This window comes from Centruroides vittatus, unplaced genomic scaffold (genome assembly GCF_030686945.1).
Source record: "Centruroides vittatus isolate TY-2023 unplaced genomic scaffold, ASM3068694v2 contig_482, whole genome shotgun sequence".
Classification (NCBI taxonomy): domain Eukaryota; kingdom Metazoa; phylum Arthropoda; class Arachnida; order Scorpiones; family Buthidae; genus Centruroides; species Centruroides vittatus.
Genome location: NW_027122272.1, coordinates 1,556,739 through 1,615,142, shown reverse-complemented (window position 1 = coordinate 1,615,142; position 58,404 = coordinate 1,556,739). Strand labels below are relative to the sequence as shown.

At 27.4% G+C, this 58,404-nt stretch overlaps 1 protein-coding gene across 1 annotated transcript; it reads left to right on the top strand.

The window, feature by feature from the left end:
- Positions 1-52,113: 52,113 nt before the first annotated feature.
- LOC136977901 (uncharacterized) lies at positions 52,114-52,935 on the top strand. Its single transcript, XM_067273492.1, has one exon. It carries the CDS (start codon positions 52,114-52,116, stop codon positions 52,933-52,935), a length of 822 nt encoding a protein of 273 aa, XP_067129593.1.
- Positions 52,936-58,404: the final 5,469 nt, after the last annotated feature.

Genomic DNA, 58,404 nt, shown 5'->3' with positions numbered 1-58,404 from the left:
TTTTATGAAGGCTAAAGTGAATTGTCTCTTATCACTGTGCTTATTCATATATATTTCTTTATCGGGGAGGTGGGTTAGGGTCATTTCCGGGAGAGAAATGGACTTTTGTATAACCGTACATAAAAATATTTCATTACACAAATAAATGTGCAATAACCGTGAAATTCTGTTAAGTACATATACGTAAAATTATATAATTATAACCTGTAAATTTCTTATAAAAAATTTCGATTTTTTACCAAATTATATGGGATAATTAATTTGTCTCTCGGAGATACTGTATTTCATTTCTAATAAATTAATAAAAAAAGTAAAAATTTAATTATAAATTAATTTGCAACTTTTAATTAAATTAATACGGGAAAATATAAATTTTTAATATTCCTTAACGCATAATTTAATTGGCAAATATTATTTATAAATTTGTAATTAAATTCTGTAGCTGAAGTTTTAATTTCGTAAGTTATTTTGGTAAAAGTGTTCATAACTAAAAACAAAAATAATCATAATAAAAATAATAAATAAGATTTAATTTACAGTAATTAAACATTTTAGGATAAAATAATTGGAGAAAATTATTCACTTTTTATAAAAACTTTTTTACGGGTCTAATAAAGTCTTTAAAAAACGCACATTTACAATGGGAGTGTATCTATGATTTAATCGATAATAGGAAATTCAATAATGACCACCGACGACCTTGACCTAATTTTGGGGGTCACGCAATCACTGACTTTTTAGTCATTGAAGATAAGGAGAAAAATTCAAATTACACGAGTTATAAAAAAAAAGAGTCCAGTTATGCATAGAACAAATCTCATTTCAAGCATTCAAACGAAAACTACCAAGAAATCCTAAAGGATTATGGCGACGCCTTCGTCGCATCGTTTATAAGCGTTTGAGATAACTGCAATGCTGTTTTGCATCACTTGCGTAACGATAAAGGCAGATTACATCTTTTACAATATTTCAACCTTTAAAAATTCCTTCATATCGTTCATCAAAAATTAAAAGTATAACATTAACGTAAGAGCGACGCGGATGTTATACACTATAAAAGGTAAAAGACGATCGTTTTCGTTAATTTTAATTAGCATATTTATAACGAGAATTGCGCTTAACAGTTCTTTTCCTATATCTTGTAATTTGGATTTTTTTACTTTCTTCCTACTTTCCAGTTAAATTTGGTAATTTGTGAACTTCGAAATTCAGGTCATCGTTATCGATTTAATATGTAAAAATATTCCAATTTTTAAACTTTGTATTTCTATACTATATATAAGTATTATATACTGTATTTCTAAATTAAAATAATTGAAATTTTATTTTTATTTTTTAAATATATCTAAAATAATTATGAGCCTAATTACATAACCTAAAAGATAAATATGACCTAAGGTGTGTGTATATATATATATATATACATATATAAATATGATAACATAGACTTACATATATAAATATGATAACATAGACTTACATTCGTAAATATGATATATAAACTTAGGTGTATTAAAATTCGTGTATTATTATATATCAGCAAGCAGATATACGATTTTCGAGTAGATGAGCATATCATATTTCTTCCAGAGTCTTATATAAAGGTATCGTATTTCTTATAAATTTCATTGTCCATTAGAAATTTCGTGCCTAAAATTTCTAATTGACGTTTACACGCTATGTATATATAATATTTTAAATATTTTAGTAGTTACATATATATGTAACTATTTAAAATAACATTTTAAACTTTGTCTATAATTTGACTGAAGTTTTATGGAAGAGCGACCATGCACAGAAAATTTAAGCTACTAAAATTATAATCACTTTGTTTATTATATTCTTAACGAGAAGTTGTTTAAATAAATATTTTATATTTACTCTTAACTTCATCTATTATATTTATATATTTGTTTAAATGTAAATGAATTACAAGCCATTCCATGCTGGATACATTAAAATTGTTATTTTAATCAAATATGAAGTTTTAATCAAGGGGTGAAAAATGTAAGTTCAGCTTGCCCTTAATTGAAGTAGTAGATAATTGTTTGATAATGCTTCCTTATTTGCAAATTGAACGTATTTAAGATGCCTAAAAAGCTGTATTTTTTTCGATTAATTTAATTTGAAATGAATAGTTTTAATTGATGAGTAAAATATATATTAACAAATAAACATTTCTTTAATAATAAATAGTATTCCAACTTCCCTATAATTAAAAATAATTTATAAATTATTTAAGACAAGCCAAAATCTTTATATTATTTACATATGAATTTATTTTTATGCAAAAATTAATTGTAAATGTTTACATAATTGAAGAAAAAATAATTATTTTCAAAATTTAATATATAATTTTTGTTTTCATTTATTCAAGATAGTGTTACAGATATTATGTAATATATCAAACTAATTGATTAAATCTATAGATATTTATATGTTAATAAGTCTTTATGAAATACTAATAATGAACGTTTTGTACAGAAAAAAATATTTTTAATTTAGTCAATTCACTTCAAATATATTTAAAATAAATCCTGAAACTTAAGTTTATATTCTTTAATGTTTACTTTTTATTATAGGTTTAAATGAAAAACTTTTGACTTAAATCACGAAAGCAATGTATCATCGTACTGAAATATTTTATTATTTTCTATTCCTTAGTTTACGCTCAAAAATTTCAGAACTTTAAAAGTAAATGTAACATTTTAGCATTGGAATGATTAAAGATAATTTATGAAAAATTGTAGTATAATAGAATAAAATCGCAAAATCTCCGCTATCTCAGTAATAAATATTGAACAAAATGCGGATAGTCATAAAAACAAATTTTATTGCATTACCGACCAATATCTGATGTATTAAAAATTGAAAGTATAGTACTTTATAAAATAACTTAGTTTAACTATTAAGGTCGATATAGTTCATGTAAAAATACATAATGCATTTTAAACTATAAAATTTATGATGGGTCTAAAATTTTTACGATAAATAAATTTACAATTTAAAAAACTTTTCTTAATATGTTTAGACAAAAATCTTTATAAAATGCCTATTTAAATCCAGTTTATCTAGACAAAAATTACCTTCAAAATTTTAGTTTTAGACAGCTGTTCAGCACTATTAATATATATAAATATATATTCTTTGTTTAAACAGAAATCTGAATTTATAAATTTTTAATAAACAATTCTGAAAGTAAGCGGTATATTGAATTTATCTTTTAATATAAGCTTATATTATTATTTTCAAAATAACATAAGTAAGTTTTACTAATAATTACAACAGTAATAATTTGTTTTTTCTGCAACGAAAATTAATTATAAAAATTGCTAATAGTAAACATAAACAACATACTTCTATAGAATCATTAGTTACATATAATTTTGACTATTTTTAAATTTTAAAAAAAAATTTAATAATAACTTCACATAAATAACTTTTTGGTAAATAAATCCTAATTTTTAATTATGCGACATAATATTCCTAAAAATAGTGACTTCTGGCATTTCTAATAATAATAATATAAAAAAATCTAAGTTAAAAATAACTTCACCAGTTTGCACATTAGTACAACTGCCTACTGTCTCGTTAATTTTAGGAAAAATTAAGTAAATATAACGTTTCTCATTTTCTAGTCAGTTAAACGAAATTTATAGAGAAATATTTATAATTGTGGTAAATTTTTAAAGAAATGTCACTTTTTTTAATTACTTTCTATTAATTTTTGAAGTAATGATGCTAAAATCAAGAAATGTAAAAAATTGAATCGGCATTTTTGTTAAAATGAGCAATAAGTGTGTCTTACAATAAATCTTAAATATGATGATTTGTTAATTTAAATATGCAACGAATTTTTATAAAACCATGCTTAGAAAAATTTTAAAAATTTATTTATGTTTATACTGTTTTCAAATATTTGTTAGAAAATTTTCTTGAAAACTAAACAAAATTTTATAATAGTGCTTTGAAGTAGTAATTATTTACATTACATCTCGAGATAAATTCAATATTATAACATTGGTTATCGTGTTAAGTTCAAATTTAAATATTGAAGTTTAAAGTTAATTGTAATTATTAAAGGAAGAATGTAAGAGAGAGAGAGAGTTATTTTAGTGTGAACTCGTTATAAAAGAACTTTAAAAATTTTTACAATCTTTAATCCAAACTATCAGATTTATATAAAGCTATATTTGCAAATGCCAATCAGAGAGAAGAGAGAGAGAGAGAGAGAGAGAGAGAGAGAGAGAGAGAGGTGTTTAATTTCATTGCAATATCGTTATCATTTAAAAGTGATATAGGCTATATTTATAACTATACATTTATAACTTAATATTTTTACAATAAGAATTATTAATATCAATCAATATTTAATAAATTTTAGCAATGAAAAACATTACAAATTCCGCGAAAATCTCGAGTTATGAAAAGTATTACAAATTATTTTTAATAAAAATTACTTACTTCTTACTTTTGATATAAAATTAATTGTTAATTCAATTAATTACAATTAATAATATTAATCTTATTTAATATTATGTTCTATACTTTTTTATATTGTTGTTTTCATAAATAATATATGATGTCATATTTAATTGAATAATGTATTTTTGCTTAATGAGAAAAACAAGCAATAATGAATTTTTTAAAGGTATAACATCTTTTAAATAAAATATATTCTTGCTTCTATATTAATCTGTTCCATTTTACACTGAGTAATTAACTGTTTTTGATTAATATTTTAAAATTAAAACATAAATAAATACATTATTAATAGAAATAGGTAAAAGAACAGTTTGCTTCGTCGAATATATTCCAGTTATTTTATCTGATTAATTAAAATATTAACATTGCTAGACTGAAAACAAAAAAAAAAAAAAATATGGCATTAAGTAAAACAAAAGTCTGGCATCGTTACAGGGCAACAATATGCGCTTTACCTCATCAATTGTAGAGCTGGTTATCGTGCAAACTTGAATTAAACTCATTAAATATGTAGAAGATGATAATAAATGTAACAATATCATGGAACTAGCGAAGTATATTGAAGTCTAAGCCAAAATGAATCTAATTTTAATGTCCTAAAACGACAGACACTTTACAAAGAATACAGTATTTGGGTAGCATGAATGTATTGTCAAATTTCTGTAATCTGCTCTAAATATTTAACCTATGTGTGATATTGATATTTTTCTTTTAAGTCTTATTTCCCTTCAAATTTTAAGATTAATAACAAAAGAAAACAATAATAATTTATAAATTTTGTTTACTATAAAAATCCAATTTAAGAAGTGATTTTGAATAATTAGGCCTATAATTCAAAATAGTAAGCATAAGATCTATACGGAATCTAAGATGTGCAATAATTGTTGAAGAACTTTTACACCAAAATAATAAAAGAATTAAATCCGAGATAATGTATTAAATATTAGATATACAAATTAAGAATCAATTGACATATTAATAAATATGCAATTAAGTTAAACAATAAAATTTATATTTGAAATAATCTATCATTTTAAAAATTGAATACATGATTTTATAAATTTTGTATTATTCTTTTGAAGTCATAATAAATCATTTTAAGTTTAATTTAAAAACATAGAATTTGATATAACTATTTTTCAAATTATTTGAGCAAATATGTATCCCATATATTTGAATAGATATAACAATGTTAAATTTAATTTGATTTTTATATTAACTATTTAATTTATATTTAATATAATATAAGCTCAAAATGAAAGCTTATAGCAACATTAAACAATTATAAATATATGCCAAATATGCGTTAACATTTGATAGGCCTATAAGATTTATTAATCTAAGTTGGAATTTCCGTTCAACATTTAACCATAGATCTATTGTAAGTACAGTACAGTGCATGACTAGAATAATTTTACTAACGGTAGGCCTACAATTATCTGATGTGGTCACGGCTATTAATGATGAATTTTAGTATATGATTTGTTATATTTTTTATTCATTGTATTTAACATGAAATGAGTTATCTTATATGCAATGCAATAATTATTAAAATATCTCTAATTAAAAAAATAATAAATTACAAGGTTCTTTAGTTCTAAATAAACTGTCCTTTAAACGATTTTTTTCTATGCAAAAATTATTTAAATTATGTTACATACAAAAAATGACGATAATTATTGTTTGTAATTAATCGTTTAAATAAAATATAAATTGGATTGAATTGGATTGATGGACTAAGATAACGCAACGAATGGGCAATCTCCAAGGGAGGAGGGCGCCTCCCTGGAGGACTTTCTATGGGAAATCTGCCCCTAATTAAGTATTAGATACGTGAAGAAAATCCGATAACTTCACGCAATCCATCCGTTGGCGAGGCACTCCGCGATTAACTACCGTTGTTCAGTAAAATATGAATTAAAAAACATTCGAATCCGCGGGTCGGCTCAGAAATTTTCATGGGTGAATTCACTCGGATCTTCCGGTCTCGTTCCTAACCATCCGATCTTCTTTATTGTAGACTGGCCTGACACATGATGGACAAATGAAAAAGACCATCTCAGTATAACAGGACATAAACAATATAAAGAAAACGATGCTCATCGTTTCTATCAAAACAAATTCAGCCATATAAATTTTCAACATGTCGTAAACGAAAGCCGAATCTTTTTTTTTTTTTTTTTTTTTTTAAGTATAAAAATTACTCTTTAGCAGTGGCGTAGCGTGGGTGTCAGCCGCCCGGAGAAAAATTTCGCCGCCCCCTTATTTAGGTACTTTTACAAGATATTATTATTTATTGTGAAATTTTGCCGCCCCCTATAAGTGCCGCCCGGGGCGAGCCGCCCCTGCCGCCCCCACTACGCTACGCCACTGCTCTTTAGTAAATATAGTAATAGTAATAAATATTCGTAATTTATTGGTGTTTTCTTTAATAGTCTCGTAATATTATTTCATAGTGTTAACGGTTCAATAAATAATTATTTTAAAAAGTGAATGCTTTATGCCTTTACTTATTTTTAAGAAACTAAACATTGTTTTTTTTAACCAACAATAATTTTAACAAATAATGATAAACCCTAAAAAATATGAAATTATTACAGTTTAATTAAAGTTAGAAAAGATACAGTAAACAATGTATTTATTATAATAATATAGCATAATACCTATATATAATTGTGTTTTTTAATTTTTGAAAATATGCTTTTATAATTTTGGATATAAATATAATTCGATTTTTTAAAAATTTGATCATTTAACTGATCATTTTGACTGATCGTTTGACTGATCATTTTAGGATTAGGAAAATTCTGATAATGGCCCGATGTGATTGTTTCAATTCCCATGATATTAAGGTAGTAAATGTAATATTCCCAGATTATTATTGAACACTTGTTTTTCCTACATGTTAAAGAAATTTATCATTTATCTTTTTACTTTATTGTCTAAAATATTTTATATTTACTTTATTTTATTCATTTCTTTTATCACATTCCATATCATTTTCCATTATTAATTTGTGGATCGATTCAAAAACGTGAGTAAATAATATAGTAATTTAATGTTAATCTTCAACAAAAACAATATGTCAAATAAAGATTTATACAGTATTACAGTTTTCCCTGTATTTGATCAACAGATGGATCATTCTTAAGAAACTTTCCAGAATTGCCTGATAAGATTAATTCCATGGTTTTAAAGTAATAGTAATATTTAGTTAGCTATTATTAAAGACTATTGTTGGCTAAGCAGTAAAAATTATAATTAAAGGTAATATGAAGTTTATTAATACAACAATAATCAACATGAAATGTTAAAAATAACAATGTTAAGAGAACATTTTTATGAGACTACATTTGCTGGCATGTAAAATGTCCTTAAGAAAGTGCAAAATATGGCGTCAGGAAGTTTAAACAACTAAATTTCTGTTTGCATATTATGAATATTTTTACGTATTTTCTGTTGAAAAGTTTAATTGCATACTGAATATTATGCTTTTGTCCACATTAGACGTTATTGTGATATAGAACTTGTTACACCGAGGGAAGAGAATCACACAACATTTTAATGTAACTTAATCCTAAAGATATTTTAAAGTGGACAAAAGTATAATGTATATAATTAAGGACAAGAAGTACGTATCAAAATGCATACTGAAATTCATAAAAACTTTCTACGAACACTAGGTTTCTCTATCATTTCTTAACATTACTGACACTTATTAAAACTTATTTATGTTGTAAATATTTAAAATATATATATATATATACATATAATGACTATATTTAGGACATTCAAACTTTCGAATATTTGCTTCCACACATTAACAGATAAATCTAGCATTCGAGAATCTAATTACTTGCTGTATCATAACTTATTTTTACAATAGATCCAAGTAGAATAAATACTTACAAGTTAATAGTTTTCATTCGTAACTTTAAAACAAGATTTGTTTTATGCATAATTGATTTCGCTCTATAACCTTTGTTTTGATTTGTTTCTTTGTCTTTAACGGGTAGAAGTTTAGTGATTGTTTCATTTCAAAAATTGTTAAAGACATTTATTTTGAAAATTTTTATTTCTCTAGAAATTATTGACTTTTAATAAATTTTTGAGGAATTTTTAATATAATTAACGGTTAATTAACAAATAACTATATTAAATTAAAACATAAATTAGGTAATAGTTAAAAATTCTGAAAAATAAATTGAATATATTTCCTTTCTTGCTACTTTTATAGATACATTTTTTTAAAAAAATGTATATTGTTTCAAAGGACTTGCGTTGGAAAATTTGTAATTTGAATAAAGTTTACAGCACTGAATAATTTGAAATATATATAATTGTTAAATCAAATTGAATTGATTTTATAATTTTAAGCACAAGTTATAAAGTTATATACTTTTAAATGCTTTGTATGGTAGTAGCAAGTGGAAAATTCCAAAATGTGTATTGTTAAAACGAAGTAATGCAGTAATTTTACGGAAATGTAATAAAATAGAAGGCTGTAAATTTTGATTAATAAAAACAGTGATTGCAAGTCATGCTTTGGTTGGTGTTGGAAAGTTTCTCTAGAATTTATAATTTAACGAGGAGTAAACAAAATATAAACTTTTGCATATAAATCTCATGTCCATCAAAAAGGAAGCAGATACGACAGAGAGAAAAATGGAAAAAAAAAAATTGTTTTGGCTCCAAATGCATCTGGTTCCTTTCTTTTGATGGATATATCATTCATAGTTTGAACGTTTTTGTTCCTAACAATTTCAGTCACTCATTACACGAGTAATTGTTAATTAATTGTACTGTATAGGCCTATACTGCAAGTTCTCCTCAAAAATAACAATTCACAATAAAAAAAGAATAATTATACCCGATAGAAATCAAACACGCGATCTCCCAGACACGATACAATACTTTAATAAATTCTACTACTAAAGTGATTAAATTGAAATTTGTTATTAAAAATATTACATGAATAGAATGCCATTTCAACTTGTATCAAAACTTTGAATTTATTTATGGGGTAATTGATTTGATTTTAATACATAACACTATTGCGTAAACCACTCATTCTGGACAAATTTATATTCAAGTTCAAATATATTTTTGCATTTTTATCTGGGAATCTTTTTATTTAATTGATTAGATATAAATTTTTTAATTTATTTTAATTATAAATATTAAAATCATTAATATAAGATATTATCAAATAATTATTCATAGAAAATCACCTTCTTCCTCAGTTGTTTTTGAAAATAAAATAAAATAAGAAAAATCGTTAGGTTTATCAACAAACATTATCATTTAATTATCAGTATAAATATTTACTTGATAAACCTCTCACATTCTCAAATGAAACGATAACACAAACCCGATAACTAATAACTGTCGTTATCAATATAACTGTCATCATAGAAATTTCTAAGATATTTTTTTCCGTTGTGTATTTGTTGTTTTGAAACCGTGTTGTACTAAATTTTTGAGAGCATTAAACACAAAATTGTGTTATTAATTAATCACGTGACTTCACGTGATTAATTAATAACACGATCTTGTGTTTAATACTCTCAAAAATATTTTTTTCCAATATAAGATATCTTCATGTAATTTTTACCTATAGATATAATATAAATTACAGATAAAATATTAAAACGTAGTATTTTTAAGATAAAGGTCCATTTAAAAAGTACCCTATATTTATGTAAAACAATAATTTAATCATTTATGATATTGTGATATATCTTGACTTTGTGTTCATGATTTTGAAAGTAATTTTGGCAGATAACCAATTTTACTGAAAGAAATAAGATTATAAAAGAAAATTCATCGATTTTATATCAAATGCTTTTTAATCACCTACAAAATTTTTAGTTTTTTCAATGTCACGTTTAAAAATTGAAAACCAAAATATCCAGTTTTTAACTTTTTTATTTTTGAATATTTAAAATGTTTGAAATATTTTCACGATAAACTTATAATAAATACATCTTTTAAAGATGATTTTTACATTATGCGTGTTTTTCTTTATTTCTCGTGACTAGAATTTTAATTTTTCGTGAGTTTTCTTACATAAGAGTACCTTTACAATTTATATTACCATTTATATTAATATATTTAAATTAATTACTTTATAAAATTACTGCAATAAAATTAAACACTTTTATAGATTTTTATTTATTAATTAGTAATAAGAAATAAATTCGTAAATAATTAATTCAACTTTCATTAATAGCAGACAGGCTACCTCATTGATGTATTAATTTTAGAAATCCTAAAACTTTACCTAACCTTATATAGAATGAGCCAAATTCCTTGGGGGTGTTTTTTAATGAAGTATTTATTTTTAAATAAAAATTAATGAACTAAATTTGCAAGTGATAATTTAATTTGTAGTAATTTATGATTTTTAGATTAATTGTAAGAAAATTAAAAAAAAATAATTTGAATTAAAAAGTTATAAAAGAAAACATAACTTTTATATATAATATATATTAAATATCCTACATAAACTCTAATTTTATACAGAGTAACTTAAACAGTTGCATATATAAATATAAAATTTGTTTTCTATTACAGCCTTATCAACGCTATGTGTTATATAATTGTTAAATTGTAACGAAATATAATAATTATAATATTCATTCAATATTTCTCTTCTCACAATCTTAATTATATTTCAGAAATAATGTAAACAAGCTAATTCAATAATTTCTAATGGTAAAAATTAATAAAATACTATCAAATGAATTATTAATGTAAAAGAAAATCTTTAATTAAATAACTCATCTATAGTTACATCATTTGTTTTTATGGTATTTGAATTACTAATTTTCCTATTTGCAGCTGGTTTATAGATAAAACAATGGATGTTTAAATATTAAACAAAATTAATTTGTATTAAAAGAAACAAAAAATAAGTCTATATGAAAAAGCTGTATTTGAAAGAAAAATAAACAGGATTCTATTTACTTGTAAATAATAGATAAATTCATACTTTATTTTTATTAGGATCAAATGTTTTCTTTTCCTATTACTATTTTAAAATACTTATAAATTGAGGATCTTCCTCCTAAATTTTACAGAAATAATACATAATTATCAAACACAATAAACAATTATTTTTTTCTAGTGAACAAATTTTATATAAATCTACAATGCACTACGCAAGTAAATTACTTATATTAAATCTATACATTTTATTTTTTAAATTAAACATTATAAAATATTTTTCTAACTATTATAAGTATTATTACTATATATTGGTATGCCTGTATGTGCCGGTAACATTTCGATGACTTATGGGAATATCGCTGGCCTATCGGAAACTCGTATTATTCAGATTGAATGTTTTTAAAAGAAAAATTGATTCGTAAAAAGTTTTATTTGCTTTTTAATGAATTATGGGATTCGACAGAATCTTATTCAGCTGTTTTTGATTTAACAAGTAAGCACAATTTAATAGAAATCGAAAGATAAAGATATAAAAGCATTGGAAGAGAACTGACGAACAGTGATGATAGATGGATCTGAATACAGTTTTTGAAAGCAGTCAATCACGTAAAATATATCGAAATGGAATTTTTGATAAAGTTATCTGTATTTTAATGTAAACCCAGATGTAGACATGAAAACTATTGCTTTATTTTTTGGAATTTATGTTTCATTTTCGAAATCTATAAAATTGTGTACCTTAAATTTGCGTAACGTGATATTATTTATAAATGTATGTTGTAATATTATTTAAATTAAATAAATTTAAAACAATAATATCTAATATATGTAAAATGCTTTATTTATTAAAATAATTTTAATGTTATAAAAGTTATTGCTTTGTTTTTTTGTATTTATTATAAAGAGAATTAATTAGTTACTTTTATTATTTATTAGTATTTATTACACTCCTTTATTTATTAACTGCTACTCATTAATAAAACATATATGCTTATTAGCCTATTTTAATAATACCATTTTGAAACAGAGAAAATTATTAAATCATGATGTGTTTATAGTGATTTTTAATTTTTAAATTTAATTAAAACTTAAAATGTTACAATTGGAAATAAAATAGTTTATTTGTAAAATAAAACAATTCAATATAGCCTCATTAATTTTTATAATTATAATTTGTTTGTTGTTTATCTGAAATTCACAATAAAGTGAAACATAAAGTTAGTTTGCTTTATTGTAAATTTTAAATTTAAATTTCTAAATAGTTAAGTTTAAAGTTTTTAATTTATTATTTATTAAAGAATACTTAAACGAAAGAAATTCTATTAGAATTTATTGCAACTTATTATTAAAAGCAGGAGACAACTTTATGCTTTTCGGTATTGTTTTGAATTTAAAAAATAAATAAATAAAATAATTTAAATTGTTTGCAATCGTCCAATATAGTTTATTATTATTTAATATCTAATTCATGCATTCACTTTTGAATAAAACGCTAAAATATTGTTGATAATGTACTATTATTATCACATTGAAAATTAATATATCTATAATCGTTTAATTTTATTATGGTATAACCTACTTTTAACCGTTAATGTGATATCATTAATAAAGATGAACTTTTTCATTATATACAATTATTAGTTTTATTTCTAAAAACTTAATGAATTAAAATTAATCATCCCTTTATGTTTAAACAATGTAACTTTCCAATTTTATTTTTAAGAAAACAATTTCTTTAATACGAAAAATTTAAATCATACCGATTAAGTATAATTAATGTTCGTAGTATTAACTTAAATTATTTCTTTTATCCCTGTCATTAATAGGAGCCTAAATATATTAAATTTAATAAAGGATATAGAACAATTCCGGGAATAATGAATATGGCGTATGCATTCAGAGATCATTAATTATAAGAATTATTCTCAATCAGGGAAAATCTCTTTTCTGAATCTACAGATGTCTGTAGAATTTAAACGAAGGATTGCTTCGATGAGGGATTAATTTGAAGTCTTATCTTTGCAGCAGACTCGTTAGCCGCTTCCTGTTTGTATTGTGCTAGAGTATATCCAAGGAAATGATTAACCCCTAGTTGAAGCTTGCTTACATTGAGGAATTATGATGGATTTTGTGAAAACTTCTAAACATTTCACATTTTGTCTGATTATCTTACTATAATATTAATTAAATTCTTCGCATAGTTTACATATTGTTGAAGTTTTATTCCTCTGTAGCGGTTTATAAACGTTCTTTAACTTATAAATTTATTTATTGCTTCTACAATGTTAAAGTTAATAAAAATCTTGATTTTTATTTACTTAGTTAAAAATAAATGAAGTAAACGTATTTGAATAATCAAATAATCTACTTAATTATCGTGAATAAGTATTAAAAATTTAATTAGTTTATTTACATTATAACTTATTACACATCTATATAAATGCATATTTAGACTGTATATATATTGTTTTTATAAATATTTAATTTGCCAGTTATATTTAATTTTCTACATTTTTTGATTTTTTACATTTCAAACTACTTAAGTCATTATATTTTACTTTGCCGTTTTTTAAAAATAAAAATGAGATCAAAACATATAGCTTATAAGACATTTTAAACAAAATTAATTCATAATAAGCATTATAAATTAAATAGAAGTAAGGAAACTTTTATTTTTAAGTATAGTATAGTCCAAAACTTTGATAAAACAGATAGTATTACATCAGGAATAGAATTTCCTATAACACCTTACGACAGCTTGGAAATCCAACATGAAAAATCTCTTTTCATTTACCCTGTGCTTATGTAACCGAGATGCTGTCAAGTTCAATATTTTCCCTTCGCTTGTAGTTATGGAAGCTTTCACAACTAATTTTCCCTCAATGAAACATTCTGAACACGCATTTTCTAACTGTGGAATCATTAAGGCGGATGACTAGCAGGAAAGTTTAATATCTAAACTTTTATACTTTCCTTGTCATGCGGTGCATGTTTCAAATATTTAGCTGATAAATTATCTCTTTTAAGCTTTAATTCACTGTAATTTAGATAATAATACACACAATACTATAAAATTTTCGAATAAGAATAACATTTCTGTGTTAGATTTTATGTGATAATATAATTTATATGAATTTAAGCGTCTTAATATTTCTACATTACTTCTTATATTATTGTGTTAATTATGAGAGTAAAAAATATACTTTCTGCTTTTAATCTCTTATTTAAACAATACATTCGTATGTGTTATATGCATATTTAATTTATTTACGATTTAAGATAAATTAATTAATAGTACTTTATTATAAATGCTAGAATAAAAATTAAGTACAAAAAACCTAAATTATGAATTTTTTAATTTTTAAAATTATGTAATATTTTATTCAATAAATATTAAATTATTTCTTATTACTTAAAATTTAATGTTTTTAAATTCATTTTTATATCCTTAAAAAATCGCAAGATTTGAAATTATTAGTACAGTTCATTTATTTCAATTTAAATTCAAAAATTTATTCATGACATTTAAATATATGAAAGCTATTTTCGAGGGGGAATAGATTACTTCGTTTATGGTTTGAAAAAGTATGCATATTAAAGGAAGAAATGGAAAAATTTTAATAGAATTTTAGTGCGTAGGCAGTGATTAATGATAAAATATTGTTACATTATAACAAAATTAGATTTAATAAAAAAACGAAGATGCAGTATATTGCAATTTATTGCTTACAGTGATTTTAAATATATAATTTTATTTGAAATAATGAACTGTTTTAAAAAGGGACAACATTCATTCAAATACAAAATAATACTACTTTACAACACAATAAACATTCCAACAGGGGGAAAAAACAACAGATTTCAAGCACCATTACAAATGGCATGTAAATCCATAGACACACACAAAGTCTGCTTTATACGTAGGCTGCTCTGGGCATCATCAGTACGACAGTATAGAAGCAATTTCTTTACTGGTGGACCAATAACAGAATAGTATTTACTAATCAATCGGGAAAAAAGAAGCCCTATAATATGGGAATTAAAATAGGCTATATCATTGTTTTCCTAGTGAAAACAACGAACTTAATTTAATTCGCACATTACATTTTAATAAATTTATTAAAAAGCATTTTATTTTTCAAACTTTCATATTTAATTATCTATTTGAATTATCTAAACTATTTGAATTATCTCTTAGTATTAATCAGTCAAAGTGAATATTATTATTATTATGTAATAAACAACAATAATATTAATTTTTAATATATTAATTTTTGCATTATTAGGAAATAGTGAAAGATGACATCGAATAATATAAAAATTTGAGGAAAACTTAATGATTTCCATAAATTAATACAAATAAATAAATATAAAGAAACGTTAGGTTTGTAATTACGCCTTTCATTGAATTTTATGTGATTAATTTTAAATGTTAGTGAAGTTTTCAGTCTTTAATATGATAGAATTTGTTTCAATAAAACCATTCTTAAGTGTTTAATAGATTTTTCAAAAAAATAAATATATAATGTAATAATAATTGCAATTAAATAATTAAAAATTTTGAAAGGAAATGAAAAACCTTCTAATTAACAATCTTTGGCATTAGGATCGATTAGAAGGATTTATTATATTTCGACTAGTATTACTGCAACAGTCAAATATTTATATGGATAGGTAAAAATTTTGTTTTCACTTCTAAACTAGTAAAAATATAAGCTTATTTCATCTAAATTGTGAGCTAGTAGTTTTCCCAAAAGGCTACTATTGCTGAATAACAGAGGTTATAAATTATGTTATATTAAAAATACAAGAAGTTGACATTTACAGATCAATATAGTTTGAAACTCGACTTACAAAACTGTCGAGATCTTTAAAGCGAGAAATTTCAGATATCGAAGCCAAAATCAATATTATTTATAAACAAAAAGTAAAGAAAATTAAATAAACTTTCTGTTTTAAATTTAATATTTATGTTATATAAAACTTAATTTTTAAAATGTTAAAATTATTATAAAAGCTAGTTTATATTTTTGTTTTTTTTTTAATTTTATAATTTATAAAACTATTTTTTATGTTTTGAAAAAATTAAGCATCATTGTTTTGTCTAATTTATTTCAACTTAGTTTCTAAAGAAGTTATTAAATTGCTTTATTTCTCTCTTGAAGAAGAATTTTTATATGAAGAATATAATGATTCTTCAGATAAAAATTCTTTTTCAAGAAGGAAATTTGAATAAAAGCGGAAAAAAGAAGCTGAATTAAAATTTTAACTTAGAATTATGACTCTATTAAAGGAAGCTTTTGAAATTTTGTTTTATTGTGTGGAATTTTATAAGTTGTTGGTCTCAGTTAATCCTTTACATAAGATTACACAACTATTTCTCTTCTGTAAGAAAAATTCACTTTGGCTTACTACATTTTAACATTTAATACATTCTCTAACCAAAGCTATTTTTCTTGAAATTGTTACAAAACAATTGAATTATTTGAACTATTTATAAATTTCAAAACGTATACAATTTACTTTTTTTTTCCCCGAATTAAAATGATTTTTTTAAAAAATTATTAAATATGAAACTTGTGTAATTCATGTTTAATGTTTAAAGTATACAATTCATGCTTATAAAATTGAGTAGACTAACAATAGTGATTGATACAAAACGAATAAAATTTGATAAAACGTAAAGTCTTTTAAGTTCGTAATAAAATATATACAAATTTTAATCTGTTATATTCTATTATATTCAAATTATAACTTTATTAATTTATAAATAAATATAATTTAAAATAAATGATAGGCCTCATTTAATTTACGGAACTTATCTCAAAAAGACCGTATTCGTTAATATAATTAAAAGCAATATCAATGATAACGATTCCAATTTTCTAGGGATCCTCTTAGCTTATCAGAATCATCTTCTAATTGATCCCTTAAGATTTCTTCGTGCTGCTTACTGTATCTATACTTACAGAAATCCATCTATAAATGATTCAATCAGTCTTATGGCACTGAGAAAATGGAATATTTTGTAAGATATAAATATTGTTAGAAATGAAGATTTTAAATATAATTTACTTCACTTTTAGTCATAATGTATTAATTTAATTTATTAAGTTAATGAATTTTTCCAGTAGGAACTTATATGCCAATTTATATTAGATAAATTTTATAACTGAAATTGCGATCAGTTACTCAACAATTTATGTTATGTTATCTGTACTGATTTTTCTCCCATAAATATTTCTAAAAGATTGTGCATTAGAAAGACCAGGTGGAAATTATGGCTATAGGAATGCTGTCAATCCAGGCTAAACATGAGATAACTTACCACACCTGTTATGTACGATATCTATTTTTTTCCGCACAGATAAAGATCTTAAATATATACATTTAAAAAATTTTAAATGGCACCTTTATGAAAAAAAGACACCAGGGAACAACTGAATGTTTTATACTTCAGTTAACCGTATAATTCATGGCAATATAAAGGGCTATCGACCCGTCTGAGTCAGCGATGTGAGTAAACGGTCCATTAACACAATCCAGTCATTTCAAATGGTAAACAGTTTCTTAATACAACATCCGGCCCTGAACATGTGGCCTTCTTTATAGAGCAGATGGACACAATATGAGTTAGAAACCAATGCTACTACGTACATTTTTCTGAATGAACTCTTTATCACAAACTGCAACCTATAAAATGTGATTAAAATAGTCGTTTTACACGAATTAAAAATTTAAAATTTGTCATTAATAAACGTATAATTATTAAATAATGTTTAAAGACTTTTATTCAAATTTATTATTATTATTTTGGATAATTAATTTATACTCTTAAAAAATTAAAATTGATGTTATTAAAATTATTATAAAAATATATTATTATATTAATTATTTGAATTGAGTATTAGAATAAAAACTTTATAAATATAAAGGGATTTATGAAGGAGTACGAGATGTCTTTTTAAACCCCCGAATTCCGCTGTCCTTTCAGTTGACCTCATCGAATGTTTATGCATATTATAGAAAATAAATCAGTATAGTTTCAATTAAAGTAAGTACACTTAAGTCAGAATAAGGTAACTTATGCACTATTACTATATATTTTAATTTTAATTTTTTTTTTTAATAAATTGATATAATGCATAATTGGTGTTTTCTAACAGTCGTCATCGTCAACTTCAGCTTTTAGGAAATATAAATGACCGGAAATTTTTCTGACCTTCTTTCATAAATGTAGGCTGAATTTCCTAGTAGGGAAGTAGAAAACCCAACATGTATACGCCCTAAACCATTCACTAACAGGCGAAAACAGATGTTTGGGAATGCTAAAGAATGACGAAGTGTAATGAGAATGACATTAACAAAATATAATCATCATCAACTTCATCATACTTTTATTTTCTACGGGTTGTAAAATCATTAATTAGTCACGAAATTAATTAATCTATGAATTTTTGCCAATGTAATTAAAAAAAAGAAAATTAGTTTAATTGATTTTTAAATTATACATTATTTTGAAATCATTATTACAAATCCTAGCGATTGATTGTGATAATTAATATTATCGAAAGACTATTGTCAGAAGTTTATTATGAAACATTTATTATAAAAGCTACAATATAATTATAGTTTGACGCAATTAATTAAATGTAGTAAATACGTTGTCAACATTTAGTTGCATTTACATCATCATAAATTATAATCATGATGCATTTGGTTGCATTTTATTTCTAATTAGGTCATAAAAGTTTTAATAGATAATGATAAAGGATTGTTATTAAATTTTATTATAAAACTTTATAATTTCCTCTATCATCATTTGATGTTTAATATCTAATTATAAATTTAAAAAATATAATAAAAATTTTAGACATTTAATCTATTTTATAACCAAATACGATAATCGAATAATTATCTCGAGTTTCTTCTTTTTAAAAATGGTATAATTTTAAATGACTTAAGTCTATAATATTAATATAATTTTTAAAACAAATTTTAAATAAAAATTATAATTACGTTATCGGATAACTATGTTTTCCGTTCTAAAGTATTTACATTTAATTTTTTTATTTTTAAAACAAACTTATGTCATTCAATAGGCTTCTATAGTATCTTTGTTGCAAGCTTTTCTAAATTCAATCCAATATTCTGTTAAGAGTAGATAAAAGGACAAAAACCGATGCATTATTGCATTCTGTTTTCAAGAGAAGCTAAAAATCAATAGATTAGGTTAGTATTTTCCTTTTTTGACACTCTCCTACTTTGCTAGCTACTAGATTTCCTGCTCTTCTACATTCTTCATAAGACTGCTTTGAATTTAATTTTCTTATATATATATATATATATAATGTCATGAGGATTAAATTTATGAAGTATTGGTATAAGAAATAAAGTAACATATCCAAATGCTTAACAATTAGATTATGACGAAATTTACTAAGAAAATAAGCTATTTTTCTATGCAGTGATAAGTTTGTTTCGTTAATATTATTAAAAAGAATTTATAAAATGCCTATTTTTAAGAAAATAGCTAAATATTTCTCAATTAATTATACTCTATGTATTGTTTTCTGTTTTTCCTGTATATTATGTTTTTTTTTTTAAACTGAAGATTTATTGGCTATTTAAAATAATTATTAAAAAATTAACGCAATCTGTGAACGAAAATGTTTATATTACATATATTATAATAAAGAAGAAATAAATTTCGTATTGGAATTATATTGTAAATCTTAATGTATATTCACCCACCTTTGTCATGTTATGGTAGATTACTCTTATAAATTTGCATGAGAATTTGTGAAAATAAAGTTTTAAGCTCGCTTATGCATAAAAAGTTTTGAGTGTATTTTTACTTGAGCTTATTCTTACTTGAGTATAGCTTAAATAAAGTTATCAGAGCTTAAGTAAGCTCTTACACTTGCATTTCTTTTAATGAAAAAATAAAAAACTTTTACTAAAGAAAGACATTTTAAAAGCATAAAAAATTTTTAAAAAATGTGTATTGCTTATCATTGGTGTAACTACAGGTGTAGATCTATTTAGTTAAATCTCGATGCTTATCTTCCCAAACTTCCGCAAAATTCTCATTTCGAAGTCCACCCTAAACATGAAACTGTTAGTCTAAAATGGGGCCACATACAGTAGATAGTTCTAGACTTCCTCCTTTTTATGTCTAGAAAAGAGTTCAGGGGATTTTTATGGACCTGAAAAATCTTTCTAGATCTGATCACAAGTTTTATTATCTCTAACTTGTATAAAGAAAATGAAAAAACTAATGTAATATTTCTTTAATATCTTTACTTCTTTAATTTTACATAAAAAGTTTTACAATTTTAATAAACTTTTTTATAATTAATAGAATATCAATTTCAACAAGAAAATACGAAAATTTAATCAAAAATTTTTATTGATATTCAGAATTTATATTAGCCTTTAAATTATTTAATCCAACTTTCAGAACGACACAGATTAATCGATATATCTAATTAAGTTCTTCACAGAAAATATATTTCAAAGTATTTTAATTAGTGATTTGGTTTAAAAAGTTACTTATTTTAAATTCATAAGAAAAATACCTATTCATATATCAAGCTGCCAAAAGCACTCATGCACAAAAAAAATTTAAAAATTATTACATATAAATTAAATGAATATGTAATTACTATCAAGAACAAATTTTTATTTCTTTCATCCGTGTTACAAGCCATTAAACTAACTAATAACAACTTTAACTTATAACTAAACACAATTTTGTTGAAAGTTAACCACATTTTTTTTCATTTTAACTTCGAAATAAAAACACTAAACTTGATATTTATGATTCAAAAATGAACTCTGACGAAATTAATTTCTGGTTAATGATTTTTAGACATTCAAATTGTCATTCACAGAGTCAAAAGTTGTTCGGGCTTTAATCGTTACGAGGTTAAAAACCTATTAAAAATTCGATTCTTTAAAAGTATTGAATGAAAAATACATTTTGTAAGTAATTATTATTAAATATTTGAGAAAGAATTACGAAATTATTATTATTTATTTCTTTCTTAAACTTTTTTAAATAATATTTTATACTAAAAGTAAAAAAAGTAAACGAGTAAGTTTTGGATGATTAATTTATTGTATAATTTGAATTAAAATGTATATTGTAATTCTACACTTCAAACAGGACATTTCGAGAAAAGTAATTGTCAAACGTTAAAGTTTAAATTCTTATTATTGTAATGGTTCAACATGAAAATATAAAGAAAGGAAAACAAAATATTTTAGGAAAGAAAACCGATCAGTACTGTTATTTTAATAAATAAAATATAAATGTAGGCTATTAAATAGACAAATAAATTTATATTTCATTGCTCGATATAATGGTAAAATAAGGTATAACGGTTAAATAAGTAATGTACTGTACATATTTAAACCATTATCCACATACTGTACATTTCATAATGTGAATTTTTAAAATAATTTATACAATGTACTATAACAGCTTACTTTAACTTGGCTATATTTACGGCATTATTTTTTAATTGGAACTATACATTACCTCTAAATTGTCTGAAAGCAGGGCCGGCCGTCGAGATCTTGTTTGGAGCTCAGGGGTAGAATGGGCCCTTTTCGTCTGTTTTCGAATAAATAAAATAAGTAAAATGTTTCTGTATTAATACAAAACAGTCTTAAATATTTTATTTTTGTTAGTAAAAGTAACATTAATTTATAGGAGCAGGAACTATCCCCAATTCCCCCTTCTAGACGGCCCTGCCTGAGAGAGAAAAGGCTGACCATCATCTTATTCTTTTAATAGGCTAGAGGTTTCCTGAATGTGTCATTATTCTGATAATTTTCGGTCCCGTTGTAACGGAATAGAAAGACGAACTTACGTCAGTTAAGAAAAATTAGTCTGACGTCAAACCGTCATATAATATCATCGAATTTATTTATATTAGTTAATTGTCATTTTATATTAAATTTAACCTTTATTAATAATATCTTAAAAACAAATTATTTATTCATTATTCTTAATATGTAGTATGCATTTAATCGTAAACTAATTAATTATTTTTTCGAATATTTATATTTCATTGTATTTATTTATTTATATTCAACAATAGGAATTAATGTTATGTTCTATTAAATTTAAGTAATATTTATTTCATACACTAATCAAACAATTGTTGACATACCAGTAAACTAATTAATTGAAGAATTAATAGATTAATTATATATTAAATGCTTTTAAATAATGATCAATCAGACTTTGTCAAGTAAAATATTAAATACAATTTGATTATATTTAATACTTTAAATAACAAAATTTCATTAATATCCTATGACACAATCTAATTAAAATATTTTAAATTGTAAGCACCGGTTTGTAAATTACGGCCACTGACGGGAACATAAAACATGGCCGTTCTTCAGAGGTTATTTTGTATGTATTTCAAAAAGAAATGTTCCTGAAAAAATGGCATTCATTTTTAGATTGTTAAAAGGTTGCCGTTATTGGCGGTTCGACTTCATAATGATTTTTTTATTCATATAAATAAAATGAAAAAGTTTTAATGATTGATCACAGGATTATACATATATAACACATTGAAAACCAATTAAAAATATATTATATAAAGAAGTATTATATTTTCAATTTATATGGAATCATAAAAAAACCAAATGGAACAGAAAAATGAAGCCAATTAAATTATTTTTGCAACATTTTTTCAATTGAATAATAAGGAAAAAAGCTGAAATTGCTTTCAATTAAACGAAAAAATATATTTAATAAAATTCTAAAAATAATGTCTTAAAAAATTCGATTTATAATAAAATTCTTAATTAAAAAACTATGTAAAATATTTAAAACGAAATTGCTGATTTTAATACCCGTCTAATGTTAAAATGATATACATTAAAATAATTTGTTATTTATGTAAATTTATTTAAATTTAACATTTCTTGATCCTTTAAGCACTGTATAATTAAGAACAAGAAAAGAAATCACACTATGAAGGATAAACCAATTAAAAGTGATTTGTTAGAGTCGCGAGAGAATCAAAAATACTAATACTAAAGCCCACGGTATGGTGTGATTGGCAGTAAAAACGTGTCCATTAGAAATCACTTCCTTTCTTTGTTCCCAAACTTTTGACATTTTTAATGCCAGACACGTCAAACTATAAAAAAGAAGGGAGAGAATGGAAACAAAAGTGACTTTAAAAAAAAAGAAATCGATCCGAGAACTCGGATGGAAAACACATTGAGAATGGTATGGTCACGTCACAAAAATATCGTAAAAACTTCAAAATGAATGAAAAAATACTCGGTTTCTAGGGAAAATTTTTGACACAGTGACGTACCCACTCATATTTCCTACTTACAAACGAGGAGAATTAGAGTTGTTTAAATAAGATTTCTTGCTTTTTTAAAATAGAAAAAATGTAAAACTTTGTAAAACTTCACGATTTTTATAACCTAGTTAAAACTTTAACATTGTCGTGATAAGTACTGAAGGTCTGCGAACTGATAAAATGTATTTCTTTGCACATTATATTTTGAACTGTTTTATTAACCATCCGTGAAGTATAATACACTTATAAAATAAAATAAATTTATAACGAATTTGTATTTATATAATAATATACGACGTTATTATTTTATCAGTACAATATAATACAATAATAATATCTTTATTGTATTAAGGCGAACTTTCTTACAAAAGCCTATACTTACCTTCATATTAATTTGATACAAATAAAATTATAAGATCATTTTTGATATTATTTAAATTAATATGCTCTTAGCTTATATTTTAATCTTTACAATTATTATCTTCGTTACAATTACTAACATCATAAAAAAAAGTTATACAGATTATAAATAATTTTAATGTTATTAGTGTTCAACCAGTAATGATAATTAATCCATGTGATTAGGAAAAAATATTTTACAAGGTTAATCTTTCCTAATTTTTATTAAGTTTAATTTCCGCTAATTTTTTTTAAATATATAATTTAATTTTAAGTTCACATATGATGATGTAGGAGGCTAAGATATATTTATATAGCAGAGATGGTAACTTCATCTTATCAGTATAATATGACAATTAGTAACAATATAGAAGAAACTATAAATAACTGAAGATAGAAACTATTCCTTTAATAAGATTTTATGTATCAGATAAATAATAAAGATAATTCATCTTCTCCTATTCATCGTATTATTTATAATAGAATTAGATAACACATTAAAGATGAATGATTTTTTATCTATTTTTAGTTATGCTTCTATATATTATTTTGGATATTAGAATATTACATCTTTACGTACATATTTAATTCATAATTAATAAGCAAAATAAATTTTAATTTAGAATCTGTATTTAGGTTTTGATTTAGTTTATTGAATTTTATTGAAATATTTAAATGATAATAGCTTTAAAATTTACCAAAATAATCACATCGAATTAGAACTGTTTAAATCAAGCATTATTTATTGATTGCATTAAATAAGCATTATAAATTTTGATTTGCATATTTATTGATGTAATCATCAAACGAAAGAAATATTATACTATATTTATAAATTTACAATATACAATATCAGTAAATGAGTTATAGTATTGTTTAAAATGCAAATATTTTAATAATAAAAATTTAATTAATAAAATTTATTTTATTAAATTTAATTTGTCTTTGTAATAAATATTAATTTTGCCTTATAAAAATTTGTTCGTGCTAATACATAAATTTATATAAAATTCATTAAAATTTGTATAATACTATCATTGTTATTAAAATATTAAGTTTTCTTTATACAAATTAATTTTTAATTATAAATAAATATTATTTACAAATCTATTTTAATATTTATTTAAAAATAAATAAATAATTTTATTCTAGCATTTATTATTCTCGAATGTTTTATTTATTCAACTTTAAAAACTTTCTAAACCTGTATAAAAATAATTCAATAGTATTTTCCTTGTGAACTTGTAAGAACTTGTAAAAAAACTAAATTAATTAAACACAAACATTATCAAATATAAGAAATCAATCCATTAGAATTGCATAAAAAATGAATAAGAGAGGAAAAGTCTGGTTTTAATATAAGAAAAACAGAAAGATTGGTTCTGTAAACAATTTAAAATAGCATTCTGAGATTTATGTACTGCCAAACTTAAATTGATAAGTTGGAAAGAAAAATTGCCTATAAGTTAAGTCTTAGCAGAGAGTTCATTACGATGCTCCCTTGGTGATGCCTGCAGTGCTAAACAATTATGGTCCAATAAACTAAGTGATATATTTTTTCCTTGTTTTAATATTTATTTTTCTTGTTTTTCCTTTTCCCTTGTGAATGATAAAGGCTAATATAACCGAAAGAATTACATATATCTAACGCAGATTTATTTTTTGTAAACGAAAATGTAGACTCGAGCAATGACAATGTTTTTCGTTCATAAAACTTTAAGATATTCTGTAATAAATTGAAACGTTACGTTTAAATTATGAAAATAAAAAAGTATTACAATTGAAAGAACAGCTATAAATTACAAAGGAAACGACACAATAAAAGAAAAATTATCATTGATAAATTTTTTAGTCAGTTTTAAAAATTTGTCTTTTCTAACTTTTCAATTTGTCTCTTTCCATTGAAAAGTTTTAGTTCTTCACGTTTCATTGCTTTGATCGTTGTTGGTAGATTGCCAGAAATCTGCAGTTTTCGCGTTTTAAAGAATGATGATGATGAAGGAGATAGAAAACTATTTTATCTTCCTTTTTAAAAATATATTTTTATAAGATTTCTAATCAATATTAAAAAATGCAAAATGTTTTTGATTCTAATGTTACTGTTTTGAAACTTGGGTTGATATTATAAAATAATGATTATTATTTATTATTTTTAATATCTTAAACATTAAAAATTGAAATTTTCCATTCATACAACGAAAACGAAAATTTCAAGTACATTTTTTTCCTTGTAAAACTAATAATATCAGAATAGTTATAATCATAGTTATTTGCTGTGGATTTTTAAGCTTTTATTGAAAATCCTTCATCTATCGGTAATTTTAACATTTTTGTACTTTCCAACAAATATAATATCCTTAGGGAAACAACAGTCAATTTCACATAATCCAATGCTTCGTCTGCGCTTGCCCAGTCTATCATCCAGTTTTTCTCTGACAGTCTTCTATTCTCGCATGTAAAGCCAAAGAATTCGTCTTGTCTGAGTGATGAACTCGAAAGCACATATTTTGATTTGAAAATAAGTATTTTATTCGTCTGCAGATTGCAAAATTTACATTCAAAACATATTCCAAATATTCTCAAACATATTTTAATATACGTATTCTATACTATGCAATATATAATATGTATCATTAATTAAGTTCTTTAATGATAAATACTGTACTTTATTTTGTCATAATTATTATTTCTGCAGAAGAAAAATAAAACGATTTTAATGCTAAAAAGCTCAACGAAAAATTAGAAAACCCATACAAAGAAAGATATTCACTTTACATTACACCTTGTAATTAATTTATCATTATTAATGGGAGTTGTTTACATATTACACTTGTAGGCATATGTAAGATAGTGGTGTTTTAACAGTAAGGGTTGTCATTTTTTTAGCATAGAAGTTTGTGATTAGATTTCGATGTTCAGTATATTTCAAATTTATTGAACAATTCTGACTCATCAGAAGGGAGGAAGGAATCCAAATGGGGGACCACTATAATTTTAAAACAGAAGGGAATCAGAGGATCATCTATCTGATCTATTCATTGTCATTAAACCTAAGCTACGCTTTGGTACAACGAATTTTTTCACTGTTTGTATCATATTTTTGTATAAATTAGTCATCTCTTCTTTGTTAAATACTCTTCCTTTATACTGTTTATTAAAATTTCCTGTTTTTAAAAGGATTTCACAGATGTATACTTTCAGTAAAATCTAGTCAATATGATATTTTAAAATAAAAAAATATATATTTATTCTAAAACAATATAAAGTTATGGTATGAAAGAAAAATAAAATTTTATTAGTGTTACATAATATATAAGTAAATCATTCTATTTGAATGTATTTTATCTATTGTGGCATTTCACAAATAGATCGATTTGTATAAATTCCAAATTTATCAAAATCGAATTTCAAACCTATTTTACGCGAAAATGTCTTTCACTTTTTTGCTTCAACTGAAAAATATTCTTTTCCATAATTCCTGTAACCTTTTCAAACAGAGTATCTAATCGATTATCGACTCCATATGGAATTCCGGTTCGATTTCCATAAAATTCCCATTGAAATGACTAAAGTCTGGAATCTGAATAATCCGATAAATTAAGAGAGCGACCAGACAATCTATAGATATGATCCATAACAAAAAAATTTAATCGCTTATTTGCTTATAATTTTAAAAGAAAAATTTTCCATTTAAATTAATATAATATTGATTTTTGTTGCAGGAAGATTGTTGTTATGCAAAGCCATACTAGAAACAAATCTGATGAAGCTTCCCTCTCATCGGCTTTGCATAACATTTATTTTCTTTGTCAGTAACAGTAGTAAAATAATTGACAAATGGGAAAAGGAAAATTTTAAAATACTCTGAAGAATTTTGTGAACTTTTGTAAAATGGTATTATTTATTTTTATTTTTTATGTTTATGTGAATATGTTATAATATTTTGATATAAAAATCGATTCTTTAATTTACAATTGTAATTTATTTCAAAAATTAATTAAAATAGTCTGTTAATTATTGATCACATTTAAAAAAAAAAAGATCTATTTACTTTTGATTGGTTAAATTTTATTAAAAATATTATCATTGAATCAGCCAAACTTGAATGTTGAATAAGCTAACATTCCTCTAAAATTGGATTATTATAGAAGAAATTTTAAATTTTTTATTATATTCAGAATGTGTATCTGAACTGAATATGGGCTAATAAAAAATTAAAACTTAAATTTTAAAATTTATTAAAAAGGATACAGATGGTTCTGCATATTTTATTTTAATTTATATAGCCTATATAATTATACGAGAATTAAGAGTTTTATATTGCAGCCTATTTCTTATCTGAAACAAATTTTTAAATAAATTTACTAAATTTAATGAATATATATATATAGGCTATGTAATAATATATATATAAATATTTGAATTTGTTTCAGATAAGAAACAAGAGTTACAGATTGCAGCATATTTCTTGTATAATTCGCATTTCCATTCATCAAACTAAAGCAAAGATTAAATTAAAATTTTCAAATTTTCAATTTATCTTGAAATTTTAATAATATAAATAACTGAGATAAAAAAAACTCAGAAATAAAGAATTTAAGATAAACAATATTTATTTTAAGAAGATACAATTCACTATTTTCAATATTAAAGTCAAATTATTGAATTTTTAATATAATTTATTATTTTTGAAATAATATTAAATAAAATTGTTTTTATTTACAAATATAACCAAAACGAAATCAGACAAGTATAACGAATTATTACAAAATAAACGGTAATTATTTAAATTACTTTTAAATTTAAATATGATACTTACTTGATTTTTTAAATATATTTTTTATATAGTTTTGTTGCATTAAAACAATTGGTTTCAAACTGTCAATAAAGCCGGTAATTATGATAACGTTCAGTTGACATTATTACAAAAATTGCGTGTCAAGGGGCAAAGCCACTTTCAGGCTAAAGTTTTTCGTTATTCAGTTGCGTTGGTTAGGAAGCATTCAACGAAGACATGCTGCACCGATTAAGGCAAAAGGGCTAAAAGTAGACCAAAAATACATGGAAATATAAGGGTTAACATTATGAAATGTGGACTGAATGGAGGGCTTACGCTGGACAGAAAGGAATGGAGGACATGCAGATCTCTGCACCTTAAAGGAAAAGTTATAAAAGAAAAGAATAAAGCTTTTCATTCAAATTTGAAACTTAATATTTTTAGTCTGATTTATAATATAGCATGCGTTAGATAATTCAACTAAGAAAGTTCAGAGGAAAAAATATTGACATTTTATCCATATTTTCCTTAATGTGTTCTTCCGATACATGCCATTTACTGATATTAAAAATATCTTATTACTATTACTTTAAACTATGGCTGTATTACTATTTTTCAATACGCATAAAATCAATATTTATTAGATTTAAATTTTATCAAAATACTGTATAATCAGATCTATAAGCTCAAAAATAATTTTATATTATAATATATAGATTTTTTAATTTGTAATTTGTTTTTTATTTTAATATTTTACGCTTTATTTAATTTTACATTATAAGATAACGCTGCATCCAGGGAGATAAATTATGCTGTAAGATTTATTAATTTTTCTATTAATTGAAATACTTACGAAAATAATTGTCAAAATAATTAAAAGTTAATCAAATAAATAACATTTATATAAAGGAGTTTATATATTGAGTTTCTTAGAAATAAAAAAGTTATTTAATAACAACGTAATGCTTTTACAAATGCAAATTAACTGAAAATTTAATTCGTTTGTCATTCACTAAGATAAAAGAAGATAGAAAATTACAGAAGCGATTAATATATTTTATTTATTTACACATAATGAAACAAATTAATTAAAAGTTTATTCAATCATATTTTTCTGTTAATTTAGAAAGAATACGATATGTAAATATGAATAATTTAGTAAACCAATAAATAAATATAAGCTTTAATATTTAATGTTAAATATAAATTAACAATTTTTAGAGACAAAAAATAATAAACGTTTGTATTTTGAAAATTTAATAGAACTTTTTAAATGCGAAATGAATCAGTCTATGCTTCATTATATGAATTTTAAAGATATAATTAACATTAATTATATTTTAAAAATGAATGGTAAATGAATCTATTTTTATATTTGAATTATAATATACTACGTATTTGAGAGATAACAGTATGTAACAACTGCTGTCGCTTCTTGTTGTCATATGTGCATATACATCCTTTGTTATGCATATATTCGATTAAATTCATCTTGTATAGATTTTAATTAACATTTATTTTCAAAAATCAATTTTCACAGATCTTTTAATTTAGGGATAGTCATAAATTACGTAACGCTGTCATACGTACCCACCCCCAGAATTACGTAACGCATACCCTCGATCCCTTAATTGCATTCCCTTAATTGGACAGTACTAAGAAATAATATACAGCATGGAGGTACATTATTTTATTAATTGCATATATAACGTACAAGCAGTGACATAAACAGTACAGTTCGTTGTATAATAGTTCAGAAACGAAAATGAATCCAAGGGTTGAGATCCCAGCATTACTCAACGTTTTCGAAAACATTCCCACCCCATTTAAACGCATCGTAACGATTACCTGCATACCCTATATCTGCATCATATAATTTATGAACAGACACTTTATTTGAAATATACTGTACATATAGAATATGCATTAATCTATAGATATATCATAATCAAAGTATAATTTTTAAATAGAATAATTTACAAACTGTAATAAAATTTTCCTTGAGAGAAATCTCGAGTGTTTTTCATTTGTATTATAAAAGTAAAATAAATAAAAGTGCAGTTTTTATTTCTTATAAGTTACATTTAAATTAATACTTAAAAATTATTTTTTGCATTATATATTCCGTTCATTTTTATCATACAGTAATAAAATCTATATATGATAATTTGATTAAGTTAGAAAAATTTGAAAATCTAAATTACTTTTTAAAATTTAATTGATATAGATTATACATATAAAGGATATTGAGATTCATTATAATTATGTTTAAATAAAAGAGAAAGAATAGCCTAATAAAAAGAATTTTAAACTGGAAAAGTAATCCTGACTTGCTCTGTTATATAATTAAATTGAACTAGTTTGATACAAATATTATGTGATTATAATGCTATAGAAAGATATTTAAAGGAGATAACGTAATAAGAACAAAATATATATATTTTTTTATTTCATTATCCAGAAATGAAAATGAAATATTAAATAATTAAAAATTCAATTTTGGATAAATATTCAATTTAGTATATAATAACAGATATTAAAACTGACATCTCAAATTATTAATCATACGTAATACAGTCCTGTAATCAGGAATAAATCATTGTGGCTAGAGGGGCAAACTGAAAAAATTATAACTGATATTTTTCACTTTCTAAGCCACATTGGACGTTTTAGCTATCGTTTAAATGTAAAAATTAGTAACAGTAGCCTAAGTTTACGTGGTGAAAGCAAAAGCATGTACTGTATTATATTGTGTATATGGACACTACTGACTAAGCTAATAGCTCTCTCATGGTCTCCTTAATATCAATCTGATCGAATGTGTTAAGAAACATCTTTATTAATTTACAAAATTTTAAAAAGGAAATTGTTATTAATATCTAATTAATTATAAAAATTTACTATTTAAAACATTTAGTTTACGTTATAGAAACTTTTAGAGAGTAAGAAACTGATTTAAAATACAATCTACTTTCAGTGTTTCTAAGAGAGAGATTTTACATGAAAATAATTAATTCTGCTTTTATTTTTTAGTTTGAAATTTATCTTAATTAAATATTATATCTTTAGAAAAGGCAATTATCTATGACTAAACTTTCATATGACATTTACCAACTTCTTCGTGTTTTAATATGAATGTAAAGAATTATATTGATTGCGAATTATGTTATATAATGATTTGAATTATATAAGTTGATTACATACTTTTTACCACAACACCATTTCGATTTTCGCCATTAATATTGTATATTTGATAAGAAATCTTCTTTATCTTTTTTATATTACTTTCTTTAAATTGCTGTAAAGGAATATAACCAATATTTTTATTTAAGGAAAATATAAATCATGGTTACATAAGATTCAACATATAAATACTGTAATATTAGCAAGTTTTATAAATAAAGAAATTGTTGGTTCTTTTCATTGCAGTTAGAAAATCCGAATATTCAATGCGTATTATTAATTATAAATTTTACTACTTTCTAAAAATAATTACCGACGTAAGATTTTGCTATATATTTTAGTTTTTATTGACTGTTAATGAGTGAAGTTCAACAATTTTGATATTAAATTTGTAATTAGGTATATTTTATGTCCGAAATAAACGTTTGTTTTAATCAAGTGTAGAGTTTTTATTGCATGCCTTGTAATATAAGTGTTTAGCAGTTGCATTAGCTCAATAATATATTTAATCTATGATATTATTCAATGAAAAATATGATACTAGAATTGATTTTTTAAAATCTTTCTCTAATTTGTAAAAACCAATATTTACAATGACTAAAAAGTTGTCTACCGACAAGATTTTTATAAAAATTAAACCTAGAGAGTTTAAATTTTCAACAGAGTTACATTCGAAATGAAATTCTGCAAGATTATATCCACTAAAATAGATATGGAAATGTCGATTCTTTTAGATTCCTAGAAATTTTGCAGATAGTCAAATGGAAAAAAAATGGAAAAGTGAAATGTAAGAGCCTTCTTTTTCTTAAATCTTTTCCATTTTCATAGATCAACATTTGCAAAGAGCTTCCACTTTTATATTTTCATTCCTTCTTCACGTTTATATCTTCCCCATTCCATTCCTTCTCTCTTCTCTTAATATCCCTTTTCACCTGGTTTATCTAGTGAATTTTTGATCTGAGTTCTTATTCTTTTCTGATATCTTTAGGTTTTAAATTTAAAAAAACTATCCAATATTAGACTACTAGTAATTTTCCTGACAACTTTCTTGATGTAATTATCATAAAATTAATATCTTCACCTATACATAAGTTTTATGCTAGTAGTTACAATAAATACTGCATGCGGTATATTTAAAAATAAATTCTTGAAATTTTTCAAGTACTGAATACTGTACAACAAATCATTAATGTGAAATATACATTAGACTTTTACTTTTTTAGCATGAAGATAATATATACAGTATAAATAATATTACTAATCTTATACTAGTGTAGGAAGATATTTTATTATGAAATGTGTTTATTGTTAGAACTATGAATTTAATAAATATATTTTGGTATTATTATAATAATACCAAAATATTATTTATTTAACATTTATTTATAATTTTAATTAAATTTTAGAATGATATTTGCACTAAAATTATTTATAAAGAATATTACCTATTTTACTTATTGATATAATAAGAATTGAAGAGGTGAATGTTGAAAAGTAAATCAATAATAAAAATAAATATTCTTACATTTTCAACTCAGTTATGTTATTACAATAACTGACTACATAAACGCAAAAATAACATAAAAATTGTTAATGACATTATTAAAATTATTATACAGAATCATAAAAAATGCATACGTATCTAGTCAATGTTAAGAATATTTAAATAAACACAACATCTCCCATTTGAGTTTAATTGGAAATGTAAAGAAGTTCGGAAATACAGAATTTGTAAGAATTTTTAATTTATTGTCGGGAAATGTTTTGTGTTTTTAACTAATTTTAGTTATAATTGTATCAAGAAATGTTTTATTGTTAATTGTAGAAAGTGTCGTTTAAAGACCTGCTGAGGAGGGACGAACAAGTCCGAAACACAAGTTTAAAGTGTATGTGTTCAGGTGAACTAAATAAAAAACATTTTTGATCTGTAAGACTAAATATCTGCATCCACATTTTCCAGTATAATAAGTCCTGTTAATATATAAAAAGTACTAGTATACAAAATAAATTTTAAATTAAGTTAAAAAAGGACACAAAGGCATAATAATTAAACAACATCTCCCAATTTAAAATAAATAGAAAAGATAAAGGCTAGTTTATAAAATCAATTTTTATATTTTATGGAATGCACGTTGCAAGGCTTTTTTATTCTTGACTATCAACAGGCATTTTTTTCCCAGTTTTTCTTGGAAGCACTTTTTTACCAGTTGATTCCATTTTTCTACAGAAGCACGTTCGACTGTAGTCTAGTATGTGACGAAGAAATGTTATATCTGTTTAGAATAGGAGACTAGAAATCGTTCAAAAAATTGCATGCTGTATTTGATTAATAATTATAACGATAATAAGAGTAAATGTAAATTACCGTAATAATCATCAAAGTAATTTTATTAGCAATTTATAAATAATATATTAAAATTTATTAGCAGTCCTAGTAGAAATGGATTTTCTAGATGGGGAATCATTTGAATGATGAGATTTCGCAGTGTCTCTCAGATGAAATCAACAATCTTAAAGATATTTATACAAAATATTTAAATAAATCTACCTGAAATTATTTTAAGAATTAACGAGAAAAACACGTTAGTTAAAATGTTTTTGGTATTTTTACTTCAGAAGTTACGATTGTGGAAAAATCGAACGATGTTAAAATGAAAGTTTGAAAGTTAAACAATTTTTTTATTTAAATTGTCAAGAAATAATGTATCGATGAGATAAAATAGTATCATTTGGCATATCGGAACATCAAAGCTTGCAGAAATTGAAACCTCACATAAAGTTCTCGGAGGATTTGTTTGATTTGTATGCATCTCATTACAATACATTAGATCATATATCTAGAATTAGTTGAAATATATTATAATTTTGAGAATTAAATTTTCTTATATATTATGACAAACGCACCTTATGTCTCTGTGAATCAACTTTATTGCTTTAAACAAAAGTTTAAAGCAATAAAGTTGTCTGAGTTTGTGTTGAAATTAAATTTTCTGTTTGATAAAAATTTCCTCCTAACATATTGAAAGAATACAGCTAATTCAATGGAAATCTGACGTAAATTAGTCATTAGTTGATGAGAAATATGTTTTAAAGATAAAAACGTGTTCTCATAATGGATAAAATGTATTAGTCGAGATGCTGTCACTGCTGCCTAATGGAAATAATCAATATAATACATTCTACTTTCCTTAATATTTAGCTAATACAAAAATATGAGATATGCTTTAACGGAATATATAAACAATCATTGCATAGCTTTCAAGTACTTTCAAATTATCTCCTTCATTTTTAGCAAAGACGAACAAGAACACGTTGCTATGGAAAATCAAATAGAATGCACAGATATTTTTTGAATACAAAATAAAATAAAAGACAAGGAGAGATTGTTAACAGTAATAAAATAAATTAAAATAAAATAAAATGAGGTGATGTTATTTTAACGGGACTCTACGGAAATTAGCTAGAGAACGTTTTAGCCACTTCCAAGATGTTCAGTTGTCTGAGTTTGTACGATTGATTAGATTAGTTGCCAAGCTTCTTTCGTAGATCCATGTAGACTTAACAGTGAGGTGGTTGGTTCTAAGAGACTCGAGAGCTTCTGCTTTGTTCCATACGGCGTTTGTCGAAGAGTATTCGCACCAGAGTGGTGTTGTCCCTGTTCCTTTGATGATACGCGTTGTTACTCCAAAACTATGTAACGATCGTTTATATATTTCATTAAAGCATATCTCATACTTAAAAAGTTATCGAATTTCTTACATGTGACGGAATTATTTCTAATATAATGTATTAGCTAATAAAAACTTCACAACTAAACTATGACTATTGTAATGAATAAGGAAGATAAAATTATGGACTATAGCCTGCTAAAAAAATTGCAATAATATTTTTTAAATTTAATAATATCGTTTTATACCGAATTATGTATTGAGTATAAGTTATAAAAAATACAAAATCTTTACAATATAAAAATAACACAAGTATTTTTCTTCATGTATATTAAAATATTTGAGAAAAATATAAACAAGGTAAGCCTTTTAGTATAATTTGTCAGTCACATGCTAACTCTTACTAATGATATTCTAATACAGGGGCCATAAGCCATTGCAAGACATTTACCAAACTCAAGGGAATTATCCGGATATTACAGTAATGTCACTTAGGTTGATGATTAGACCTGATTGAACAGAGAATAGTGACAGCCTGCAACGCTTCAATCGATCGCATATTTGGCTACTTCACTTGTAAGAGGGTTTAACACAATAATGTTTGTTAGATTCATTATGTCCCAGGTCGGTAGGGCAAACATTGAACAGGCACAACTAAATGTAAAACAACATTGTCAAATACTTTCTAAACGAAGTAATAGTTGTAATTAACTGACAACAAAGTCACTCTAGAAAATTATCTGAATTATAAATATAAGTAATATCATTTATATAATGCTTATTCACAATTTATATAATTTTTATTTATAAAGTAAGTAATAAAGCTATTAAATCAAATGATAAATCGTATTAACGACAGTCACATATATTTTGTATTAAATCTTTCGAAACAAATAATTTAAGTTTTGATTATAAAACAACATTTATCGCTGTATCTTTTTGTAATAAATAAAAAAATACATATGTTACAAAAGAATATTTATTAATTATTATCTTGTTTGACTATGAGAATATATTTACTAAATTAGACTTAATAAAATTATCTGCTGTTTAGAATTGAATATTATCTGTCTTTACGTTTAATTAGTTCTATACAATAGCTTCTAATGTCCATAATGTTGTTGACTCATAGAATTTAAACTTCATTAGAGCATTAAATTTCATTCTTCATTTTGTGTAATAACATTAATCATCAGATTATTATCGATAATTACTATTCTTTTGATAGAGCTACAGCAACAGTTATGACATAGATCTAAAGTTCAAAATATGTAAAAATAAATGTTTCCAAAAACCTTTTAATTTGATCAAATTTCTCCATTAGAACTAAAGCATATTTTGAATAAGACATTTGATAGGTACGAAATGAGAAAGTTTTATGCCATTCTCTGAAAGTTATTAATAGAATTTTCATGAAAGTTATACAAACTAAAATTTTAACAATTCCTAAATAGAAAGTAATAGTTATGTAAGTAATTTGAAATAGGTATATTTGATATAAATCGAAGAATTGATTAAAAAAATTACAATTTGTTAAGTAATATTGACAAAAATTATAAGATAAAACAAATACTTCATATATTAAAAGAATTTAATTAGATAAAGAACCAAGAATAGGTTAAAAATCAAAATATTTTACTTTTTAAAATCATTTCCTAAACACGTTTAATTAAATTATTTTAACATATACTGTACATATATTTTAAATTACAGTCGAAATACCAATAGGGGCCATTTATTTTTTCCAAAAAGTTTCTTGAGCAAAAATGCATACAAAATAACCTAAAACAACGGCCATTTTTTATGTTCCTGTCAGTGACCGTTGTTCAGAGATTTCGCTGTATTTTAATTATAAGTTTACCATATAATTTAAATAGTTCAAAATTGTTACAATCTCACAGAATTAATCTTAATAAGAGAACATTAAAATGAATTTACTTTAAAACACTTAAATAGGCCTATTCCCAATTTAAAGAATAAAACTTTATATTAAAGCAATAAAATTTGAATGAAAAATTTAGCTATTAAATGTAAATATAAGCACAAAAATATAGACTGAATAGATCGGAATTTACACATATTATCAGGTCGTAACAGATGCTAATTTTCTTCTGTTGTATGTCGGTGCTAGATTGATTAGTGTTGTGGTGTCAGATATTGTTTGTTGTAATAATAAAACTTTAACGTTGTATATTGCTTACATAGCGCTTGAAAATATTCTATTCGTGTTGATAAATGGAGACAATCATCTGTAAAAAATAATAAAGTTTAAATAAACTAGAACTTTAAAATGAGATGCCGAAAAAAGTGTAATAATTACAGAATTGTTATTACTCTTGGTTACTGAAATAAAAGCAACAGTAGCTTAATTGTAAAAAAAACTATGAAAGAAAAGACAGTATTTCAATGAATTTGTTATCAACAAAGAAGGATGAAAATTGAAAAAACTACTGAAATGAACTCTGGAATATTTTTAAATTGATAAGGAATATAATTATAGAGAGGGAGATAAAATACGAAAGTTGATAATATTGCAAAATTAGATAATAAGTAGTTACAAAAACGCTTTAAAATTATTTTATAGCAATATTTGAATATATTCGCAAAAAATAAAATTGCTTAGTTTTCTTATATTCGGTATATTAGGTAAATTGTCCTTTGTGAAAATAGAAATGTTATTTGAAAGTATGAAGCTAGATATTGTTGTCCTCGAGCGTATTGTAGTATGACCATTACATATGTGAAATAAGTAATTTTATCGTTTGTTGTTTAAACTCAACTTATTTGAATGAATGCAAACCGAAATTGTAATTAAACTGTAACAATATCTCCAGGAACTATTTTTCTTTAATTCTTTGGATTGCTATTATCTTTTTCTTTTTATTTTATTTTTTTTTTTTATTTTTCAGAAGTGGCTATGTGAAATGTGATTCTTTAGTTTTTCAGTTTTTAAATACATTTTATCTGGTCTACAGACGACACGTGTTCCTTTATTAAATTACGATTGGTGGATATTTTTTAGTGATGGAAAGCAATTTGACATAACAATTCAATTCTGTGGGAAGGGAATGGAAAAACCGATCGAATGACGTCATCGAGAGGAGAACAAAGAGAGTAGTGAAGCGTAACGATAATTACATTTTACGCGAACAATGTCTGGTTTGATGTTCTTATTCTTTATCACACTTTGGATTAGAGAGAATTTGAATAATATTCTGCTGTATTTATTAGATATTTCATATTCTAATACGTATAAATAGTTACGAATCAAATACTTACTTATAAGAATATCCTTATACTTTTTACTATTGTTTTAAACTTTTAATAGATATAATTCGATTTTCCATTTAAATTAAATCTGAAAAATTATTTGTTTAAGGAAGAACTATAGTAAAATAGATGTTCTTTTTATTTAAAATAACAACAGAAAGGTTTTAATTGCTTTTAAATTTAAATGGCTGTATATTCATTTCAATTTGAAAAACTAATTTGATTTTATTATTCTTTTTAAACGACACTTTAACAAAGTATCGCCGGTACATTAATTTTATAAAAAATAATGTTAATTATTCAAAAATAACTGATTTTACAGACAAAATGTTTCATGTGAATCAATATTAATATCATAATTTTATATAGGCTATCAATATTTAAAGATAATGTTAACATAAGAAAAAAATTTTTTAAATTTTAAATTAAATAATACAAATATTCCATATAATTTCAATGTTTTGTTCAAAATTCATAGATATATTTATTTGTACAGAAATGTAGATACTGTCTATCTGTGTATTTATGCAAGACTTTATCTGAATTATAGCATTTATATTATATAAATGATAAATCTAATATATCCACTAGTTATGCGAAATGTTCCTTATATTTTTATGAATGAAGCTCATAATAATGGGTATTTAATTAATTTTTAAATTAATATTATACCACAATATTAATTATTTTGGAATGATACAGTAAATAACATTGATAGTTCAAAATACTATTTTATATAAAAATAAACCTAAATTAATTATGATCTAAATAAATCTAACAGCAAGATCTCATTAAATATATATCATAAGTCATTCAATTTATAAATAGATAAATTAACTTTTCATTTGCAAATGTTACAAAACTAAAATTTATCTGTTAATTAACATCAATCAGGTGTTTAATCATCATAAATGAAATCTAATTAAATAACTATATACAATAATTCTGTCAATTGTATCTCAAGATTAATTATACCTACTTCTTACTTTTAATTTGCATTTCTCTTTAGCATAATTAAAAGTATACCATAAATTTCAATTTAGTTTGATCTAAATGAAAACAAATAATGGAGAAGAATTGCTTGTCTTAATACCGAGTTTTGTCTGGTTCAAGTTAAGATATTATAATGATGCCGTTTATCAACGTCTACTCATTATCTTGAGGTGAAATTAAGATTTGTTTGGTGTTTTGCGAGAGGAGACAGAAGGAATGAACACAGCGCATGCCATTTATTTCACTTATAGTGAATTTAAACCGCTTTGATGAACATCTAAAACTTCGGAGAAATGGTCTTAACAATTATGGCGGCGAAGTAACGCAAGATCAATACTTTTCTGCAATTCGATTTGTTTCAGTAATTACTATTATCTGTTAAATCTAATTTTACAAAATTACCTACATCACTTTGCTTATTTATTATTTAAAACAGACATCTAAAGGTAATCAAAGGAAAGCATTTTCAGCAAACTGAGAAACTAGAATATTAAAACATGGTAACTCGATACATTATAGCGTATTCTTTCGATTTAAGATTAAAACATTTTTTGTAAAATAACAATTTAATAAATAAAACAAAGAAATATATGTATATTTAATAATAAATAAACAAATATATTTACACTCTTAATTGTTTCACTGTAAAGTATAAAATTAAATGATTTTTTATAAATTACGTATTTTTGGATGAAGTAACAAACTGTAGAGTTGAGAAAAAAGAAACTATTCAGAAAAGTAAGAATGTATCGATTAATATTTTAAAAGAATTATATAATTATTTTAAGCGATCATACGAATTATAGACTACGCCTCTTTCAAATTAATCACTGTATTATTATTTTATTGTAAAGAAAATGTGCTAAAATTCACAAATTTTCTTGCTATATAAAAGCGATATAAAATAGTACGTTTTGCAATTTGTTTTAAAATAAACTGAAACTTTATTTTCATGTAAATATATAAATTTTATGTATCAATAACGATGATTAGAAGAATAAGAAAGCACAGATAAATGATAGATATCGATTTATTCTAAGAGCTTATTTTTCATCTTCTGTTTAGATGTGAATTTTCTGGAAAAAATCTTTAAAAATCAGTATAATTATTAACTTTTGTTATAATTATTTAACTTATTTATTATAATATTCGTTTTTCGGTTGATTGAAATATCATTGTTTTCAAAATATTTGAAGAAGTTATGAGGTTTTGTTCTAAATAATGTACTTTTATGTTTGCATTACAACAAACGGTTTGAATTTTTGTATTTTTATACTTATTATAATATAATGTATTTCTGTTTAAAGGACTTCTCCCATGTCAATAAAGATTGATTGGTTCATTGACATTTAACAATATCATATTTAATGAATATTTAAACAATAAACATCTAAACAGATTTTTTTTTTCTCAAAATTATTCGAAAACAAAGTGAGACAATAAATGTCTCAAGTGCTTATAATATAATATATATAATATAAATGCTTATAATATAAATTTGATATTAAATTTTTAAGTGGGGAAAAAGTATAATTAAAATTTCGAATTTGAGTCTTTACTGTTAAACAAGAACCACGGTTTATGTTTTTGAAAATTTAAAATATTTATTATAAAAATATGAAATAATTTTGAGTTAATATATTATGTTTCAAATATAATTTTTTCTTATATCTGCATTCAAGAATTAGTAATTTTTCATATAAAATCATTACTAATTTAAATATCTTTAATATCATTTCATTGTAATTATTCAAAATTAAATGTTTTACCAAAATAAATCGCAAATGTGTTGTTTACATTAAATCATGAAAACTTTAGAAGCAAAGGCTCTCTCCTCAATAAATTTATCTCCATGTTAACATTATTTCAAATCAAAGATTATAATCTGAAATAGTTACACAAGAAAAAGTTTTAAGATTCCCAACATCGAATGAGATAGGATAAACCAGGGAAAATACTTCTGAGTAAAATTCTAAAAGGAATACTGATATCAGAAGATTCGGTTCTACTGAGAATACCAATGAATCTAAAAGACATGATGCAGCAGCTTTTTATATTTGCTTGAATATAATATTTGAAGTTAGGAACGTCATAAATGTTAATGACAAGAAAAGAAAATTAAGAGATGCTTGAAACTGTCAATTTCCTTTATTATTACTTAAGTAAAATTTGTGTTTTAGAAAGTTTTTATTTAAGTTCCAAGAAGGACAATGCTAGTAAAATACTTTCTTAAAGAGATTTGCAGAATGAATTTTTAAATATGATAACTAATGTACTGCATTCTAATGTAAGAAAATGCATTTTCTATTAAGCTTTCATCATATGAAGAATATTAACAGAAACAAAACAAGAAATAATAGAAAATGACAAAGCTAAACAAATTTTATTTAATGAAATGATGGATTAATAATAATGTAAAAAATACTGGTTTTAATTGAATAAATGTCTGATTATGTAAGAAATAATACTATTAGTAGAAGAAACCTTCCATCTATGATATTTTCAATGAATATTTTGAAAGTCGTAAGGAAATGCGATAGGTTTCAATGAAAAGGAAGAATAAATAAAATTAAGAATGACATGAATACAATCAACAGAAATTTATTATTAGAATCAAATAATAAGAATGTCATCGTATATTAGAAATAGACTTTTTGCTTTCAGTCGGTTGGTTGCACGGTAAGGTATCATCTTATCGTTTTATGGTAGTGCAATGACATTTTATCAGCTCAGAATTCGATCCAGACATTCATAAATTATTGCGAGAAGTACAGCTTATGTGGGCGTTATTCTCTATCCCTCATTCACATTCTGACTCGGGGTCATTGGTAGTGGTCAAAATTGCGCCGGTTATGAAAAATCTGTAGTTCGCTACTGCCTCGTAAGAACTAATCACCAATAAAAAAAAACACTTTTCTGTTAAGATAATAATCCAATTAAATTTGAGAATAAACGATTAAAATTGATTCGATTACACGCTTTTCTCATTTGACTTATAAGCTAGAAAATTATCAATTTGTATTAGTTTTTTATAATATAAATATTGACAATTCTTTTTAGATATTAAAGAAATTATTGCTATTTCCAGATATTTTAAAATTATTTGATAAAATATGAGAAGCAGTGAAGTGGCTTTTCTTACGGTACTCATCCTTGGCAACCTTGTCTTCAAAAGATATCGATTGCAACATTTTTCTATTTTAATTACAACAATGAAGGTATTATGGAGATTAAGTAGCCTACTTATTAATAATTCTATCACTCTCTTACTCGTAAGTAATATTCGAATTTATTGTTCGTTAGATATATAATTACAATTACACGTTTTTCAAATTAAATCAAACGTTTATTTGTGTTTTGTGTTATTTGTTCAATATTTCATTATAATAAATATTTCAATAGTTTATGAAAACGTTATCGTCACCAGAAAAAGTTTTTAATTTTAGATTAAGCACATGTTTTAGTATTTATAAAATGTTATTTTGCTTTTATGCGAAGATTTTTCACCATAAATATTTGTAGAAAAACAAAACAATTTAATGTTCTGTAGATAATGCAAAAATTTCTTAATTGACATTAACGTTAACTAAATTGAAGACAGTTTATCACTTCATTTTACGAAGAGACAGAGCTGTATTTTCGTCAAATCTCTAATTTTCTAATATTAGACATTTGTGGCAAGTTTCCATTATTTCGTTGTTTTTTTAGCTATAAGTTAAATAAGTTCAATAAGCCATTTATAATGACTAAAGCTAAACTAAGCTTTAGTCATTATAAATCGCTTATTGAACTTATTACGGATTGTGATTCTTAGATTGGATCAAGTCCACGCAAAGATACCAACAGGATGGTTGGGTGGAACCAAGGTGTCTAACATAAAAATAGGGACCAATTTTCCATAACAGTTCTCCCAGGAGGTACTCCCTATACACGCAATAAGCAAAGATTATTATGGTGTATCTCTATAACTAATCCAGTTTAGTACACAAAACAGCATATCATACATTTATCTTTGATTTATCTCATTCATAAATGAGCATTTAGGATTAGATTGATGATATAAGGTCGTGATAAGTAACATTTCCTATGCGGGATGGAAGGGAAAATCACAGGCTTCCGGTGTTTCTTATGAGTTGCATACAAACTTTAAGATTGCTAAGTACCAATATACTCCATATTGTTAGCACCCTAGATAGTAAAATAATATATGCTAATGCAAACTAGAAATATATTACACTTTATTCTAAAGTTTAGATTGAATGTTCGTCATGAATATCGACTTAATTAGGATTGCAAAATGGTACGAGACAGAAAATGCAAATAAAATTACGTTGCCAAAGCCCGTGAGCAAACCTATGGACGACCTCCTAATGGGAGTACCTCCTGGGAGAACTGTTATGGAAAATTGGTCCCTATTTTTATGTTAGACACCTTGGTTCCACCCAACCATCCTGTTAGTAAGACGTGAACCCGCTACCACCTACCAATGTTCAATGGTTTTATCCACTCTGCCGCTAGTATACACAGCTTTCAGAAATTATATTTTTCCACAAATGGACATAATGTTTAAATTCATATAAAATTTTAATTAAAAATTAATATAATTATTTGTATAATAAATGTCAAATTATAGTTTTATTTAACACTTCAAAAAACTTTTAAGTTAATTATTATTACTCTGTATTTTGAACTATTTTTTTCAGAAGCGAAAATAGAACCGGTTAATTTTTTAACCTTTTTAAAAATATTATTTTGAAAGGTTAAAGAACTTAACAAAAATCTAAAAAAGAATTTTTAATTATCGTTTTATAATGCTTTTTTAAATCATGAATCACTTAATAATTAAAGAAATTGTGTTATTAATAATTAATAAATATTAAATAATAAGTGGATCGAAGCAGTATAAAATATAATGAAAGGACTCAAATAAAGCAAAATTTGCAAGCCAATAAAGGAAACGAAATCAAAATCAGAAATTTAATATGCTAATTAGAAAGTAGGAATTTAAACTTTGCTGATCCAATAACCAAATTAAGTTAGATGACGAATAAAAACAGAAAAAAGAAGGAAACAAAATCAAACTCTGAATTTAATTGAGTTCAAAAAAAATAAGGAAAGAAAGCAAAATAAAAATAGAAATCAATGAAAACAATATGACAATATTAACTTGTTTTTCTTTCAATGTCTTTAACACAAATGCATTTGTTTTACAGAAACTGTTTGCACCGATTTCCCTGCGACTGTAATCTGAAGTTCTTACACTAACTATCAGAGCATGTTTCAAGACTAATGCTATATAAACGAATTTTAAAAAGATATATTTATAGTCATATATTCATATTTTGTTTATCGATATTTTGATATAATTTCATGCGTTTTTTATTTCGCTCTCAATACTTTTGTTCCCGCTACGAACGTATAGAAAAATCTTTTCCGATTGATATATAATAGCTTCGCCATAGATTATGGGCCGGTTGCATAAACTCTTGCGTATAACGACGACTTTGCTAGCAAATATGACGCTACGATCTATGGATGACCCCATCCGCAAGTCAAGATTAACGCGCTTATTTAGTGATGCTTTGAAACTTCTCGAGCTGTGTGTTTCGTGACCGATCGAACCCTCTCAAATGGTCAGAAACAACATTTCAATGTAATGATCTGCCACGTGGATGTATTATTTGAATTAGCCTATGTTACAAAGTATGAAACAATCTCAAGCATGCGAAGAGATGGAATTATGCTCTATGTTGAAATGTAAGTAATATTTCAATTAAATAGAAAGTATTCGGATTTTTTTAAAAGTTATATTTGTAGATAAGCGAGTTTTATCACTGATTATCCATTGGAGATGCAAAGCGCAGCTACTCATACGCCGTTCCTATGCTATTCAGAAGCAGGCTACTCATGACCGATGGGTCAGGAGAGGTGGTGAATAATTCACCCATAAGCGATCTGCCTAAGATGGATTGTCTCCAGGGAGTTCTTTCTATAGCAGATTGGTACCTACTTAGATATTAGACACGTGGAGAAAACCCAGAAAACTCCACGTTGCCCACTGGGAGTTCGGTCGTGGGTTCGCGCCTCGCTCTGACGGGCTGGCCACGTGGAGTTTTCCGGGGTTTATCCACGTCTGTAACGCCTAAATAAGGGCCAGTTTCCCTTAAAAGACCTCCCGGAAGGCATCCGCCCTAGGCAGATCGCCCTAGTGTTGCGTTGCCATAACTTAACAAACAACAACATCCACGTTGTCAGCTCTTTGGCAAGGCACCAGAGTTTATCCATTTGACCACTGGTAGGCCACCTCATAACCGATTGTTATAATTAATGAAAATTATTTTCGTTTATCTAAGCTGTGTTCTTATTGACAGTTAGCTGAGTTTAACAGGTGAATGGTGGAGTTTTAATTTGTTACTTCTGTGATGATGACATTCAACATAGTCACGAACTCTTCTAGAAGGTTCCATGTTTATCCACACTCGTTAGTTGCGGATTGTTAGGTTTATAGAACTAGGCCTATGATCTCTATAGAATGAAGCATTTTCATTCTAAAAGACAAACTTTTCTTCATTAAAAAATACTGTAATATTGCATATTAAATATTAATTAGTGTCGGCTTCGTCTTTTAACAGAATGAGTGCATTCAAATCATACCAGAACTTCATTACATTATTTCACACTATTATAAAACCATTAGCATTTCGACAGTTAGATCTAAACAATCAGAGTTATAAGTTGAAGGAAACTTACAACAACGCTTACATTTATCAATATTCTGCAAATACAGTAAAGAGAAGGTAGCACACAATGTAGTCTGACAAATACTCACTGCTCAAAAGTCCATTGTTTACATACAATGTACTGTATTAATGGACTAATTTGTTAAGTGTATCAAATATAATTATTATTTGTTTTAAAAAAGCTGGCAACATTGTTCTTTTTGTAATCCTCTTTTTTATTAATATGAAAATTTGCACCTTTAATCATCCAGCAACAAATGTTTTAATAAATTAAAAACGTTTTCGATTTTAATTTATTGGCGGCAACCTCAACGTAAGTTGGTCTTGAATGTCTTATTTAAACCTTTACAGTAAAACCTCGCTTAACGAGCATAATTCGTTTCAGTCTTACTCGTAATGCAAAACATTCGTTAAGCGAAACAATTTTTCCCATGGAAATTAATGTAAAATACAATAATGCGTTCCACGCCGAAAAAAATGCTCAAATGTTTTATGTATAACGTTTATTTTAAAAAAAAGTTGTACAATATACACTGTTAAGGAGCGTGGATCATCACCATCTTTTCTTCTAGCGCGGAATGAACCATCCTGGAATGAGAGTTCGAGCTGCAGAAACAAAAAAAAAAAAATAATAATAATCACAGCTAACATGTTTGATAAACACTCCAAACGATATGCCAAATTCTTGGGTTATATAGAGTCTATAATTAAATATTAGAAATTAATTAATTTGACTAGAGGTAGGCAGTTATGTTTTCATCTCGTATTAAATTTAATAATTATAAATTGTTAATTTTTAATTCAGACATTTCTAAAATTTAACTTGGGATCGGTCATTACGTTTAATGACCCAAAAATTTGGCATATCGTTTGGCGTGTTTATTATATAACAGGCTTTGGTTGTTGATGTTTATAAGTAATATGTGTGAACATAAGTTTGGAAAAATATGTGATGACAAGCGACACTAAGATGCTAGGGAAACGAGTGCAAAACACAGACTGATGGAGCATGCCGCATGCGCACAATTCGGGACTTCCCCTCTCCTCATCACTCGTTATGCGAAATATCGCTCGTTAAGCGAGGTAAGGCTTACAATTTGTTTTGCTCGTTATGTGAAATACTCGTTGTACGAGGTGCTCGTTAAGCGGGGTTCCACTGTATATTAATAAATGATTATTCTGGTTAACTTTGTGCTCTGCGCGAGGCTGATTAATACGAACACAAAATAACATAATTAATGCATGTTGTCAAATGTCCTCGTATTATGAATAAGAGGACATCGTAGTTCGTGACATGAAACAAGACTACGATATTCATTTCTTTGGACTCTCAACATAGGCTACTACTTTTGATGAAAGTGGCTTCTTGTGCCTCTGTCAAAATCAATACACGACTGATAGGTTCGTCTGTCTTACTTTGCTCTAATATCCTGATAGATATGCAGTTTCGTTCACTGTTATCTTTACAGATGATGTCATCCATTGAGATTCCCATACATACGTGACCTCGGGATACTTGTTCGTAAAATATTTGCGAATTGAGCTGTCTTGAATGACTGAAACTTCTGTTATCCTCTTTTGAAATTACAGAGATTGATAGTCATGTGCAGTTTCTTCTTTTCCTATTTCATTAGAATGTTATAGCCTTTGCTTCGTCCCTCCGCGTCATACTCAGTTAGACCAAAGTAGTGTTTTATAAAGATGATGTTAAAGAGTAGGCATTCAGAACCTCCGTAAAAAGAACTACTTTGCATTAGACAAATATCAATCAAACTTTGGTATACATACTGTCCTTGGTATGTGGTTTCAAACTGCGGGAAAAATTTTATTTGAAAATTTATCCAGTACAGCAAAATTTGGCGCTGCTATTCTTTTAATGTGTACATTGTGTACGTTTTCTAACGAATTTCGGGTATAAAAGGGGTAAAGGATCGCTTTTAACAGAGTAGGGGTAAAGGCGACACGACCTTGTTAATTGGTCCCACCTGGCGTTGTGTTTGTAAACAGTCGGGGAGACAAAGGGAGTAGCGTCTCTGTTTATGGGACTTGTGTGCAGGCGTCAATGTGTTTACCACATGTTAGTCGACTAGAAAAGAATGTAAACTAGTGACGGACGTTACGGTGAGCTGTTTCGTAAGAGCCGACGTTTTTGAAAGGAAAGGAAGAACCCTGATTGGTCGTAAGTTGTCGTCGAAAAACTCTTTAAATAGTAAGAGTGGCGAGAGAAACGGGGAGAAGGGCGAGAGACCGAATACGTAGTAGTCTCTGACACTTAGGAAGCCCGTGAGGTGTAGAGAGGGTGTTCTCCTCTTAGGAATTCCTCTGAGAAGGGTTAGTGTAGAGACAGGACGGCCATACGGTTGAGCCAACTCCCAAGTGACTGAGGCCTCCCCAAAAGCTGTGTAGTTCCGGGTAACCAATCAGTAGTAAGACACCACCTGCTGTTATCCAGTGAATATTATGTTTTCAAACTTGTATATTCTACATATTGTAAATAAACTGTAAATAGTGTAACAATTTGAATGTGGAGGTGTACTTTCATCGAACCGGAATTAACTATCGGATCGTGAAACATACGGAACCAAACTCGACAAAACGGAGTTCGGGAGATATCATCACTAGATCTTCACGAGATCAGACGGAGATCTTCACTAAAGGAGTCGCAAAACGTTCATAATTCTTCTGCCGGTAAACAATTATAATCGTCCATTACTTCTTAAACTCTTCTATCAACAGAACAGCAATACCAGCTCTTTCTTTCTTACTTTCTTTCGTTATTTAATATAGAGACTCTGCCAGCTCGGAAGGAATTTCGGCATTTAAAGAAGACGCCCCCTGATTATTGGGAATTTTAAGAAAATTATTTTTCGTTTTGAGAGGACTGGAGGAAAGGAGTCGCAAACCGATTGGGCATCTGAAAACGGAAGACACAGATTTGAAAATTTTTATGGTAGCAGTAGTGAACGCACAATATCGCCGCAATTAGACACGCCCTAGAGGATAATGTGAGAAGTTCTGCAATATAAGATTAATTTTGCATTTTTATCTTTACAAGCTATCACTTAAGAACTGCTTTCTGGTGATAATGATAAGCGGAAAACATTTGCCATAACATTCGTAGCACATGATGATTGATAATGCGTGGCCCTGGCACAATCCGTGGAGCGATGAGGCTGTTATCATTGGCCTTTATTTTTTGAAAATAACTCTGCAACTGGACTACTAACATGTTCTGTTAATGCTGATACTGAGATATGCTCCAAAACTTCGTCATTTCAATATTGCAGCAGAGTTATCTGAACACTAAAATCTTTATGTAAGATAATGCTAGGTATTACTGCGACATTTCTCGCATGACAGAATGAATTGCCTATCGTTTTCAACATGGCTGCTACCACAACTAAATCTGAACCTCTACGGTTGTGGTTAATTAGCATTATTATTATTACTGTTATTTTATATTTTATTATTTTTATATATTTACCGTATTTTATCCTATTTGTATATCTGTTTATTTTTATTATATTATTTATGTACTTCTAGTATTTTGCGCCGCTTATATGTACCGGCGTGGTCGAATGATCCGTTCAAATATAAGATGTCAGCGTTTAAAGCGCTTATTAAAAGGGCGTACGTATATTGCACCGACGTACGAGATCAAATTAAGGAGATTAACAGAATTAAAAAAGTGGCAAAGCAGTTATGTTATAAAGCGAACGTAATAGAAGGATTGCTTAAGAGTTACAAACAGCATAAACACAGAGGATTTAATAGAGAGGATCGGATCAGCAAGTTCACGTACGACAGAAAAATGGAAGGAGTGATAGAAGAGTTATGTAGATATAAAAACACAAAAATGATATATAAAAGAGCCCCAAGCATATACAATTACTTAGAAACGATAAGGACGCAATGAGAATGCAAGATAAGGCGGGAGTTTATAAGATTCCCTTTGAGAATGAGCAATTAGGAATGACAAAAGATTATGTTGGAGTAACTAGACGTAATTTGGCAACACGTATAAAAGAACACAAATATGATGTAAAAAAAGGGCATAATAACACCATTTTAGCGATCATGGGACAAGCGGAAGGAGCCAACGTAAAATGGGATGAAGCGAGAATAGTAAAGGCAGTCCATTCCCCGACGATTGCGTTAGGGATGGAAAAAGTAGAAATATATAAGAGTAAGGTAGAAGACAAGTGTTTAAATGCAAAAGACGCAAATAATCTTCCAACGGCATGAAAATACATAATAGAAAAACAAATGGGATTAAAAAACCCGTAGAAAGGACATGGCAGCTATAACTAGTTTAATCTACTTTTGATACAATATTTATTTATTTTATGTTTGTTGATTGGTAATGTTTTTAATGTGTTTGTAGTTGGTTTAATGTTTAATCCTTTATTATTTAAACCGTTAAAATTTTTAAAGATTCGAAAGTTTTAAATGTCGCGAGCATTCGAAAGCTTTATATTCGAACGTGGAAATGTAATAAATTTTTCCTGAAGATGACCTATAAAAATTAGGTTGAAAACGTTAGAAATTAAAGATAGCAGTAAGCTCAGCAAGTGTTTTGGTGTTTGAGTATTAGTGTGCTCATGTAGTTTTTATTTTATTTTTTAATTCATTAATTAATTTTTATACTGTTATTATTGCCCGTTACGATTTTTTTAATTCTAACTTTTAAATTTGATATTCGAATTTAATGATATACCTTGTATCCTGTGATGGTTGTACGATCAGCAGAAAACATTTGAAAAATAAAAATTCTGCTGGTTAAGGCTTAAGGCTGGTGCATAACGGCAGCTATACCTTGTATATACTGTACTTTACAGCAAACTCAGTACAGCGATAAACAAATGTGGCCGCCAGCGCCAGAGATCCCGAACACTGCCTGGCAACACTTGCCAACGAGAGTTGGGTGGCAACGTGAAAAGGAGGCGCGAAAGTTCGCGGGTTTTTGCCTGGGTGTTGGCCGAGGATGTCGGTGACAGTTCTCACCTTTTTAATAAAGTTTTTTTGTTACTGTTCGTGTTTGTCTGCTTAGTTCTAAAGATCAGTAGGATCGAATGACAAAGTGGTGACCCGAACGTGATGCGATTAACGAACTACCTGGACTTTCGACTGAATTGGATAGTGAACAACTCTGTGTCTATGAAGGAACATTTTTAACAGGACATGCAGGTATGATCAGTTTCTGAATCGTAAATTCAATAAGACGACTAAGAGTGCGTGACTCGGGCTAAGCCTAATCAAAGACTATCCCGCTTTCCTTGTACCCGCATAGTTAGGCGCCCGAAATGGCGGAACAGAACGAGTTGGAAATCGGACGTGTACAGGCAAAAATGCCTATCTTCACTAAAACCAACATCAAATTATTTTTTGTGCAGCTAGACGCAGCTTTTGCCATTAATCGGATTACAAGTGAGAACACTAAGTACAACTATTTAATCAATTCCCTGGACGCGGAGATTCTATCTAACGTCAGTGACTTAGTATTTGACCGTCCAGCCGAGGCTCCGTTTACTAAACTCAAAGATCGACTCCTCGAAATTTTTCAGAACTCCGCTGCTAAAGAGGCTAAAATTCTGCTTGAAGATCTGGCGTTAGGGGATCAGAAACCCAGCGTTTTACTCCGTAAAATGAGGGAGCTTTCAGCGGGCAAGATTACCGAAGAATTTCTTAGAAACTTGTGGCTCCAACGTCTCCCCAAAAATATTCAGACAGTTCTGGCTGTTAGCGGTGATGAACTAGACAAGCTAGCCATCCTTGCTGACAAGGTTGCTGAACTTACAGAACCAACCCAACTGGCCAGCATCAACTTAGAAGCCGGAAATCCCGTAATCAAAAATCTCGAAATGCAGATTTTAGAACTCACAACGAAGGTTGCAGAACTTAATGTATCGCGTACTGCTCGTCCCCGTTATCGTAGTAGAGAGAGAAACCGACATGACCCGAATTCGAGGTATCGCATTAGTTCACGCCCTCGAGGAAGAAGCCTCAATCGTCAGGGATATTGTTACTACCATGATAAGTTTGGATCAGCCGCTAGGAAATGTCGTTCGCCGTGTTCCTTCGACCGAACTGCTGATCAGGGAAACGAGCGCAGCCAGCCGCAGTAACGGCCTGTGGGTCCAGCCTGGCTCCTAAATATAGCCGTCTGTTTGTGTATGACAACAAAACTGGCCTAAATTTCTTAATTGATTCTGGAGCAGATTTATCGATCATTCCCAATCGCACTAAGAATCAGCCTACAAAGGTTGAATTGTATGCTGCCAACGACTCTAAAATCTCGACGTATGGAACAAAGGTGCTAGAACTTGACCTCAACTTAAGACGTTCTTTCAGATGGGAATTTACCATAGCTGATGTGCAGAAGCCTATAATCGGTGCAGACTTTTTGGCCAACTTTGGACTCATTCTCGACATCAGAAACAGATTACTGGTTGACCCCCTGACTTCCCTTACTACACGAGGAAGATATTATACAGGACCACCTACTTCGGTCAAAACTATAATCAGCAATTCCCCAATGCAGGATATCCTCAAGGACTTTCCACATCTCACTCGTCCTCGACCGTTTTCAGATAAAGTCAGGCACAACACAATGCATTATATCGAGACACACGGTCCACCCGTATTTGCCAAACCCCGTAGATTGCATCCGGCTCAGCTGCAAGTAGCAAAGCAAGAATTCCAGCACATGATGGAGTTAGGTATATGCAGACCATCAAAGTCCAACTGGGCTTCTCCCCTCCATATGGTGCCGAAGGGCCGTAACGATTGGAGACCTACTGGAGACTATCGTGCCCTGAATAGGATAACTGTTCCCGATCACTATCCAGTGCCACACATCCACGATTTTGGTCAAAGTCTACACGGAGCCCGAATATTTTCCAAGATCGATTTGGTTAGAGCCTTCCATCATATACCAGTTAACCCAGATGATGTGCCAAAGACAGCCATTACAACGCCATTTGGGCTATTTGAATTCGTTTTCCTCCCTTTTGGTCTCTGCAACGCAGCCCAATCATTCCAACGATTCATGCACGAAGTTTTGAAAGGCTTAAACTTTTGTTTTTCATACCTAGATGACATCCTCATTGCTAGCACTTCGTGGGAGGAACATAAGATGCACATGCGGCAAGTGTTTCAACGCCTTGACAAGTACGGTTTGCAAATCAATGCATCCAAGTGTACTTTTGCTGCCCCACATGTATCATTCTTAGGATACATGGCGTTATGCCACTTCCAGAACGTGTATCTGCCATAACTCAACAGAAACGACCACAGACCCTCAAACAACTGAGAAGGTTCTTAGGCATCTTGAACTTCTATCGTAGGATTTCTACCCCATGCGGCCCATCACCAAGCTCCTTTACACGACCTACTTAAAGGAGCAAAGAGAAACGACCAGCGCGAGATTAAATGGACTGACAATTCGATTCAGGCATTTGAGTCATGTAAGTCACAATTAGCAGATGCCACCTTACTACATCATCCTTCACCAAGTGCTACCCTTGCACTTCACGTCGATGCATCCGATTCTGCTGTGGGCGCTGCCCTTCATCAAGTTACAGCACAAGGTCTCCAGCCACTGGCGTTCTTTTCCCGCAAACTGAGTAACTCTCTAGCGTCAGTATTCTGCATACGACCGAGAACTTCTGGCTGTGTATTTGGCTGTGAAACATTTCCGGTTTATGCTGGAAGCACGACAGTTCACCATTTACACAGACCATAAACCATTAACGTTTGCCTTCCAGCAACGACACGATAAGTGTACACCCCGTCAGTTGAGACATCTTGATTTTATAGGACAATTCTCAACAGACATCAGACACATAAAGGGGATCGACAACGTTCCAGCTGATGCTCTTTCCCGTATTGAATCAATTAGTAGCCCATCTATAGATTATAGCAAAATTGCAAAAGACCAACAGCAAGATCCTGAGCTCCAGTCTCTTCTGACTTCAAGTGACTCATCACTTGTACTTAAGAAGTTTAAACTTCCTGATAGTGATGTCGAAATTTACTGTGATGTATCGACAGGTCGCATTCGTCCATACATTCCGCCTAGTTATCGTCGCACTGCTTTCAACACTGTCCATAACCTGTCCCATCCAGGTGTAAGGAGCTCAACAAGATTGGTAAAAGCAAAATTTGTTTGGCCATCCATCAGTAAAGACTGCCAGACATGGTCTCGCACCTGCATTTCTTGTCAACCAGGGCCGGCCATCGGGGGGGGTGCGGCGGATGCTACGCACCGGGGCCCCGCGATTGAGGGGGCCCCAACATTATCAAGAATGCAGTATTTTTAGTAATTTTTCTGAAGTAATTAATGTATTAGCAAGAACAAAATCACGCTTTAAATAAACATGCATTAATATATGTTCGTGTTTGTAAATTTTTTTTATTTTAAAAAAACATTTGGGCCCAAATAGTTTCTTGCACCCGGGCCCCTTTATCGAGAAGGCCGGCCCTGTTGTCAACGGTCGAAGATCCAGAGACATGTCGCTAGCCCTTTGGGAACCTTTCCTGTTCCAGACGCTAGATTTTTAAATATTCATATTGACATTGTTGGTCCATTGCCACCTTCCAACGGCTCAACATATTGCCTCACAATCATCGATAGATTTTCTCGTTGGCCTGAAGCAATCCCGTTGCCAGATATAGCAGCTGAAACAGTAGCTTCAGCCCTGTACTCAGGCTGGATATCTCGCTTTGGAGTGCCTGCCCAAATAACATCTGATCAAGGACGGCAATTCGAATCTGGCTTATTTAAATCCCTCACTCAACTTTTTGGTACCCAAAGAGTTAGGACAACAGCATACCATCCAATTGCAAATGGCATTGTTGAATGCTTTCATCGTTCACTTAAAACTGCCATCAAGTGTCACTCTACTGAAAGATGGATGGAAGTGCTACCTACAGTCTTGTTAGGATTACGATCTGCGCTCCGTGAAGACACCAATACTACCGCGGCTGAGATGCTCTATGGCACCAGCCTCCGACTGCCTGGAGAGTTTTTCGTTCCAGGTTCTCAGGACGTCAATCCATGTTCTTTCGTCGAAAAACTCAGGATGATGATGGCAAACTTAAAACCAGTGCCTGTGGTGCACCACTCCTACCGCAACCCATTTATCCACAAAGAACTGCAGTCATGTTCCCACGTATTTCTTCGCAATGATGCTGTACGGAAGCCCTTGCAGCCTCCATACGATGGACCCTACGTAGTCGTGTCACGTGGTAGCAAGACATTCACTCTATGCATAGAAGGAAAAGAAACTGTAGTTTGTATTGATCGACTGAAACCGGCTTTTATTCTCGCAGCGAGTGAGTCGGACCAGTTACCCCCAACGTTCCAATGCCAAGACCAGCGCCAACTAAACGTACCACAGACAATCCAGCCCTAACGCGACAAACTACCACACGCTCTGGCCGACATGTATCCTTTCCCGCTCGTTTCGTGTCGCAGACACTGGTGGGGGAGTAGCTGTGGCCGCCAGCGCCAGAGATCCCGAACACTGCCTGGCAACACTTGCCAACGAGAGTTGGGTGGCAACGTGAAAAGGAGGCGCGAAAGTTCGCGGGTTTTTGCCTGGGTGTTGGCCGAGGATGTCGGTGACAGTTCTCACCTTTTTAATAAAGTTTTTTTGTTACTGTTCGTGTTTGTCTGCTTAGTTCTAAAGATCAGTAGCATCGAATGACAAACAAATAAAACCCCTCATTCTGCGTATAGTTTATAGCGCGCTATACGCTGTATGCAAGACTTTTGTAGCATTATTGTACATTATATCAATAGTATGGCCGTTGTGCATCATTGTTTCGTTTTTTACAGTTTTGATACAGATCGCGTAAACCGGTTCTTGAACTATAGTAATTGGAAAGAATCTCGCTTAACAAGGCAATATTTCCAGCCTAGCTGTTTTAAAAGACAGAATTTCACATGTACCACAACTCCATGCAGGTTAGTTGAGTTCTGCCGTCGAGTGCTGTGCAGCGAATGCTGTTTTTACAGCATTGAGGGTTTTAGAGCATGGATTTTATCTTTTATGTAATCGTTAATTTTACATTCTACATCTGTAATTGAAATAAAATTATTGCGCTTGTTTCTTAACTCTCAGAATTAATTTTTAAAAATTACATGATATGCACATTAATGAGACAGCAGCGCCAAATTTCGTTCGTGTGAATGAATTTTGAAGTAAAATTTTTTAGAGAATTGAAGTCGTGTACTTAGAACAGTATATGTGTTAAATTTGGTTGAGATTTGCCCAATAGTTTGCACAGAGAGTAGCAGATTTGCTATAGAGTAATTCCGAACATTTGCTCTTTAATTATGATCAATCATTCTAGATTGGTACTTTCCTACCTTATTAGATTCCTGATTTTAATGAAAGCACTGAACAAGCGTTAGGTGAAAATATCTGTATATATCAGAACCCAAGCCGATATTAAATATGAATGTTGCACCCAAAAAACAACAAAAAACAAAAAGAACAGAAAAATATGAAAATCCCATGACTTTTTTTCATCGATATTATCAGACAAAACTACTTTTCCTATTAATTTAATGCCTGTTGTCACAAACTCAACAGAAAATACACAACTGTTTTTTTCTTTCCGGTTCTGTTATAAATAACAGGAGATTATGGCGATCTGTCAAAAAATGATCTCCCAAGATTTTTACATTTTTTGAAACGTCGAGAAATAAAAAAATTCGGAGTTTTTTTCTGTATGTATGGATGTTAGTGTGTGTGGGGGGCACGATTTTGTTCACCCTCTTTGAGGCTTAATAATTCCTGTGTTTTTTGTCAAAAATTTCTGAAATTTTGCAAGAAAATTTGTATATTAGGGGGATTAATAGTAATTAATTTTGGTGGTTAAAGGATGACGGGATGGACGATAAAGGGGATTGTGTGTCGTATCTTCAGTAGAGTCGAACTTAATGACAAATGGCATTTACAATTTTTTATAAAATCAATTCCTATCCTCAAAATTAACTTTTTGCCATTTTATAATAATTAAAAATATAAAAAGTGTTTAAAATAAAATATGATAGCAGATGGCGCCACCAAAATTTTAAATGTTGCCGGGAAAGTTAAGCAACGCGTTCTTGGATTTTTCACTTTTACGATTCTGTCCTCATTTAAACCAATTTTAAAGGAAACTAACAAGGGGAAAATACCGTCATAGATTGGTTATTTTAAGGGTCGTCCAGAGCGGAAGAAAGCTGAGAACTTTTCCCTACGTCCCGAGAAAACTTACGGTCTGCAGTGTTACGGTTCTAACTTTATAAAATTAATGTTACTTTATACTAAGATAAAATAGAATCTTTAACACTACTTTTTATTAAGAAAGAAATATTCTATGTCAATGTTTCCCATTGTGTTTTCCATTATGGTTCCCAGTGGTTCCTACGGACTCCTGGGTGTACTTGGAACTGCTGATGGGGTCCGTAGCAAATAATTAATTTGGGGTGCGTGGACAACATCAGGGGGTCCGCGAAAGGTTTAATATAAAGTAAAATTATTGTGATCCATAAATAAATTCGTAGTCATGTTTACGTCCTGACTAAAACGTAAGTATAA

Excerpts from the sequence above, each read along its gene's own strand:
- LOC136977901 (XM_067273492.1), top strand. The coding sequence starts at position 52,114 with ATGGCGGAACAGAACGAGTTGGAAATCGGACGTGTACAGGCAAAAATG.